The sequence below is a fragment of the Hyperolius riggenbachi genome, chromosome 5 (assembly GCF_040937935.1).
Source record: "Hyperolius riggenbachi isolate aHypRig1 chromosome 5, aHypRig1.pri, whole genome shotgun sequence".
Classification (NCBI taxonomy): domain Eukaryota; kingdom Metazoa; phylum Chordata; class Amphibia; order Anura; family Hyperoliidae; genus Hyperolius; species Hyperolius riggenbachi.
In genome coordinates this window covers 301,032,937-301,105,025 of record NC_090650.1, presented here as the reverse complement: position 1 = coordinate 301,105,025, position 72,089 = coordinate 301,032,937, and the positions used below count along the sequence as shown (strand labels likewise).

The 72,089-nt window shown below is 44.7% G+C and overlaps 1 long non-coding RNA gene across 1 annotated transcript; it reads right to left on the bottom strand.

Annotated features, from left to right (window-relative positions):
* Positions 1–26,638: 26,638 nt before the first annotated feature.
* Positions 26,639–55,519, bottom strand: LOC137517689 (uncharacterized). Its single transcript, XR_011020624.1, has 3 exons — positions 55,444–55,519; positions 26,955–26,982; positions 26,639–26,709 (listed from the first exon to the last, which is right to left on the bottom strand). It is a non-coding gene; the product is annotated as an uncharacterized lncRNA (long non-coding RNA).
* Positions 55,520–72,089: the final 16,570 nt, after the last annotated feature.

Sequence of the window (72,089 nt, the reverse complement as noted above, 5' to 3'; positions counted from 1 at the left end):
CCATGGGCCGGGCAGCCAACCTCTCCCTCCCTTCCTCTATCCGGGCCGCCCTCTATGCTCCCCCCTCCGACTGCAGAGTTAGCGCAGGGAAGCGCTGTAAATAGTCAGAACTCACCTCCCTGGTTCCAATTGCTGCCGGCCTCCGTCGGTCTCCTCCTCTGCATAGATGCTATTACACATGCTGCTTCCTGCTAAACAGGAAGCAACATGTGTATTAGCGTCTATGCAAGAGGAGGAGGAGACCGGTGGTGAGTGACCGGCGACTGGAACCAGGGAGGTGAGTTCTGACTATTTACATTGCCTCCCTGTGCTAACTCTGCAGTTGGAGGAGGGAGCACGGAGGGCGGCCCGGATAGAGGAAGGGAGGGAGAGGTTGGGGCTGCCCTCACCGCGGCTGCCTCCCCCCTTCATTGCAGCGCACCCCCTCCCTCAGCGCTCAGGGCTGCCAGGGTCACCCCACCTGGTGCAGGATGCACTCCCTGCCCCCCCCTCACGACGCTTGTGCCTGACATTTCTTTGGGTGTTCTAGTTGCCATCTGCATCAAAACAACATATGAAAGTATAAATGACATCTGACCAAAATGTTCATTGTGTGTGTGTGCTAAAACATTAGGTGATTAGGATCTTTGGTGACAGAGAAAGATGTGCATACTTGTATGTTTTGGGTAAGTAGTTATTTAGTACGCAGATGTTTTGTAAGTATGGGAAATATAAAAAGTTTTGATTTAGAGGTGAATTTTATTTACACATTATACCTCCCAACATGTTATTAATAAGAACCCCAATAATTATATTTGTTACAACACTGCCAACCATGATGAGTTCAAGTTTATATTCTTGTTCTATTGTACCATCGGATGTTGCAAGCTTGCCCTTTGCCAGTGTTGAAATGCTTGTTACCTTTTTATGTTCTTAAACATTAATAAAAATCTATTGATTGAAAAAAAAAAAAAAAAAAAAAAAAAAAAAAAAGAACCCCAATAAGATTGGAAAAATGAAAATTCTCATAAATGCTGTTTCTTTACCATTTCTAGTACTCTGCAGATTCTGTAGTTCAATTTATTGGTTTTTAAGGGTTTCGTTATTGAAAAAATAGATTCTTCTGCTTACGTATATATAAGTAAATAAGGGGTAAATTGAGAATTTGAATTGCTCTCCAACTCCTGTAATTTACACCAATGAAAGTCAATTGCAGAATAAATTTCTATTAGAAAGTTTTGCTTGTAAAACAATTTTAGAAAGTATAGTTTGTAAATGGTGTCATATTAGTTAATCAAGAAAAGGGGACACATTTTAAATGTACCACTGCTTAAGTGACAAGATTTCATTTTTAAGCATGGGTTTCTCATCCTTCTAAATGACTTTTTAGTTGGCCTGTAAATCTTACATATTGTCCTTTTCCCTGAAGAGGAAAAACGTACATACTTTTGGCTCCGTCATTAAATTTTACAGCTCAGTGATAATAAAATACCCAAAAAGCTATTTCATAACCTTTTAGCAAGATGAATAGATGGATTCAGAATAGGAAAATGTATTTGGTCATGGAACCTCTCTAACATATGTCCTCACGTAATTGGTGACAGATCTATTAGCTGGAATGTGAAATGTACGAAATTGGCTTTCATACAGTTATTCCTATTAAAGTTTATTTTCTTTAAAAAAAAATGGAGGACAAACAGAGGATAAACTTCGTGCATTGGTATTTGTAAATATGGGCAAAACAGATGGCGGTATAAAGTGCAAGAACTCAGGAGATATAAATAAACTGGCAAGAAATGTGCAGGAAGAGCATAATGTAATACAATATTTCCATGAATCTGTTCTTTAGGTTGAAGTATATCTACTAGTAGAGCACTAGTTCCATGTTACTGCTAGACTACTTGCAATCATGTGTTTTCATAATCTGCACTATTAATGTTTTTATTTTTGCTAATTATCTTTCAGTTGAAGACTTAAGTTTTCATTTCCATCTGTGTCACAGTTATATATGAACCTGAATGTTTTATTGTATTTTGTTCAGCAAATGCAGCCATATTTTATACACCCTGCTTAATGAAATAAAAGAGCTCTATCACTAGACAGTTTTGCTAATTTTATGTAAATGTTTTCAGCCCAGAATTGATCCAGTCAGAGTCAGCAGCTACTGCATTTGATTGGTCAAATTCCAAGCTGTATACATTTGTATAAAATTGACATCATCTTGAGGTAATGGTCTCATTTACTTTCAGTATCTATATATCTATCTATCAATCTATCTGCCTATTGATCTGTCTATCTGTCATCTAAATGCAAAGGGGCTCAACAATTGTACAGTATATACACGGTTGTTATTTCTTCTACATAGTCAAAAAACCCAAATTACATTATGACAGCAATAAGTAGTATAATGTTTCCGCTAGAGTTGTCAGTAGTCAAGCTAATTGAATCTCAAAAATCTCAAAAGACAGCGGATCGTACATCAAGAAAATGATCCCAAACACAAGTCATTTTATCAAACAATGTTTAAAGAAGAACAAAGTCAATTTTCTGCTATGAAAAAGTCAAAGTTTTGATTTTAAAGGCAACTGAGCACCTGGAAGTGAAACATATAAAAGGAACCTCCGCATGAGGGAGGTTCATAATCGAACAGGCATTTGATGGGGATAGTTGTTATTAATTACCTATGGGGGGCTTCTTCTCTGGCTCCCCAGTCCATATGGGATTTTCCCTAGGAGAGACTGCAGCTGCTGCATTTTGAAGCACCCACATCTGTGACCACTGCATGAATGCTGGGAGATGCAGATCCTAGATGTGAGCACATCTCTGTACTCACCTCCATGGACTGCATCTTCTGACATGTGAACCCAGTCAGTCTTAGCCAAATATATCAATCCACAGCACACAGCAGACAGTGATACTCAGATAGCCCCAAACACGAATTTGAGTAAATCAGCCACCACAGAATCGAAATCTGGATACGCCGTGATCGGGATCCGGATCTGAATGGAAGCTCCAAATTCAAAATTGCATGGTGTAACGATTGGTGTCAGCAAGAAACAGATTTCTGATTATGTGGTGATCTGCAGTATCACCAATAATGCAAGTATAGTAAACAGACAAGTGTGATAGCTTAAATGCACAGTGGTGTTTTGGTGCAACAGTAAGTACTGACAGATTTGGCAATACCTCACCAGAGGAGCTGGTGGGCATTGTCAGTACAGCGAACACTTCACCAGTGTCGAGGGCTCACTGGTGAGTAGAGTGGTCAGACTAATCGTGTTGGCAACAGACAGGCAGATACAGAACAGAATCAGAAGTCAGAGAAGAAACGGTAAACAGGCAGAGTCGGCAGAAAGATCAGATGGGCTAAGGTACAGAAACACTGAGCAGAAGAATAGTCAAAAGGATCCTAGAGTCATACACAGATAATCAAACAATCTACAATGAATTATAATTATAGCTATCAAAGGGTCTGAGCGCTAACACGTAGTATTCGCAACAGCAGACAAGGAGCAACTGACAGCCAGCTCCTTATATGCTGAGAGTCACTCAGCCGAGCCACCCAGAAGCCCAGCAAATCAGTAGGCCCCCTGAGGTCAGCTGATTGGAGAGTCAGCTGACCTTCCTTCGCAAGAGATAAAGGTCCTGCCACCGCGCGTGCGCGCGCGCAGCCCTGTGTCTATGCGCGGCTGAAGGACCTTGTGACTGAGCGGCGGGGAATGCTGCCGGCTGAGATGCAGAAGTGGCAGACACGCCGCTCTCCGCTGCGGCGGTATCCCCTCCACCTGTTACAGTACCCCCCCTTGAGGCGTGGACTCCGGACACGTTCCACACGGTTTTTCAGGATGCTGCTCATGGAATTTCTGTCACAGTTCCTCAGCATGCATACGATGACCCGGTACCCAAGACCTCTCCTCAGGCCCATACCCCTTCCAAAGAACGAGGTACTGCACAGAATTGCGCACCCAACAAGAATCCAAAATCTGTTCAATCTCATACTCTGGTTCTCCATCAATCACCACGGGGGGGGGGGGGGGGGGGGGGAGGAATACACATGCACAGCCGGCTTCAACAAAGAGATATGGAAAGACTTAACACCTCTCATACTGGACTGGACAACGGTTATGGGCCTATGAACCTGGGGCCCAGTTTAGCCGAGGCCTGTCTCAAGGCAAGATGACGGGTGGACACCCACACTAAATCCCCAAGTGCAAACTCCCATTCCACAGAACACTTTCTATCAGCTTGTCTTTTCTGGCTCTGGAAAGCTTTCCCTAAGTTTCTCCTGACCAAAATCCAAATCTCCTTGAGATACCTCTGCCATTCTTCCAGAGCAGGGAACGGGGAAGACACCACTGGTAACGGGGAGAACCTGGGGGACCTCCCAGACACCACTTGGAAAGGAGAATAGCCAGAAGAGAAGTTTTTTCCCATTATTAAGCGCAAATTCAACGAAAGGAAGGAATTTAACCCATTCCAATTGGGTATCAGCCACTTAGCATCAGAGGAACTGCTCCAAAGACTGATTAACCCTCTCCGTTTGCCCATTTGTCTGTGGGTGGTAGCCTGACGAGAAGGACAAATTCATACCCAAGTAATGACAGAAGGCCCGCCAGAATCTGGACACGAACTGGACTCCCCTATCTGACACCACAAACTCCGGAATCCCATATAACCGGAAAATGTGTTGAATGAAGAGATCTGCCAGTTCTTGAGCAGAGGGGAGTCCGTCCAGTGGAATAAAATGGGCCATTTTACTGAATCTGTCGACTACCACCCAAATGACGGTTTTGCCATCAGACCTGGGAAGCTCACCCACAAAATCCATGGATATGTGGTTCCAAGGTTCCTCAGGCAATGACTGGAGTGTACCAGCAGGGGCCTGTTGGGAAGGCTTACTTCTGGCACAGACTGAACAATCCCTCACAAATTCTTTACAGTCAGTGGCCAGAGATGGCCACCAAACACATCTGGAGAGTATATCCTGGGTTCTTACAACCCCAGGATGACCTGCGTTTTTATGAGCACGAAACAGTTGTAAAATCTGCAAACGGAGGTGTAAAGGTACAAACAGAACCCCAGCAGGTTTCCCCTCAGGGACATCTTGTTGGTAGGGCCCTAATGTGAGAGACCAATTTTCCCATGTTTTAGTTGCTGCTAAAACAATTTTCCCCGGCAGGATGTTTTTAGGGGTTGAAGGCTGTAGAGTCTCAGGATCAAAACATCTGGACAGGGCACCAGCTTTAATGTTATTGTTTCCAGGTTTATAGGTAATTAGAAATCTAAATCTTGAAAAAAATAAAGACCAACGAGCCTGTCGGGGACTGAGTCTCTTGGCCCCCTCAATGTACTCTAAATTCTTGTGGTCTGTATAGACTGTGATCACATGTTCTGCTCCCTCAAGCCAATGTTGCCATTCCTCGAACACAAGTTTAATGGCCAACAGTTCTCGGTTTCCAATGTCGTAATTTCTCTCAGCGGGAGAGAACTTACTCGAGAAGAAGGCACAGGGATGTAATCTGCCTTGGAAATCAGAATGCTGAGACAGCACAGCCCCGACCCCAATCTCAGATGCATCCACCTCCACAATAAATGGGCAGGTGACATCCACGTGTCATAAAATAGGGGCGGAGCAAAACAAAGTCTTTCATGATGAGAAAGCAGTATGTGCTTCCTCTGACCAATTGTAAGTGTCTGCCCCTTTTTTTTGTGAGATCGGTGAGGGGTGACACTACAGAAGAAAAACCATTAATAAATTTCCTGTAGTAATTAGTGAAACCCAGGAATCTCTGGAGTGCCTTCAGAACCGAAGGCTGAGGCTAGTGATGGGCGAACACCTGGATGTTCGGGTTCGGGAAAGTTCGCCGAACATGGCCGAGATGTTCGGCATGTTCGGGCCGAACCCCGAACTTTCCGAACATCCAGCTTTTGGGGGCCATATGGGGTCGCAGGCATAAGGGGGGAGCATGCCCCGATCACGGGGGGGGGGGGGGTCGGAAATTCCCCCCACCCCCTCCGCTAGCGCTCCCCCCTCTGCCCGCTTCCCCATTCAAAAGTTTAAGCAAAGTACCTGTAGTGGATGGCCTGGCAGTGGGCGGCACTGTGGAGTGAGGAGGAGGAGTCCGGAGAGTGACGAGTTGAGGGAGGCCGGGCAGCGGGCGGTTCAGCGGAAGTACCCTTGTGGTACTTCCACCCTTTCTCTGACCTCACGCCCGCTGCCGGCCTCCCTCAACTCGTCACTCTCCGGACTCCTCCTCCTCACTCCACAGTGCCGCCCACTGCCAGGCCATCCACTACAGGTACTTTGCTTAAACTTTTGAATGGGGAAGCGGGCAGAGGGGGGAGCGCTAGCGGAGGGGGTGGGGGGAATTTCCGACCCCCCCCCGCGATCGGGGCATGCTCCCCCCTTATGCCTGCGACCCCATAGGGGGGCAGTATTCGGCCGAACAGGGCCCTGTTCGGCGGCCATTAGAAGTTCGGGGCGAACCCGAACTTAAAAGGCCGAACACCATCAGGTGTTCGGCCGAACGCGAACATCACCCGAACAGGGTGATGTTCTGCAGAACCCGAACAGTGGCGAACACTGTTCGCCCAACACTAGCTGAGGCCACTTCAGAACAGCCGACACTTTCTGGGGGTCCATGGAGAGGCCAGAAGAGGAAATAATGTACCCCAGGAAAGGTACTTCAGATACCTCAAAAAGTCACTTTTCAATTTTCGCATATAAGCAGTTCTGTCGAAGTTTCTCCAATACAAACTTCACATGCTTCTATGCTCTGACACATTCCGGGAAAAAAATCAATATATCATCCAAGTAGACTAGGACAAAACGTCCCAGGACCTCTCTGAACACTTCATTAACAAATTCCTGAAAGACAGCGGGCACGTTACACAGCCCGAAGGGCATGACCAGGTATTCGTAGTGCCCGTCGTGCGTGTTAAACGCACTTTTCCATTCATCCCCTTCTCTTATGCGTACCAGGTTGTTCGCCCCCCTCAGGTCCAATTTAGAGAAGATACAAGCATCAGTGATTTGAGAAAACAGATCATCAATTAAAGGTAAAGAATAGCGATTCTTAATAGTAGTTTTATTAAGTTCCCTGTAATCGATACATGGACGGAGCCCGCCATCCTTCTTTTGTACAAAAAAGAACCCTGCTCCGGCCGGAGACTTGGAAGGACGGATAAACCCCTTAGCTAGGTTCTCTTTAATGTACTCCTGCATGGCTAACTTCTCAGGACCTGAGAGGTTATAGAGATGACCTCTAGGGGTCATAGTTCCTGGTCTCAGCTCAATCGGACAGTCATAACTTCTGTGAGGTGGAAGTTTTTCTGCCAACTTGGTGCAGAATACATCAGAAAATTCTGCATATTGCGGAGGCAGACCCTCAATCTGAACCTTGGTGGCACATATGGCAACCTTCTCCAAACAATGATGATAACAGAAAGGAGACCAGCTTAACAACTGGCTGGAACTCCAATCTATCTGAGGGGAATGTTGTTGGAGCCATGGCATGCCAAGGATTACAGTAGAGGTGGCCATTTTTAACACAAAGAACTGTAACTTTCCCCTACCTGACACAATAAGACCGGAGTCTGAGAAAGAGGCTGTTTGCCCTGTAGTGGAGAATCGTCCACTGCAGTGACAAAAATGTGTCTGTTTAAAGAGACAAGGGGAATCCCCAATTTCATAACAAAATCAAATTAGCTGCAGAGCCCGAGTCTATAAATGCCTGGGTAGATACCACTTGATCTTCCCAGGTAATAGAACAGGGAAGTAGTAAACGTTTATCTGGTAGAGGTAAAACTGGCTCGCCTAGGGTAGTACCTCTAGCTACACCTAGGTGGCAGAGTTTTCCGACTTCCATGGGCAATTCTGCACAATGTGACCTTTTTCAGCACAGTATAGACAAAGTCCCTCTGTCCGTCTCCGATTCTTCTCTACCTCTGACAATTTGGAATGTCCAATCTGCATCGGCTCATCCGGAGGAGGGGGAGGAGAAAAGATGGGAACCGTCCTTACTTTACCACGGGTTTGTTTTTGATAACGTATACGGCGATCAATCTTAACTGCTAGTGAGATTGCCTCGTCAACCGTCTTAGGTTCTGGATGACTGAGCATAACACCCGAAACAGGGTCAGACAAACCGGTCAAAAAGCAATCTAAAAGTGCAAACTGCCCCCAACTAGCCGACACTGCCCACTTTCTAAATTCCGCAGCATAGGTCTCTACGGAATTGTGTCCCTGCCTAAGGGTCTTAAGCTTCCTCTCAGCAGTGACTGCGATATCTGGATCATCGTAGATTATGGCCATGGCCTTAAAGAATTATTGTACTGATGTTAAAGCCTCGTGAACACTGGGAAGATTGTAAGCCCATGTTTGAGAGTCCCCTGATAATAACGTTTTAATAAAAGTTACTCTTTGGCTCTCAGAACCTGACGAAATCAGTCTCAGTTAAAAATAAGAGAGGCAGCGATTCCAAAAATTCTAAAAATCAGACTTATGCTCTGAGAATCTTGCCGGCATGGGTATTCTAGGATTTACAACTTGAGGGGACTGCACTGGTGCACCCGCAGTCTGGAGGGTCCGAACAACCTCAGAGAGCTGGTTAATCTGTTGGTTATTGACCGTTTCGGTTAAATTATTCACCGCTGTGGTCAAGGCCTTAACCTGGTTACACAGTGCGTCCATAGACATTGTGGTTTGCTGTTTTGTAACAATTGGTGTCAGCAAGAAACAGATTTCTGGTTATGTGGTGATCTGCAGTATCACCAATAATACAGATGCTATACCTGATTATATACGGGTCTAAAGAATCACCAATAATGCAAGTATAGTAAACAGACAAGTGTGATAGCTTAAGTGCACAGTGGTGTTTTGGTGCAACAGTAAGTACTGACAGATTTGGCAATACCTCACCAGAGGAGCTGGTGGGCACTGTCAGTACAGCGAAACACCTCACCCGTGACGAGGGCTCACTGGTGAGTAGATTGGCCAGACTAATCGAGTTGGCAACAGACAGGCAGATACAGTACAGAATCAGAAGGCAGAGAGGAAACGGTAAACAGGCAGAGTCGGCAGCAAGATCAGATGGGCTAAGGTACAGAATCACTGAGCAGAAGAATAGTAAAAAGGAGCCTAGAGTCATACACAGATAATCAAACAATCTACAATGAATTATAATTATAGCTATCAAAGGGTCTGAGCGCTAACATGTAGTATTCGTAACAGCAGACAAGGAACAACTGACAGCCAGCTCCTTATATGCTGAGAGTCACTCAGCCGAGCCGCCCAGAAGCCCAGCAAATCAGAAGGCCTCCTGAGGTCAGCTGACTGGAGAGTCAGCTGATCTTTCTTCGCAAGAGATAAAGGTCCTGCTGCCGCGCGCGCGCAGCCCTGTGTCTAAGCGTGGCTGAAGGACCTTGTGACTGAGCGGCGGGAAACGCCGCCGGCTGAGATGTGGAAGCATCGGACACGCCGCTCTCTGCTGCGGCGGTATCCCCGCCGCCTGTTACACATGGTTTATAAAGGTGAGAAGTGGCTACAACTTAAATAAAATATTTTTTTCAAAAAGACCTTATAGTTTTTGAGAAAATCGATAGCGGTTAATAACAAAGCCGCCTTATATAATATAAACAGGATATGTTAAGTAGAACAGTGGGAACAATTTTCTCAAAAAAGGATAAGGTCTTTTAAAAAAAAAATCCCATTGTTTCCACTGTTCTACTTGACATATCCTGCAAATGTGGTGTTGTTTATATCGTGGGGGCTTTGCTATTAACCGCTAAAGTGGGCGGGGTTTCAGGTTATAATCACAGCCGTGATCACGTTTAAATCTGTGATCAAGAGCCGGATTTGGACCATGATCAAGAATGCATTCAGAACTGAATCCGTGATCGAGAGCGAGCAACAAACATGACCGCATCGTATCAAAGCAAAGTGGTATAACAGACTGTATTCAATCAGCACAGTGCACTGAATATGAGTATTGTATGGGGAAAAAAAAGTTTATAATCCCCTTGTGATTTTTCTAGGTTCCTCTGATCAAGAAAAGACCAGTGAATAATTGTAATGGTAGGTTTATTATAGCTGTGAGAGACAAAATACCAACAAAAGAACCCTCAAAAACCTAGGGCCTCAAAGTGAGAGCTTGATTTACATTGTAATAATGAGTGAAATAAGTTTAAACATATATGCAAACTAACACACCAACCAGACAATAATATTATATTAATGGGATTAAAAAAAAACAGGATTACTGGTTATATATTCATTAAAACCAGTTATTATACATACAACCCCTGATTTATCAACATCTGTGTGTGATAATGTGCCTACAATTTGATATTGTTTAGCTTAATATTTTTCTTAGATATTTTTCCTTCAAATGACTATTCATTTTAATAAAAACAGTAAATGTATAGTTATGTCAATAAACAAAAAAAATAACATAATATTTTATAGTATATGATCAAACATTGGATTCATATTAAATCTCTGTTTATGTTTGGTTCAATGTAGATGGTGCAGTATACTACCAGCAGTTGGGGACCTGATGGCTGCAGGTTAGATTAAGGAAGTGGGGCCTTCATCCAACTTGCAGCCACCAGGTCCCCAACTGCTGGTTAGGCATCATCGGAACCAACAAGTTCCGTTCCGCCGGAATTCACGGATTCCGTCAATGATAAATTCCGCCGGATTTAATGAAGTTCCGCGGATTTTTTTTAAAAAATCTCTCTCTCTCTCTCTCTCTCTCTCTCTCATGTACCATAGCATGTACCATTATGATCAATTCAATAGAAAAAGTAGCATGATTAAGGATTTGTACTTTTTTAAAAGCCAGCTTACATACCTTAGCCAGGATTTAAACCCAGGTCTCAGTGTGTAGTGGGTATCTGTCTTACCCCCTAGACCACCAACCACACTACATGCTAAAGTTGGCCTAGCATGTACCATTATGGAGGAGGAGGAGGAGAGAGAGAGAGAGAGAGATTTTTTGTGTGTTATCCAGGAAAATTCCATTTGAGAGGTTTTACAATTCCGTTCCAACTACCGGAATCGGAATTGATCTAATTCCGGCCGGAATCACGGAATTAACAATTATGCGGAATTTACCGAGCATCCCTACTGCTGGTACATACTGCTGTGAACACAGGGGCGCTTTTAGGCATAGGCAGTACAGGCCATTGCCTAGAGCGCCATTGGTCCTGGGGGTGCCATGTTGCTGGATTAAGCCCCACCCCTAAATGAAGCCCCGCCCCGTGGGTGTTCTATTACTTGCTTCTGCTGCATCTGCTTAGTGTAAGCTGCAGGCAGTTGCCATTGTGTCCCTCTGTGCCTTGTGCATCCTTTTTTCCCCTTTGTGCCTCCTTCTGTCTCCTTGTGCCACGTCTGACCCCCTGTTTGTCCTTCTGTCTCCCTTTATGCCTCCTTCTGTCTCCCTTTGTGCCTCCTGTCTCCATGTGCCTCCTTCAGTCCTCCTGTGCCACCTCTACCTCCTTCTGTCCTCTTTTGTGCCTCCTTCTCTCCCCCTCTGCCTCCATATGTCCCCTTGTGCTCTTCTTTGTCCCCTTGTGCTACCTCTGCCCCCCTGTTCCTCCTTCAGTCCCACTCTGCTGCCGTATGTCTCCCTTTGTGCCTCATTCTGTCCCAATGTGCCACCTCTGTCCCCTGCACCTTCCTCTGTCCCCCGGTGCCTCCTGTGCCCTTTTGTGCCTTCTTCTGTCTCCCTGTGGCTCTGCCTGTCCCCCTCTGCCTCCTTCTGTCTCCCTGTGCCACCTTACATCCCTCTCTGCCGTCTTCTGTCCCTCTTTTGTGCCACCGGCTGTCCCCCTTTGTGCATCCTTCTGTTACCCTTTTAGCCTCCTACTGTCTCCCAGTGCCCCCTTCTGTCCCCCTTTGTACTTTTTTCTGCCCCCCATTATGCCTCTTTCTGCCCTGTGTGCCTCCTTCAGTCCTCCTGTGCCTCCTTTTGTCCCCCTTTGTGCCTCAATCTGTCCCCCAATGTACCTCCTTCTGCCCAACTTTGTTCCTCCTTCTGTCCCCCTGTGGCTCCTTCTGTCCTCTTTGTGCCTCTTTCTGGCCCTCATGCCTTCTTCTGTCCCCCTATACCTCCCGTTGCCCCTCTGTATACCTCCTTCTGTCCTCCTTTGTGTCTCATTCTGTCCCCCATTGTGCCTCCTTTTGTCCCCATTGTGCCTCCTTCTGCTCCCCTGTGTGCCTTCCTAAATCCCCCTGTGTGCCTCCTTCTGTCCCCCTGTGCCTCCCTATGTCCCCCTGTGTGCCTTCTTCAGTCCCCGTGCCTCCATCTGTCCCCCTTTGTGCCTCATGAAAGTGGAGCCCTGCATATGTGTCTTTTCTGGTGAAACGCTGCCGCAATACGTGTAATTTCTGGTGAAACTATGCCGCATTATGATTATTTTCTGGTGAAAATCTCCCGCTTCATGATTATTTTCTAGTGAAACGCTGCCACATTACGATTATTTTCTGGTGAAACACTCTAGCGTTACGATTATTTTCTGGTGAAACACTGCCGCATTACAATTATTTTTTGGGTGAAATGCTGCCACATTACAATTATTTTCATGGGGGGGGCGGGGGGCGCCACAGGTTTTCTTCCCTGGAGTGACAAAATGGCTAGAGGCACCCCTGTGTGAACAGTGCTAACACAAAGCATATTCCCCATCAGTTCTCCCAGTCCACCGGTTTCAAACCAAACATTCACATAGGACCCCATTGACGGCAGGCGAACTTTTAAAATTTTCAGGGCATATTTGCAGGCACAATTTCCTTTTAAAAATGCCCAAATTGCCTAAAACATGGACAGTGGCATGGTGGAGGAAGATCAATGGCAAAATTCAATGGCAAAACATGTATTTTTTGCAGTGGCTTTTTAAAGGTTTAAAAGCAAAAAATTCCTTCTTGCGCAGTTGTGAGCCTTATACTGCATTACAAACTCAACAGTGATGTGAAATGCTTTGTGTGACAATGGCCTCAATTCACTAAGATCATGCTGGAGATAATAAGGCAAGAGAAAACTTGCCACCGCACAGTTAGAGAGTTATCTTATCTCTTCATTCCTTAAGTTGCCTCCTCTGTAGTTAAGTTACCTCCTCTGTAGTTATTTTCACATGCAGTTATTAACAGCCTGTCTTTAACTTTAGAATTCTGCAGTTATTTTAGGGATTGAAGAGTTAACTTAAGGTTTGCATGAGGTAAACTTTAGGTTTGCCTGGGGTAAAATGTTTCCTGAATACTACATGCCTCATCGTCCAAGGTGATAACTCTAGAAATGTTATTAACCACTCCCGCTCCCGGCCGCGGATTCGGTAGTCCAGGAATCAGTGAATCGGGCTATAGGTGCCCGATCACTGATTCCTCTCCCCCGCAGAAAAAGCGACAGCTTCTCTCGGAAGCTTCGTTTTTTCTAATTCCCATGTCCCTCTAAGCGTACATTGTACGCTTAGAGTGACGCAATGTAAACAAACTCAATTTTCTAATTCCCATGTCCCTCTAAGCGTACATTGTACGCTTAGAGTGACGCAATGTAAACAAGCTCAAGATTGCCATCTTGTGGCCAAAAAGTAAAACTACATCTAAAAGTAAAAAAAAATTAACACACACATATATTTCCCTAAATCAAACCCTATTTACATCCCACCCTCCCAAACATGCCCACATAAAATGTTTGATAAAAAAAAAAACATTACAATAAAAAAAATAAAACACATAAATATTTACCTAAGGGTCTAAACTTTTTAAATATCTATGTAAAGATGAAATATTTCTATTACTTTTTTTTATAAGCTTGTAAATAGTAAAGGATGCAAAACGGAAAAAATGCACCTTTATTTCCAAATAAAATATTGTCGCCATACATTGTGATAGGGACATAATTTAAATGGTGAAATACCCGAGACAAATGGGCAAATACAATACGTGGGTTTTAATTATGGAGGCATGTATTATTTTAAAACTATAATGGCCGAAAACTGAGAAGTAATGAATTTTTTCCATTTTTTTCTTATTCTTCCTGTTAAAATGCATTTACCATAAAGTGGCTCTTAGCAAAATGTACCCCCTAAAGAAAGCCTAATTGGTGGCGGAAAAAACAAGATATAGATCAGTTTATTGTGATAAGTAGTGATAAAGTTATAGGCTAATGAATGGGAGGTGAACATTGCTCGGATGCATAAAGTGAAACCGACTGAGAGCTTATGTGGTTAAAGACAGGAGATAAGCTTAGTGAATTGAGTTCATTGTCTGGTAAGGAGACACAATACTTTTAATGTACAGCGCGGTCACAAAATATGCTGTTTGCACAGTGTGCGGCTGGGTCTAACACTGTACTACAAAGACAGTGATGTTATATAAATGCTTTTTCTGATCAGGTGTCAGTACATTTTTAAAGTACAGTGTGGTCACTTACAGTGTGGCTGCCCTGTTCCACCTGACTTAAGGGTGAAGGGCAAAAAAAAATAACTCTGTTAAAGTATAGGGCAAACACCTTAGGGAGGTTAGAAACTTAGGAAATAAAAAGTGCAGATTAGGTTATCTATTAATTCTACATATCTGTTCTAAATGATGGCAAAAGAGAAGTAAAAAACATTTGTGTCTTACCTTGTTATTATTATTTAGTATTTATATAGCGCCGACATATTATGCAGCGCTGTACAGTATGTATATATATATATATATATATATATATATATATATATATCTTGTCACTAACTGTCCCTCAAAGTAGCTCACAATCTAATCCCTACCATTGCCATATGTCTATATTATGTAGTGTAAGTACTGTAGTCTAGGGCCAATTTTAGGGGGAGCCAATTAACTTATCTGTATGTTTTTGGAATGTGGGAGGAAACCAGAGTGCCCGGAGGAAACCCATGCAGACACGGAGAGAACATACAAACTCTTTGCAGATAGTGCCCTGGCTGGGATTCGAACCAGGCACCCAGCGCTGCAAGGCGAGAGAGCTAACCACTACGCCACCGTGCTGCCCCGTGCTTGTTGGTGTTATTTTATGTGTAATTTATGGAAAATAAAAACTGAAAAAACTGAATTGAAAAAAAGTGTAGGGCAAACGTAAAACCTTTTGCATACAGTTCGTGTTGAAATGCAAACGGTGAGCAATCGGTGTTCGCCGCAAACATGTTCATACATTACTAATCTTCAACTGCTGCCTGCTTAAGTGTCCTTCACCATCTGATGGGTTCTTCTGCTGCCATCCTCATCCACACAATGCTTGCCAATGAAGAGTAGGAACCAGAGCTAGGCTGGTATCCACTGCAGCAGTGAAACAGTGGCACTAACAATATCCAAGGTCCTGGCAATAGCAATGTGAGAGTAAAATCCTCTTAGAGTGTAATCAAATAAACCGTGTTTACCCGCTCCATCAGGGAAAAATGGGGGACTTGATTTATAATTGAATTGGTTTACATTTGACTGTATACTGAATCATTATTAATATCTGCAAATCTTCTGGCTGTTCCATGGTTTTCAAATTCAGACTCAAGTTTAATTTAGTTGTCCTGTAAGTCAACCAGTAACTCTGGGAATTGTCACCCTAAAGCTGTAGACAGCAGATGTATGGTGTTGCTTATCAGTTCATCAATTTTGATGCTTCACAGGAAAAGTAGAATTAAAATAAAAGTAAAATTCTCACCTGTCACCATTCCAAATCACTCTTTTATTGAAAACATAAAATCCCAGTGTGAGAAGAAGCAGTAGATGTGCTGCCCTGTATAATTTACAGCTGCTCATGTGACACAGTTCAGTTGTACCACATTGCATTGATATTACTCATAATGCTATAATGAAAGGGAAAATAAACAGTTTCTCAACAGACACTGAAAACAGTGGCCAACAGATAATGAAAATTGTTACATGTGAAGGATCATAACATAATCAGCATTTTATAACAGCATATTGAAATGTATAATTTATGTACTGTAACTAGAAGAAAATTATACCAATACTGAAAAGAGAACTATAACATTAATTGTATCACTATTGCAGACTGGAAGCTTGCTGACGAGTGTTGATGACATTTATTTAGCTCTGCATGCTGTCATTTTGGAATTTTGTCCATGTTAGCTTGAAGTCATAGAAGAAGGAGAGCTCTTAGAGATTGCGCTATACTTTTGCACTTTGTCATTAAAATGCTATATATATATATATATATATATATATATATATATATATATATATATATATATATATATATATATATATACACTGTAATTGTATTTATTTCTTGCTGATCGGGTAAAGAAGACCCACATTCAGCTTCTATTTATTTATACCCCAAACTATAAATACATAAATACCTTGGTTGGATGCACATGAAGCCATCAGCCACATAACTAGATCAAATGCCAGCATAGGAACATGGTGGTGAAATTATACATATATATCACTCTAAACATAAAGAATCTCAAATAACATAAAATACATGAGGGCTGATTAAAACGTAATGATGGTGAATTTTTTATTTAAAATTGGACACCTTCACAGGTTTGGAATTCTGAGCTTTTCTGAAGTACCGTATATACTCGGCTACAAGTCGAGAAATTTAGGACTGACTCACAATTTAAAAGTGGGGGGGTCGACTTATAGTCGCGTCAGCCCTAAATTTCCAAACTTGTAGCCGAGGTCGGGGTGCCCCTTTCTCCTCACTACTCTACACTGCACTGCCCCTCTCTAGCTCTCCCTCCTTCCTGCCTCCTCCTAATCATAATTGTGGCCAGTTTTCCCTATAAACTCCCCCTCCCCTTCCAGCCACTATGGTGCCTGCCGTTCTCTCTCCCCGGGTGGCCCCTCTCTCCCCCGTGTTCAGTAAATGAATGCAGTGTAGAAAGCTGACATACGTTACCTAATCCACCGCTGCGCGCTGTGTCCTTTGATCTCCTCTTCGCTCATGCCGGCGAGCATACTATAGCGTCTCTCCTGCTTCAGTACCATGTGACTCCCGATGTCACATGGTACTGGAAGCAGGAGAGACGCTATAATATGCTCGCCGGCATGAGCGAAGAGGAGATCAAAGGACACAGCGCGCAGCGGTGGATTAGGTAACGTATGTCAGCTTTCTACACTGCATTCATTCACTGAACACAAGGGAGAGGGGCCACCCGGGGAGAGAGAACCGCAGGCACTATAGCGTCTGGAAGGGGAGGGGGAGTTTATAGGGAAAACTGGCCACAATTATAATTAGGAGGAGGCGGGAGGGAGAGCTAGAGAGGGGCATTCACTAAACACGGGGGAGAGAGGGGCCACCCGGGGAGAGAGAGAATGGCAGGCACAATAGCGGCTGGAGGGGAGTTTATAGGGAAAACTGGCCATAGTACTCAGGATATCCGCTCTGCATACAGAATGCAGAACAAAATGAGTTGAACAGTGAAAAGCTGAAGCAGCACCTGGGGACCAGGAGGAGTTAATGGCTGCAGAGTTTTATGCACTACAACCATTAACTTCTCCTGTTCCCCAAGTGCAGGCATTACTTCTGGACCCCAAGTGCAGAGCCAGTAACCCCTCCTAGTCCCCACCTGCAGCCATCAACTTTCCTAGGTCGACTTATACTTGAGACTTTGAGAAATACCAGCTTTTGGGGATCAAATTTGGGGGTCGACTTATACACGGGGTCGACTTGTATCCGAGTATATACGGTAGCGTCTATCATACTGAATATATGTTTGTTCAGTGTCTCAAAATTATAAAAAGGCAAGTAGCAGGCCTTTTTTTTTTAACATCACTCTTAGTGTTGCAGCCCTGTTTTTCACTTCAATTTTTTTTAACACGTGTATTTCATGTTATGAATTTAAAAAGAATAACAATCAGTATAATGTTCATATATCATAGAGATAACTCAAGGATGAACGCAAGCGGTCTAGATTAGAACAATGTGTATGCAAAATAAAAGTATGACAATATGATCAATAAGAAGTACATACCAATCAAAAGTTGTGTCAGATAGCCTCCAGGCTATACATTGTCAAGCTAACAAAATATATATAATAATAAAAATTGCAAATAAACAAAAAGGAAAAAAAAGAACATAGAAAGAAAAAGTGAAAAGGAATCCCATCACAAAAATAGAACAACTATAACCCATGGAGCTTATGTTATTATAACTCATGTTAAACACTGCAAAAACTATTATTATTACAGTTGTACAGGTAGGTTTGTACCAGCATGTTGGAAATTACATTATATGATATGGATTATTTATCAATTATTTATTATAATTTTTTATCTATTTATTATTATTTTTGTATTTATATATTCATTCATACAACATGTATTTATATGTGTTATACTAAGGAGTCCTCCGTACTGTTGTAGGCACTGTTATTGGCCTGAGGAAGTGAGCTCAGACCCGCGAAACGCGTTGCCTGTGCTTAATAAAAATCTTTTGTAGTTTACAAAGATTTCGGCATTGAGGTAAGACACCTTGTTATCCTTTACATTTTAAACAGTTTTTAGATGCTTTTATACAACCAGGGTGCCTCTTTTCCCTCCTAATGTGCATAGTATACCCCCGTACATAACCTGTCCGAGGGGTGGTGACAGAACTCCCGTGGTTGCCGCCATGGTGGACATCTGTCTCCTTTTTTCCAAGAGAGCGACCACATCTGGCCACATCCGAGTGGAGTCGGGTTCATAATCTCCACCTGCTTTCTGTGGTTGGTTGCTCCTTGCAACCCTCCTTTGTGAGTAGCATTCTTTTCCTTATTATTATCCACATCCTTCTTTGACATACTGCACTACTGGGCTCCCATCTTTTTGTCTCCTGTGCTTTTCTTTATAGGGTGCTGTGACACCCCTACCCCATTCCTAAGGTATTCAGGAAGCTTCATACCAGGATTTATTAAATTGTAGAATCTGAGACTGTTAAAGGAGGCACTTGCCATTGAGCTTACCAAACTTGTTAGGACAACCCCAATGAACATACACCAGTTTAACTAAGGATAACATTGAATTTACAAGTCTAGTCCATTGATTGATAGTAGGCAGAGAGAGGGTGAGAGCCATTGCAGGGCTATAGATTTACATGCCAGAAACAGGGATTCTCTCAAAAAAGTACAACAAAAGTGTGCTTTCCTAAAACAGAAAGAATTTGCGATAATTCAGGTTGGAGTGAGCTCAAGATGTCTCCCAGGCACCACTGCTGAATATATGCAAATTAACCATTGTACCCTTAGAAGCTAAACACACCTCCAGAACCGCTGGAATGCAATGATGTGTCAGCTTGTTAATATGTACAGAGCCATAATAATCCAACATGCATACAGACTGTTTCGGATTGTTTGATCCTCATCAGTGCATGGCATGGATTAATTTGGCTCTATGGAGTAGGGCTTGTAAATTCGAGAGGCACAGACTAACCAGCAAGCTCATGGTGACCCAGAACTCATTGGAGTGTGTAAGGGACTACAATGGTCCTAAAAGCCCCCTAAGGGGGCTCTCAAAAAAGTATGGACATGTCCAAACAAGGTGCCAAAAATCCGCCTCTAGATGCAAGCACTTAGGGCACCCAGAGCCATCAGTACATTTGCTTTTAACCATACACTTAGCTGGTAATTTACTTTAATATTTAGGGAGAACTTCTATCCACATTGTTGTTTTTTGTCAAAGTTGGGAGTTCACAGAAATCAAATGGAGAATGTCCTAGTTCAGTCCCATTGATTTGAGTTAGTGCTGCCGCCTGCCAATGAAATAGAAGCAGCTTGCACCCAAGCATTGTCTACCTTAAGCCATTCTTCCTTTGACCTAAGGCCAAGTTGCACTCCTTACTAAATAACTTAAAAACATACTTCCTCTAAATAGGAATATTGTATACTAACCCTCCTCTCCTCTCTCAACCCCCCCTCCCTATTCTTTTAGATTGTAATCTTGCAAGGGCAGGGCTCTTTCACCCTTTTGTGTCCTGGAATTTGATAAAAATGTTATCTATCATAGTACTTTGTCACTGTAATTACAAATTCTGTATTTTGTACCAGTTCTCTGTATTTGTATATCAGTGTATATAATTGTTTGTATTATTATGTACCCCATGTTTGTTTCTTATTGTATACAGCGCCATAGAATATGTTGGTTCTTTATAACATAATAATAATAATAATAATAATAATAATAATAATAATAATACTAATTCACTGGTGTGTTGCAGACCACTGAAGAATGCAGCAGTACAATTGAAGGTTCATAATGTTATAGTTTCAGCAAGCACCCATTTTTAGGCATATGCTTCTGAACGATCCACCTGGAGGATTGTTCACAAACGGCCTTATCAGTCCGCCGACAGACTGTACACACGCTGTACTGTCTGCTGAAAATCCGCCCAGCGGGAGGTGCCGACGGACCCGTCGTTGGCTTCAGTCAGACGTGTGTACGAGCCTTAAGTAAATTGGGAAGTCTAGTTAAATGGCCAAAGTAACTAGTCAATTTGAAAACTGTTCTGTGCAAAAATAAAATAAAATAAATAAATAAAATCCTAAAATAAATCTCAAGGCAGCTGCTTTCTTCTTTCCTTAGACAGAAAACTAAGCATACATTTTTTTCCAACAGCACCACTGTGTTACTGTGTATGATATATGTGCCAGCAATGACCACAGCCATTAATGCATCTCATTACCAAATATTGATACCAAACATAGATATGCCTATACTACATAATAATTAACTCTGTATCACACCACAAAAAGAACCTTTAACCACTTAAGGACTGTAAGTTTACATCCCCTAGTGACCAGGCTATTTTTTACACATTAGGCCACTGCAGTTTTAAGGGCTTGCTGCAGGGCCGTACAACTCAGCACACAAGTGATTCCCCCCCTTTTCTACCCACCAACAGAGCCTTCAGTTGGTGGGGTCTGATCCCTGCCAGATACAAAGTGCTTGTTTAGCAACACTGATTGCACTTACATACATAAGACAGTAAATACAATTTAAACACATTAAAACTATTTTTATTTAGTAAAACTTTACAATTTAATCTACACCCTAAAAAGTAACCTCCAGATGCCACACAGTGGCGTAGCTAAGGAGCTGTGGGCCCCGATGCAAGTTTTACAATGGGGCCCCCAAGCACTCTATACATAACAATTAATACAGCGCACCAAAACCTGCCAATGGCAACTACGGTGTCAGAGATGCAAGAAGGGGATGGGGAACAGTTTGTTAATGATTACCACTGTTCAAAGTATCTATAGAGGTGATTATTATGAGCACAGGACCAATAGAGAGCTAATACTATAGTTGAGGGAGGGCCCCTCTGGCCCAAGGGCCACGATGCGGTTGCTACCTCTGCACCCCCTATTGCTAAAATGTCAGTTTAAAAATCTATTTTAGTTGAATTTTCACATAAATCCCTAACATGATTTGACCTATGCCACTATGCCAAAACTTTAAAAAGGAGGGTTGGAATTATACTTAACAAAAAGAGCTAAAATTAATGTTGTAAAAAAAAAATTATTTTTGTTCTTTTTTAATATTAACAATGTGCTTACATACACTATTTTTTTGTTTAACATCCATATCGATATATTCCAACACACAAGGGCAGGATAGCACATGACTGAAAATTGAGGATTCATATGAAAGATACTGTTTGATCTTATATTCATGTCCTGTATTTTTAGAGACCACTTTTTACCATTTTCTTTGATTAGTACAACATAGTTTACATGCATAACAACTCCCACACATAAAAAATGACTTTGTGGTAGTATTTTTAAGATTAAGCTTATCCTTGTTACAAAACTATTTTGAAAGTGTCCTTTTATCAAAATACCTGTCTATTTTGAAGAATTACTTGAGACCCCAGCTTCTGAATCCTTCCAAAATAGAATAGATTTTTTTTTTAAATAAAAATCTTCTTCTCTGAAGGACATATTGGGAACAGTGTATAACCACTAATAGCGAGCTTGTAAATTGAAACCACTGACATATAGGCATGGCCAGACACCACAATTACTCGTTCACAAATTTCTGTGAAGGCCTGCAAACTTCTGAAACTATCAGGGCCTCTCTGCACTGAGAATTTCTTTAAAAAGGTGCACAAGGTGTACCAAACCCAGACAGTGGCATGGCAGAAGTGGATCAAGGGAAAAATAGTCCACAAGAAAATACATATTTTATGCAGAGGCTTTTTTTCCAAGCGTAAATGCAAAAAAAAAAAAAGAAAAAATATCACACATAGTTTCTAGTTACCTAAAATTTCAACATTTCAAATACTTCAACTGAATGTGCCAGATTGCCAAAAACTTCACTCTACAGCCACACCATCCTTCCTGCCTGAGGGAAAAGAACACCAGTCCTCAGAGGGGCCTGAAATATGTGTTATTCTAAGTGTATGGATTATATTATTAAAAATATGTCATCAAAATTTACATATCAAATATGTCATGTCAACTGGTGTACAACATTGTAATTGCATCCACTGCATGAGAGGCCTGAAAAATATCTGGTGCAAGAAACTCTAATCTAGATTCACACCGTCCTTCCTGCCCGACGAAAAATCATACCAGTACCCAGGGAGGCCTGAAATATGTGTGGTATTACACATTTATCTATGGCATTTAACATTTAACATTTTATGTGATCAAAATGTTTATACTCTAATAACACATTAGTTGCAGGCACTGAAGCATAAGCCTGGGGAAGGGAGCGAGTGGTAAGCATTGTTAGTTGCCTCCACTGTAGGAGAGGCCTGAAATAGCCTGCATTCTATTAACAAATTATTAAGTTTTTATGAAGTTATTTTTACAATGTCAATTGTTGATGTTATTTGTAGCAGGCACTGTAGCATAGGCCTGGAGAAGGTGACCGGCAGCAGAGTGACCATTGTTAGTTGCTTCCACTGTAGGAGAGACCTGAAATATCCAGCATTCTGTTACCAAATTATTGCATTTTTATAAAGCTATTTTTACAATGTCAATGTTTAATGTGATTTGCAGCAGGCACTGTAGCATAGGCCTGAAAAAGGCAGCAGGCAGCAGAGTAAACATTGTTAGATGCCTCCACTGTAGGAGAGGCCTGATATATCCAGCAGCTTTCTATTACCAAATTATACATTTTTCTGACGCCATTTTTAGAAAGTCTAGTTTTGCTGTTATTTGCAGCAGGCACTATAGAATGGGCTAGGAGAAAGAGGCATATCACCGATAACACAGTAAAGTCAGTCACATGAGTGGTGCTGTGACACAGTGTGGAGGTAACACAGCATGCAGCATGTGTCACAAATTTCAGACAATAAATAACTTTTGCACAGTGACGGTGGCCTATAAAGGACTACACTGTATATGGGATTGTTGTCTTGCTACAACACACCACGGAAAAATAACAAATAATAAGTACAGCAGGGTCAATTTCACTGTCAGTCCTCAAAAGAACATTTTTGGTCAGGAAGAGGGCTATTGGGGGGTTCCTAGCTGGTGAACTGCAAGTAGCAAGGCACCAAGGAAGTAGCTACACAGAACAATATCAAACAAACAGCCTATCTCTCACTGTCCCTCTATTTGCAGCAGAAGCTCCCCCCCCCCCCCTGCACTGAATAATGCAGAATTAAAATGGCCACCGGGATAATGCCTTTTATTCGAGGGGGGGGGGGGGGGCAGGGGGGGGGATCATGTCTGATTGGCCATCCTGTCCCAAATGACCTCAGTAGTGCATGTTCGCCGGGAACCGTTCACTGGACAACATGTTCTGGCATCCCTACTGGTGTACTGTATAGCACACGTAAAGCTTTAAAGGGAATCTGAGGTGAGAGTGATACAGAGGCTGCCATATTTGTTTCCTTTTAAACAATATAGATTGCCTGGCTTTCCAGCTGATCATCTGCTTCTAATACTTTTAGCCATTGACCCTGAACAAGCATGCAGATCAGGAGCTCTGACTCAAGTCTGATTGGATTAGCTGCATGCTTATTTCAAGATTGTGTGACTCAGCCATTACTGATACCAGAGGATCAACAGGACTGCCAGGCAACTGGTATTGTTTAAAAGGAAATAAATATGGAAGCCTCTTTATAACTCTTATCTTAGGTTCACTTTAAACATAGAGAGCTATGGAATCTAAATTGCATAATTATTTTTTAGGATTCAATAAAAAATTTAAAAAAATCCAACAAAAATCCAGTTTATATTCATGGAATACAATTTTAAATAATACCTGACCCAAGGCGAAGCTTACCCAAGGCAAGCACACAGGTATATGCATGCTGGACATGTTCACACCTAAGGGAGGGAGACACCAAGAGCCCAGTATAGTGTAGTATGTACTGGAGTGGAAAAGTGGTTGTAAGATTATACTCACAAGTCTGGGTTACCGTCCAGGTAACCATTATGTAGGCAGGTGGGGAGAATTAGACCTGTCCCCACTCAGGATTAAGAAGTCGCTCTCTGTAGTTTAGAAGAAAAAAGGGGCCAAATCCCCTCAACCAGGGGTGGACTTGAAATGTAAACATTGTTACAGAGGTGCCAGTAGTGTAAAATAATGAAGATAAAAGGTTTAAAACGAGAGAGGCTAGTGGTGGACTTACCTCCCTGATGTAGACACAAGATAATGTTGATTTTTCAACAAAAATCATTTATTCACATACTTCTAAAATTTGCAACGCGTTTCGTGGGCATATCACTCTTCATCAGGCTATGAATAGAAGTACAACAACTTGTGCAGTGGGTTTGCAAGCTAAACGCCTCTGTGTCACAGAGTGTGCCCTAGCGGCTGCAGCTTAAGTGGTTTGAGTCCGCTAGGAGAAAAGTGTGAAATAAATGTTTTGTGTTTTGTCTAAATTAATTGTTTTTGTGTTTCCAAGTGACAGTCCAATCCTGCATAGAATTTTATGCACAGACATGTCCTGTTCTTCTTTCTACAGTGTAATGGATTGCGGAGATGCCGCCGCGCGGTCTGGCAGCGGGGCGGCTGTCTCCGCGTTCAGACCAGCGGTTTCCACACAGCAGCATGCGTCTGGTTTGCCTGGGCCTTCTAGTGCACACAGATGGAGAGCTACGTGCGTGCGCGTGCTGGGAGGCAGGACCTTTATGCCAGTAGGAGAGGGATCAGCTGATCAGGTCGGTCAGCTGATCCCAGCGCAGTTATTGATTGGCTGAGTGGTGCTGGGCGGCGCTGAGGAGCGCTGCAGTATATATAGAACTTGCTGGTCAGTTTCAGGTTGTCTGCCATTGCGAATACTTACGTGTGAGCATTCAGACCTCAGTCAGATCCCACAGTGTGTTAGAACCAGGTGGACCTGGGAATTCACACTTAGCCAGATTACGCTTGTGTTATACTTTAGACCAGTTCCGGGGTGTTGAGACCAAGAACCTCACACCCAAGTTTAGGATTACTGTGTCATTGCTGTGTTATACTTTAGACCGGTTCCGGGGTGTTGAGACCAAGGACCTCACACCCAAGCTTAGGATTACTGTGTCATTGCTGTGTTATACTTTAGACCAGTTCCGGGGTGTTGAGACCAAGGACCTCACACCCAAGCTTAGGATTACTGTGTCATTACTGTGTTATACTTTAGACCAGTTCCGGGGTGTCGAGACCAAGGACCTCACACCCAAGTTTAGGATTACTGTGTCATTGCTGAGTTATTCTCTAGACTAGTTCCTGGGTGTCGATACCAAGGACCTCACACCTCAGACTAGGACTCTGCTTTATTTCTGTTATGACTATTTGCTCTGTCGACCTCTCTATTGCTTCCTGATTCGGTACCTCTGCATATCTGCCTACCTGTTGCCAAACCCTGCCTGTACCCGGTTACCGAATCAGCCTTCTGTCTCTGTACCTTATCTGCTCGTGTGTTGCCGACCTGGCCTGCCCGACCTTCCAGGCTGTCACTCACCCCTTGAGTGCTCAGTCTATCTGTACTAGCTGTGACACAATTCCACCAAGTGTCAGTTGCAACTAGGACTCCCACTCCTCAGAGAGTCTGGCCTGTTAGCAGCCAGTGGCCTCTTCCCCTGGAGTCCCCTGGCTGCAGTACAGTCTATTATCTGATCTCCAAGTATCACTGGTTGCCAGGTTCCCACTGTTCCCTCTCTCAGGGAGATAGTCCCTGCACACCCCAGGGCCACCTGCCCCTCAGGTGGTTCTTGGCCGAGCTGCCTGTATCTCCCACCTCACGGAAGATAGCCTACAGTTACACCAAACACTTACACTTCATTAGGTGTCCAGAGGTTAGTCATACTTGTATTATTGGTGATTCTGCAGATCATCCATAATCAAGTATACATCTGTATTGTTGTTGATTCTGCAGATCATCAATAATCAGATTCTCTCTGTGTGCTGACACCGATCGTTACATACAGTAAATGCTGTAAAGTGTTTTTAGTTCCCTGATTTGTATTGGAGATCTATACACATTGAAGACCAACTTTAGTTTCAGTATTCATGAAAAAAGTTTCTTATTCTAAATAACTGCTATGAAAAATGGTCAAAACACATTTGATGCAGAATTTTAAAAAAAGACATAACACATTTCTGACTCCCAGGTACATTTTTCTATTTACTCACAAAATATTGTGCTCTGCACTTTAGCCAATTTAGTTTACAGCCCTTACAGGCACAAAGCAAGTAAAGGGAAATATTCCCACACAGGTGTGCACATTAACAGTAAACATATAAACAAACAAAACAAAAAAATAAAATAAAAATGTAGTAAGGCTGAGGCACTATAGGAAATGAACGAAAGATGTTCTCAGTCATCATTAGGTTTCCTACAGGAAAAATTAAATCGAACAATTACAAAACCTAAAATAACAATTGAAGGGTGACTAAACCTTTGTTAAAGAATAATATCTCATAAATCATTAGCACACAGTCATTTTGTAAAATATCCTATCACTATTGTTTTTCTATTTCAATGTGTTAGAAGCTTTGTTTTCTAGACAGACTAGGTGTTTCAAAATATGATCCTAAGAGCCTTAGTTAGCATGTTTACCTATATGTTCACTTAGATTACCTGTCTCCTACTGTAGTCTGGCCTGTTTCTAGGATAAAAAGAAGAGACAAATGGTATTAATACAGGTTCTGCTCAAATCCTTGCAATCACTTCAGTTTCTCTAAAAGGAATTGTGTTTGCCCCCCATGTAGTATACCTTTGTAAGGATATGTTCTCTTTACGTGAACCTAACAGGGTTCATCTCTACCTCTGGTGCTAAAAACAGATAGTGTAATAAGGGTAACTGAAGGTGGAATTGGAAGATATCATTAATATAGGCACTCCCTGATATCTATAAGTGTTCAGGGGTATTGGTAATAGTAACCCATACCGAGAGAAGGGTTAAGTCTAAACAGGGCCAAAGGCAACATAGTAGATCTGGCTTCCCATGATAGTTTGTAATCATTTGTACTTGCAGATTATTGCGGTGATGCAAAGGGAACAGAATATTGCTTAATAGGACATACTAAGGTCCACACAATGGATTGTAAAATTAATAATAGTGTTTATTTACAGTACAAGTGTGTAATATATACAGGACATATGGTGCACCACAGATCCCAGAATAACAATCCTAACTAACTAAAGCAAATATATGCAACATCAAATGTACAAGCACAGATGCACACAATGTATGTACATTTACATAATCACACAAACAGCAGGCAAGAATGGTCAGACAAGCAGAGGCTTAAAACCAGGAAGTTGAAATAATACAAACAGTAGAATGGATCATAGTCAGAACAAGCGGAGGGTCAAGGGAATCAGATAACAATGAACAGCATTCAGCAATGGATGACCAGACACACAGAGGTTTTGAGGAAAAAGAATCTGGCAGTTAACTGTTGGCAGAGACAGGCCTTAACCACTTGAGGACCTAGGGCTTTCTACCCCTTAAGGACCGGCCACTTTTTTTCCATTCAGACCACTGCAGCTTTCACGGTTTATTGCTCGCTCATACAACCTACCACCTAAATGAATTTTGGCTCCTTTTCTTGTCACTAATAAAGCTTTCTTTTAGTGCTATTTGATTGCTCCTGCGATTTTTACTTTTTATTATATTCAGCAAAAAAGACATGAATTTTGGCAAAAAAATGATTTTTTTAACTTTCTGTGCTGACAGTTTTCAAATAAAGTAAAATTTCTGTATACATGCAGCGCGAAAAATGTGGACAAACATGTTTTTGATTAAAAAAAACCCATTCAGTGTATATTTATTGGTTTGGGTAAAAGTTATAGCGTTTACAAACTATGTTGCAAAAAGTGAATTTTCCCATTTTCAAGCATCTCGAACTTTTCTGACCCTCTGTCATGTTTCATGAGGGGTTAGAATTCCAGGATAGTATAAATACCCCCCAAATGACCCCATTTTGGAAAGAAGACATCCCAAAGTATTCACTGAGAGGCATAGTGAGTTCATAGAAGATATTATTTTTTGTCACAAGTAAGCGGAAAATGACACTTTGTGAAAAAAAAAAAAAAAAAAAAAAGTTTCCATTTCTTCTAACTTGCGACAAAAAAAAATGAAATCTGCCACGGACTCACCATGCCCCTCTCTGAATACCTTGAAGTGTCTACTTTCCAAAATGGGGTCATTTGTGGGGTGTGTTTACTGTCCTGACATTTTGGGGGGTGCTAAATTGTAAGCACCCCTGTAAAGCCTAAAGGTGCTCATTGGACTTTGGACCCCTTAGCGCAGTTAGGCTGCAAAAAAGTGCCACACATGTGGTATTGCCGTACTCAGGAGAAGTAGTATAATGTGTTTTGGGGTGTATTTTTACACATACCCATGCTGGGTGGGAGAAATATCTCTGTAAATGACAATTTGTTAATTTTTTTTACACACAATTGTCCATTTACAGAGATCTTTCTCCCACTCAGCATGGGTATGTGTAAAAATACACCACAAAACACATTATACTACTTCTCCTGAGTACGGCGATACCACATGTGTGGCACTTTTTTGCACCCTAACTGCACTAAGGGGCCCAAAGTCCAATGAGTACCTTTAGAATTTCACAGGTCATTTTTGTTTCAAGACTACTCCTCACGGTTTAGGGCCCCTAAAATGCCAGGGCAGTATAGGAACCCCACTAATGACCCCATTTTAGAAAGAAGACACCCCAAGGTATTCCGTTAGGAGTATGGTGAGTTCATAGAAGTTTTTATTTTTTTGTCACAAGTTAGCCGAAATTGATTTTAATAGTTTTTTTTCACAAAGTGTCATTTTCCGCTAATTTGTGACAAAAAATAAAATCTTCTATGAACTCACCATACTCCGTACGGAATACCTTTGGGTGTCTTCTTTCTAGAATGGGGTCATTTGTGGGGTTCCTATACTGCCCTGGCATTTTAGGGGCCCTAAATCGTGAGGAGTAGTCTTGAAACCAAATGTCGCAAAATGACCTGTGAAATCCTAAAGGTACTCATTGGACTTTGGGCCCCTTAGCGTACTTAGGGTGTAAAAAAGTGTCACACATGTGGTACCGCCGTACTCAGGAAAAGTAGTATAATGCGTTTTGGGGTGTATTTTTACACATACCCATGCTAAGTGGGAGAAATATCTCTGTAAATGACAATTGTTTGATTTTTTTACACACAATTGTCCATTTACATAGAAATTTCTCCCATCCAGCATGGGTATGTGTAAAAATACACCCCAAAACACATTATACTACTTTTCCTGAGTACAGCGGTACCACATGTGTGACAATTTTTTGCAGCCTAGGTGCGCTAAGGGGCCCAACGTCCTATTCACAGGTCATTTTGAAGCATTTGTTTTCTAGACTACTCCTCGCGGTTTAGGGCCCCTAAAATGCCAGGGCAGTATAGGAACCCCACAAGTGACCCCATTTTAGAAAGAAGACACCCCAAGGTATTCCGTTAGGTGTATGGCGAGTTCATAGAAGATTTTATTTTTTGTCACAAGTTAGTGAAAAATGACACTTTGTGAAAAAAAACCAATAAAAATAAATTTCCGCTAACTTTTGACAATAAAATAAAATCTTCTATGAACTCGTCATACACCTAACAGAATACCTTGGGGTGTCCTTTTTTCTAAAATGGGGTCACTTGTGGGGTTCCTATACCGCCCTGGCATTTTACAGGCCCAAAACCGTGAGTAGTCTGGAAACCAAATGTCTCAAAATGACTGTTCAGGGGTATAAGCATCTGCAAATTTTGATGACAGGTGGTCTATGAGGGGGCGAATTTTGTGGAACCGGTCATAAGCAGGGTGGCCTTTTAGATGACAGGTTGTATTGGGCCTGATCTGATGGATAGGAGTGCTAGGGGGGTGACAGGAGGTGATTGATGGGTGTCTCAGGGGGTGGTTAGAGGGGAAAATAGATGCAATCAATGCACTGGGGAGGTGATCGGAAGGGGGTCTGAGGGGGATCTGAGGGATTGGCCGAGTGATCAGGAGCCCACACGGGGCAAATTGGGGCCTGATCTGATGGGTAGGTGTGCTAGGGGGTGACAGGAGGTGATTGATGGGTGTCTCAAGGTGTGATTAGAGGGGGGAATAGATGCAAGCAATGCACTGGCGAGGTGATCAGGGCTGGGGTCTGAGGGCATTCTGAGGGTGTGGGCGGGTGATTGAGTGCCCTAGGGGCAGATAGGGGTCTAATCTGATAGGTAGCAGTGACAGTGGGTGATTGATGGGTAATTAGTGGGTGTTTAGGGTAGAGAATAGATGGAAACACTGCGCTTGGGTGGTGATCTGATGTCGGATCTGCGGGCGATCTATTGGTGTGGGTGGGTGATCAGTTTGCCCGCAAGGGGCAGGTTAGGGGCTGATTGATGGGTGGCAGTGACAGCGGGTGATTGATGGGTGGCAGTGACAGGGGGTGATTGATGGGTGGCAGTGACAGGGGGTGATTGATGGGTGATTGATAGGTGATTGACAGGTAATCAGTGGGTTATTACAGGGGAGAACAGATGTAAATATTGCACTGGCGAATTGATAAGGGGGGGTCTGAGGGCAATCTGAGCGTGTAGGCGGGCGATTGGGTGCCCGCAAGGGGCAGATTAGGGTCTGATCTGATGGTTAACAGTGACAGGTGGTGATAGGTGGTGATAGGGGGTGATTGATGGGTAATTAGTGGGTGTTTAGAGGAGAGAATAGATGTAAACGCTGCGCTTGGGTGGTGATCTGATGTCGGATCTGCGGGCGATCTATTGGTGTGGGTGGGTGATCAGATTGCCCGCAAGGGGCAGGTTAGGGGCTGATTGTTGGGTGGCAGTGACAGGGGGTGATTGATGGGTGATAGGTGATTGGCAGGTGATTGACAGGTGATCAGTGGGTTATTACAGGGAAGGACAGATGTAATTAATGCACTGGTGAATTGATAAGGGGGGGGGGGTCTGAGGGCAATCTGAGCATGTGGGCGGGTGATTGGGTGCCCGCAAGGGGCAGATTAGGGTCTGATCTGATAGGTAACAGTGACAGGTGGTGATAGGGGGTGATTGATGGGTGATTGATGGGTAATTACTGGGTGTTTAGAGAAGATAACAGATGTAAACAATACATTTGGGAGGTAATCTGACGGCGGGTTTGCGGGCAATCTAATGGTGTGGGTGGGTGATCAGATTGCCCGCAAGAGGCAGGTTAGGGGCTGATTGATGGGTGGCAGTGACAGGGGGTGACAGGGGGTGATTGATGGGTGATAGGTGATTGGCAGGTGATTGACAGGTGATCAGTGGGTTATTACAGGGAAGAACAGATGTAATTAATGCACTGGTGAATTGATAAGGGGGGGTCAGAGGGCAATCTGAGCGTGTGGGCGGGTGATTGGGTGCCCGCAAGGGGCAGATTAGGGTCTGATCTGATAGGTAAAAGTGACAGGTGGTGATAGGGGGTGATTGATGGGTGATTGATGGGTAATTAGTGGGTGTTTAGAGGAGAGAATAGATGTAAACAATGGATTTGGGAGGTGATCTGATGTCGGATCTGCGGGCGATCTATTGGTGTGGGGGGTGATCAGATTGCCCGCAAGGGGCAGGTTAGGGGCTGGCTGATGGGTGGCAGTGACAGGGGGTGATTGACGGGTGATTGATGGGTGATTGACAGGTGATTGACAGGTGATTGACAGGTGATTGACAGGTGATCAGGGGGATAGATGCATACAGTAAACAGGGGGGGTGGTCTGGGGGGGGGGGGTCTGGGGAGAATCTGAGGGGTGGGGGGTGATCAGGAGGGGGCAGGGAGCAGGGTGGGGGATAAAAAAATAAAATAGCGTTGACAGATAGTGACAGGGAGTGATTGATGGGTGATTAGGGGGGTGATTGGGTGCAAACAGGGGTCTGGGGGGTGGGCAGGGGGGGGTCTGATGGGTGCTGTGGGCGATCTGGGGCAGGGGGGGGGGGGGAAATCAGTGTGCTTGGTACAGAGTAGGGTGGCTGCAGCCTGCCCTGGTGGTCCCTCGGACACTGGGACCACCAGGGCAGGAGACAGCCTGTATAATACACTTTGTAAACATTACAAAGTGTATTATACACTTTGTATGCGGCGATCGCGGGGTTAACATCCCGCCGGCGCTTCCGTATAGCCGGCGGGATGTTGCGGCGGGTGAGCGGCGCCAGGCGGAGGCGGAGGATCGCGTCACTGATGACACGATCGCTCCGCCCATGCCCCTACAAGGACCGCCGCCAATTGTCAATACGGCGGTCCTTGCGGGGTGCACTTCCCGGCCGCCAATTGTACATACGGCGGTCGGGAAGTGGTTAAAGGATACCACAACCGAACGGTTGTGGTAAAATTGACTGCAGCACTGTGTAGGGTATAAGGAGTACATACCTTCCGTGCCTCCAGCCCCCCTCCATCTGCCACTGTTCTTAGTTTATAAATGCTGGTGTCCGGCGACTTTCCTGACCCTTACCCCGGACATACTGCGCCCTGTGTGCGCAGTATGTCCTTCCCCCTTGCTTCTGGCCGGCGCATAGTGCGAGGCTCAGAAGCACGCTGTCCCCTTTCTGCTGCGTGTGCGCTCCATTACACCGAGCGTCACATGATTAGCAAGGGTCAGGAAAGTCGCCGGACACCAGCATTTACAAACTAAGAACAGCGGCAGATGGAGGGGGGCTGGAGGCACGGAAGGTATGTACTCCTTATACCCTACACAGTGCTGCAGTCAATTTTACCACAACCGTTCGGTTGTGGTATCCTTTAAAGCGGTATAAAACCCTGACATAATATTCAATAAAAACATGTTTTCCTACTTTTTATATGCCATATGGCTATTAGATTTGCTTTTGCACATAAGTATTATTATTCATTTAGAAATTACAAGTATCCAAGTACACTTTTTTGCTTTCAGAGCTGACTTTGCCTTTTATTCATAACTGTTCTTTTTCATTTTGAAATATAAGCAGAAATACTTTCTGTCTGTCTTTGTTCAGGAGAGTCTGCAATGTCAGAGAAGTGTTTGTTTACATTTCTCACTTTATTCAATTAAACACAAGATAACATTATCTCTAGTTCGGATGCATCCAGCTCTCCCAATATGGAGCTTTTCTGACCTGTGTTTAACCCTTTGAATGCTGTTCTAGTAAAGAAAAAAGTGCTTAATTTTTACAATAATTATGTATAAATGATTTAGTCAGTGTTTGCTTGTTTTAAAATCTTTACTCTCCCTGATTTACATTCTGACTTTTATCACATGGTGACATTTTTACTGCTGGCAGGTGATGTCACTGGAAGGAGATGCTGCTTGCTTTTTTTTTGCAGTTGGAAACAGCTGTTATTTCCCGCAATGCAACAAGGCTCCCACAGTGTGATGTCAGGACCTTAGAGCTGTGAGGCAATTACATCACACTGTGGGAGGGGTTTCACCACAAAATCAGCCATACAGAGCCCCCTGATGATCCGCTTGAGAAAAGGAATGGATTTTTCATGGGAAAGGGGGTATCAGCTACTGATTGGGATGAAGTTCAATTCTTGGTTACGGTTTCTCTTTAAATAAGTTGACTGATAGTCATGTGACCATTCACAATGTTCAGAGAGTTCCACCTGCAGGTGGGCCAAAGAACTGCATAAATCACAACTTGAAGAGGGACATCTGCTGGTAGTCAGTGGAAATCTATTAAAAAGTCCGCCAGTCACCAGCAGGAGACTTGAAGGTACAGTGCATGATATAGGCTTTCTGATATGCAAGGTTGCTGGTGGGGTCAAAGAATGTGGCAGTTGGGCCCGTTGACACCCACTAGACCCCAGGCATCTGCCTAGGATGCCTTGTGAATGACCCTGCTCTGCCCATTCCAGTCAAAAAAAATATTTAAGAGTTTTCCCCCACCCCAAACTAATATTTCTTGCTCCTTCATCTAAGTCTAAGGTGCTGTCTCAGTCAAATATTCTGGGGTATTCTGTTAATTTGAAGACCAATCAAACACCCATTTGCACTGCTGTATTTGTGCACAGTGCATCACTTCTCCCCATGCAAATCCCTTCACTGGCTTCCAATCCGCCTCTGAATCAGCTTTAAGATCCTATGTTTGGCCTACAAATCTATACACAAGTCCTACCCGATCTACATCTCTCACCTGGTCAGCAGATACACACCTGGCCTCCCACTTCGCTCCTCTAACAACCTCCTCTTAACCAACCCACGCATCTCACACTCACACGCATTACTACAGGACTTCACTAGAGCTGCCCCATCCTGTGGAACTCTCTCTCACTGCCCATCAGGCTTGCCCTCCTTCAACACCTTCAAACAAGCCCTCAAAACTCACCTCTTCAAGTAGGTCTACCCGACCTCAACACTGCCCTATCTCTCTCTGCTGAGAACCTCTTGATGCAGCCCCCTCAGTTTGTGCCCCTACCCCCTTCCTCTTGATTGTAAGCCTTTGGCAGGGCCCTCTCCTTGTGTATCATACTTCAACTCCAGTGCATGATCTGGCATTGTATTACTACCTGTATGTTGTTGTTGTATCTTACGGCTTATTGCCTGTATTGTGTTGTTGGTCACCCCTGATATCATTGTCTGTAATCGTATACAGTGTTGATCGGATACCTCATTATCCTATTCGAGTTTGGTCGAATTCGGATAGTAAACTATCTAAATTCATCTCGAAGTTCGATATTCGAGTTAATCGAATATCCGATTCGACCTCGGATATCCGACGTCACTATCAGAGTCTGTATTCAAGTAAAATATTCGAGCTGGCCTTAAATAGCTTTTAAAACTTGTATTGGAGGTCAATGATGCATGAAACCACCTTTTTTATGAAGAAAAACATCTAGTGATTATGTGGTGATGTAGTAGTTATAAAAAAGGTATCAAAAATAGTAAATTAAGTTCATGAAAAGTGTTTGCATGAGAAGGTGTGTCCAAAATGGTTGTAAGTTTGAAGTCTTCATTTACGTCGTCTTCATCTTCTTCATCTATATCTTCTTCTTCTTCTATATCTTCTTCTTTTTCTTCTTGTTCTATATCTTCTTCTACTCGAATCTTCTTCATCTTCTACTTCTTGTATCTTCTTCAATTATCTTCTTCATCTTCTACTTCTTGTATCTTCTTCAATTATCTTTTTCTTCTTCTATATCTTCTTCTTCCTCTTCTTCTTCTTCTATATCTTCTTCTTCTTCCTCTTCTTCTTCTTCTATATCTTCTTCTTCTTCCTCTTCTTCTTCTTCTATATCTTCTTATATCTTCTTCTTCTTCTTCTTCCTCTTCTTCTTCTATATCTTCTTCTTCCTCTTCTTCTTCTTCTTCTTATATCTTCTTCTTCTTCTTCTTCTTCTATATCTTCTTCTTCTATATCTTCTTCTTCTATATCTTCTTCTTCTTCTTTTTATATCTTCTTCATCTTCGTCTTCTATATCTTCTTCATCTTCTTCTTCTATATCTTCTTCTTCTATATCCTCTTCTTCTTCTTCCTCTTCTTCTCTATCATTATATTATGTGTCTTGGTTTTCGTTTCTTTTGTAATATTTTTTTTTTACTTCATTTGTGGAAATATTTTATTTTAATAACACCATAGTTATATTTGTGTTGATGGCATAATAGGTAGGTAGTGGCACATTGCAAGCCACAGCGCCTTTTTCTGTGTACCCTAGCGGTGGTAAAACACAGACATCAGCAGGAGGAGGAAGTAGTTGCAAGTTGTAGTGTGGTAATGGCTGCCGGTAGGAGAGTGGGTGGGCAGGTGGCAGCAGAAAATAGTTCTTCTTCTGTTCTCCCTGGCAGTGGTAGCAGCACACAGACAGCAGAAGCTCAATGCAGCTACAGGAGGAGGAGTAGTGTGTGTCAGGCAGTGTGATTTGACTGACATAATAGGCCCTGGTTCCTAGCGGTGGTACCAGGGCCGTAAATAAACAGCATGAGGTTCCAGACAGCGGTCGTGAAGCCCACATTGTGTCCAATACACAATTGGGACAGCACAGTTTTCAACCCAGACACCTCTAAATTAATTACAATTTTTTTTTCAAAATAATGCAGGCAGAGAGGCAGCTATTTTTGAGCGTAATAGCTGTTGGTGCATGGGCAGCAGCACCTTGTAATGTGTTCCCTGGCAGTGGAAACACAGACAGCAGGAGGAAATGCAGTAGCAGGCAACGTGAGGAGGATGAGTGTGTGTGGCAGACTGGCATTTTGCAGCAGGCAGGCGGGCAGGCAGCGAGACATAATAGGCCCAGGTTCCTAGCGGTGGTTCCAGGGCCGTAAATACACAGCATGAGGTTCCAGACAGCGGTCGTGAAGCCCACATTGTGTCCAATACACAATTGGAACAGCACAGTTTTCAACCCGGACACCTCTAAAATAATTACAATTTTTTTTAATGTGTTCCCTGGCAGTGGAGACACAAACAGCAGAAAGAAATACAGCAGCAGCAGCAGCAGCAGCAGGTGTAATGCGTGTGTGCGCCACTTCATGTCCCCCTCTGGCCGACAACAGGGGCCAGGAATTCACCTTCCACCCAAGCCTGGTTCATTTTGAGAAACGTCAGTCTGTCCACAGACTTGTGAGACAGATGAGATTGCTTCTCAGTGACGACTCCACCAGCTGCACTGAAGCAACGCTCTGACAGTACGCTGGAAGGGGGGCAGGAGAGCACTTCCAGGGCGTACTGCGCAAGCTCGCTCCAGATCGGCAGGTGCTTGACCCAATACTCCATGGGATCAACAGGGGCAACGCTGTCAAGCCCGCTGAAGGACACCATGTAGTCAGCCACCATGCGGGTCAAGCGCTGTCTGTGACCGGAGAAGGATGCTGCTGCAGGCACCTCCTCTCTAGTCCTTGGCAGCTCTACACTCATGTAGAGCTCGTTGGTCAGAGACAGCAGGTCTGTGGTGCGCGTGCGCTTGCTGCTGGTGGATGCAGGCACCTGCTGCTGCCTCTGTGCTGGCTGGACAGTGGGGGTAGATAGCTGAGGGAAGGCTTCCTCCAAGCGCTCACCAAGGGACAGCTGCAAATCCCTCATTTGTTGCGCACGGTCTCCTCCTGTAGGCAGGAACTGGTTGAGCTTCCCCTTCAGACGTGGGTCCAGCATCATGCAGATCCAGATGTCCTCCCTCTTCTTCATCTGGATGACCCTTGGGTCTGTGTGCAGACACCTCAGCATGTGCGCTGCCATTGGGAAGAGTCTGGCCACGTCTGCTGGCACATCATCGGCAGCCCCAGAGCTGACAGTGCTGTCTTCCTCTTCCTCTGCCTCCTGCACCTCATCCTCTCTCCACCCCCGCACCAGTCCAGCTACGCTCTGCTGCTCCCCCTCATCAGCAGCAAGGTCAGGGACCTCCACCAACTGCAAGCCCTCCTCCTCAGAGGTGGCCTGTGAAGCTGCCTGCAGCTCCTGCTGGTCCATGGCTGCTGCTCCCTCTTCCAGCAGTGCATACAGGGCCCTGTCTAGCACACACACCAAGGGGACCCACTCGCACACCATTGCATGGTCCCTGCTTACCATTTTGGTGGCCTGCATGAAGGGTGCCAGCACCGGCGTACCTACCGGGGATGCGACCCCCTCAGCCGCAGGGGGGCCCGGGGCTGCTCTGGGGCCCGTTCACTGTGCGTGGGGGGAGAGCTGCTCTGGACCCCAAGGTGCTCAACTTCATGCCCCGCTCCAGCAGCCTGCATAGTCTCCGGCAGGCAGAGCAGGGCTACGGCAAGATGGCCGCCGAAGAAGCCCTGCACTGGAGACTATTTGTGTCTCCAGTACAGGGCTTCGGCAGCCATCTTGCTGTAGCCCTGCACTCTGCCTGTCAGCGCGGGAGATGTGCTGCAGGAGGACTCGGGGAGCTGCGAGCCAGATGCCGGGAGAGGAGGAGACTTCTGTCAGGTAAGTGAATTGTTTTTTTTTCACAGGTGCATTTTTTTTTCTAGTGTCTGCTGCCTACATTGTGATTTTCAGGTGTCTGCTGCACACATTATGATTTTCAGGTGTCTGCTGCCCACATTACGATTTTCTGGTCACTGCTGCCCACATTGCGATTTTCTGGTGTCTGCTGCCCACATTAAGATTTTCAGGTGTCTCCTGCCCATATTATGATTTTCTGGTGTCTGCTGCCCACATTACGATTTTCAGGTGCCTGCTGCCCACATTACGATTTTCAGGTGTCTGCTGCCCACATTATGATTTTCTGGTGTCTGCTGCCCACATTGCGATTTTCTGGTGTCTGCTGCCCACATTACGATTTTCTGGTGTCTGCTGCCCACATTGCGATTCTCAGGTGTCTGCTGCCCACATTACGATTTTCTGGTCACTGCTGCCCACATTGCGATTTTCTGGTCACTGCTGCCCACATTGCGATTTTCAGGTGTCTGCTGCTCACATTACGATTTTCAGGTGTCTGCTGCCCACATTACGATTTTCTGGTGTCTGCTGCCCACATTACGATTTTCAGGTGTCTGCTGCCCACATTGCGATTTTCTGGTGACTGCTGCCCACATTGCGATTTTCTGGTGTATGCTGCCCACATTAGGATTTTCTGGTGACTGCTGCCCACATTGCGATTTTCTGGTGACTGCTGCCCACATAAGGATTTTCTGGTGACTGCTGCCCACTTTAGGATTTTCTGGTGTGTGCTGCCCACATTATGATATTCTGGTGACTGACTGCTGCCCACATTAGGATTTTCTGGTGACTGCTGCCCACATTACGATATTCTGGTGACTGCTGCCCACATTAGGATTTTCTGGTGACTGATGCCCACATTGCGATTTTCTGGTGACTGCTGCCCATATGGCGATTTTCTGGTGACTGCTGCCCACATTGCGATTTTCTGGTGAACTCTGCCCACATTACGATTTTCTGACCCACATTACGATTTTTTGGTGAACACTGCCCACGTTACGATTGTCTGGTGAATGCTGTCCACGTTACGATTTTCTGGTGAACGCTGCCCACATTACGATTTTCTGGCCCACATTACGATTTTCTGGTGAACACTGCCCACGTTACGATTGTCTGGTGAATGCTGTCCACGTTACAATCCTCTGGTGACTGCTGCTCACGTTACGATTTTCTGGTGACTGGTGCCCACATTACGATTTTCTGGTGAACTCTGCCCACATTATGATTTTCTAAAGGCTCACATTACGATTTTCTGGTGAACTCTGCCCACATTACGATTTTCTGGCCCATATTACGATTGTCTGGTAAAATGCTGCCCACTTTACAATTAATTTACAGTGAAACGCTGCCCCATTACGATTATTTGGCACCTATGGGGGGGGCCCCATCCAAATATTCGCAGGGGGGCCCATTGATTTCTAGTTACGCCCCTGGGTGCCAGGACTGAGCACACCTGCTGCATGTGCCCCCAGTCCTCGGTGGAGATGATGGACGGGAGGTTGGTGGCGGCACGCCCAGTTGCAGTGATGCAGCCTGCCTCTGTTCAACCAGACGCTCCAACATCGCCAGCCCAGGGTGGAGTTCCAGCGAGTTGGAACGTCGATCATGAGCTGGTGCTGTGGCAGGTGCAGCTCCTTCTGCAACTCTTCCAGGCTCGCTACGGCTGCGGGCGAGTGCCGGAAATGACGCACAACCTTCCTTGCCGCCTCAAGGAGTCAATCCATCCCCTGGTAGGTCCGCAGGAACTTTTAGACTACCAGGTTTAGGACGTGCACCAGGCAGGGGATGTGGGTCAGGTCTCCCTTGTTGATGGCAGCAACAAGGTTTGCCCCATTGTCGGACACCACCTCTCCGACTCTGAGGCCTCTGTGGGTCAGCCAATTCCTCTCCTGCTCTCGGAGTTTGGCCAGGACATGGTTCGCCGTCAGTTTGGTCTTCCCCAGGCTGACCAATTCCAGCAGCGCTTGGCAGTGGTGGGGCTTCACGCTGCTGCTGAGGGGGGGTTGGGCTGGTGTGTGGGAGGATGGAAGCGGATCAGAGGAACCTGCTGCAATTCCGCTGACCCTGCATGGTGGCACCACCCACTGCGTTGTTGCTGCTGCTGCTGCTCTGACAGTGCCTGATGCTGCTCCCCCCTCCTCACCCCCTTCCACCAAGCTGACCCAATGCGCAGTGAAGGACAGATAGCGGCCTGTCCCCAACCGGCTGCTCCACGAGTCCATGGTGACGTGGACCCGTTGACCCACCATGTGATCCAGCCCTCTCCCGACATTGGCCATCACAGAGCAGTGAAGTGCAGGGATGGTCGTGCGTGCAAAATAATGTCGGCTGGGGATTGGCCAATTGGGGGCTGCACACATCAGGAGCGCATGCATGTCGCTCCCCTCCTGCACAAGGGAATAAGGCAGGAGTTGGGAGCACATGGCCCATGCCAGCAAGCCGTTCAGCTGACGCACACGACGGCTGCTGGGAGGCAGAACCCTGACCACCCCCTGGAAGGTGTCGCTGAGCAGGGTCTGGCGACGCCTTTTGCTGACACGGGAATCAGTGGAGGGAGCAGAGGAGGCCACTGAGGACTGGCTGCCAGAACAGGCCTCAGTGTCGGCGGCAGGAGTTGCAGAGGGAAGAGGAGCAGTGCGTTTCTGACGCACTCCTGCTGGTGCTGCTGGAGGAGGTGGAGGAGGGCGGGTGGCTGCTGCCAACGGCTTCGCAGTGGTGGCGGGTCTGCCACTGCCACTGCCAGCTTCCTTCAACTTCATGAACTGCTCATGCTCATGAAAGTGTTTCCCTGTCAGATGGTTCACCAGAGAGGTGGTGCCAAACGCAGAGGGCTCCTTCCCTCTGCTGAGCTGCTGGCGGCACTGGTTGCAGGTGGCATACTTGCACTCCACATATGGCAGGGTGAAAAAATTCCAAATTGGGGAGGTGAAGTTGCCCCTTCGGCTGGAAGGTGCTGCTGCCGCTGGTCTCCCTGTGGTGGTTGGGGGGGGGGGGGGGTTTGGTGCGGCTGGTGGTGGCACTGGCAGAACTCGTCTCCGGATCAGCACGCTGTGTGGCCTGCATACCACGCCCACTTGTGATCCTGCCCATGCCTGTGATGCTGATCCTTCTAGCAAGGCCCACAGATGCATCCTCCTCCTCCGAGCTGATGACATCCCCACTCCCAGGACCTGGCACCCAGCCAGTCTCTCTCCTTCACCCTGTCATCATCATCCTCCCCCTCCACAAACATGTCCTGCTGGGATCCCACAAACTCCCCTTCTGCATGCATTGGCGGATGGACAGTCACCACTGTCTGACTGTCCAAAGCAACAACCCCCAAAGTGCCCATGAGCATTCCTTCCTCCTCCAATTCTGCCGCAACAGCACTCTATAACCACGCTGTGCTTGGGGATAAGAAGGTGCTTAGTGACATGGTGCTGGTGTCGCCCGCTGGGACTGGAGAACTGCACTCCTCCTCCTCCTCCCCAGGCAGTGCTGGTCGGCTGCTGCTGCTCTTGCGAACAGGAGTGGTGGCGGGGGTGGAGGACTCGGTTCCAGAGCTAATGGTGGCCTGCTCATTCACCATCAGTTCCACCACAGAGTCTGCGTCCTTCTCCTCAATAGGACGGCTACGACCTGGTGGTGGGAGGAACATCTGCGCCACAGGCTGCTGCTGCTGTGTCTCTGCAGCGTGACTCCCAGCTGTTGGGCGGCCAAGGTGTCCACGGCCAGTGGCTAATGGCAGAATAGCCACTGGTGCAGACGCAGAACTGCGCATGGTGGTGGTGGCGCAGCTGCCACACCCACGACCTCCTCTCTTGGCGATGCCCTTGCTGCCCCTGCCCAAACCGCGGCTGCCAGTGCCAGACATCGTATATTTTTAATATTATACACATGAAAAAAAAAAACGTATGTATGTAAAGGCGGGTGGGACAAGTGGGGTACTTTAATGGGGTTGGACTGGTGGTGGTGGGTGGGTGAGGTGACGGACAGGTGTACTCTACAGCAGAGATTGGTGTAGCGCTAACGAGAGAGTGCGCAGTGCGCCCACAAAGACCCTAGCTGACGCTGACTGATGGTGTCCCTATACACAGACTACAGTACAATTCAGCGAATACACAATACAAGTAATATAAACAATAGGACGGGTGTAGCACTAATGAGAGGGTGTGGACAGCGCAGACGTGCACTGCGCACACAAAGACCCTAGCTGACGCTGACTGACGGTATCCCTATACACAGACTACAGTACAGTACAAGTCAGCAAATACACAATAGAAGTAATAGAAAAAAATAGGACGGGTGTAGCACTAACAAGAGGGTGCGGACAGCGCAGGCATGCACTGCGCACACAAAGACCCTAGCTGACGCTGACTGACGTTGTCCCTGTACACAGACTACAGTACAGTATAGTCAGCGAATACACAATAGAAGTAATATAAACAATAGGACGGGTGTAGCACTAACGAGAGGGTGCGGACAGCGCAGACGTGCACTGTGCACACAAAGACCCTAGGTAACGCGGTGACGGACGGTCCCTATACACAGACTAGAGTACACTACAGTACTACTAACTAAACAATAGAAGAATCTAGCTAAATAATAGAACAGGTGTGACTAGATTACAGAGAGCAGATACAGGACAGGTATAACAGTAAAGCTGGGCCTTGCTAACTACAAAATAGTACAAATCTATCTAACACAGAAGTAGTAATACAGTAGAGTAGGACAGGTGAGAACACAGGTAACTAGAGACTAGAGCACAGAGCAGGGAAGGCTGCCTTGCCTAGGCACAGGGCCTAGCTGCTGGCTGCAGCTGCAGCAGCACCGGTGACAGTCTCCCTCCCTAGTCCCTAATCACACAAACTAAACTGCCTAAAATACAATCTATCTACAATACAAAGCAATACAGTTGAATATCAAGTGTTGGAGTGTAAAAACGCTTGGTTTAGAACAATATAAATGCACTTGCACACAGACAAAAAGCACTGGAGCAATCTCTCAGTACAATCAGTCAGTAAGTCGCAAGCAGGACGAGTGAGGCAAGATGGCGTCCGCTATTTATAGAGGGGGACTTGGCCAGGCTCCGCCTCTGTGATTGGCTGGGAGCCCTCTGATTCACTTGTTAGGACTCGAGGTGACGTCAGACGTGACGCTATCCGAGCTGGTGACACTATCCGAGCTCAGATAGCTAGGATATCTCCGGATAGCTGCTTGCTATCCGAGTGCGTTCGGATAGCACAGCCCGGATAGCTAATACTATTCAAGCTCGGTATTCAAGCTCGAATAGTGAAAAAAGAGCGAGGATATCCGAGTATCTCGGATATCCTAGCTCTGATGAGCACCACTGATCGTATATATTGTACAGCGCTGCATATTATGTTGGCGCTTTGTAAATACAATAAATAATAATAATGATGGGAGCCCCAGCAAAAGAGTCTCCCACTGGTGCCCCCTGCTGGTCCATTAATCTGAATCTATGAGAAGCCAGAACAGGAATCCCTGTGCATAAAACAAAACAAGAAAATGCACACCAAAATGTATAGCAGTGCTCATACTAAATATCAGAATGCAATGAAACACACAAGTTTACAATAATAAACCAGACAGGCGTAATTGTGGCAAGTAACCCATTTCAAGAGATTATCACACTAAGAAAACACAATTTTAATATGAAAAATGTGCTATTTGCCAAACAATAAAGCTTAACGGATTACCTGATAGACTCGAGAGAAAATAGACCTCTGCTGTTACCCTAATAATGATCATTTAGTTTTCTTGTCACTTTTTACATGAACAAATAAATAAAAAGTCAGCTATCAACATCAGTGCTTGATACATCAGGTCTTGTGTGTTACGGCAAGATCAAGCTCTTTTCAAATGATTGCATCGGAAATGATCATTTTCAGTCTCAACAGAAAAACAGTGTCCTGGCAGAGAATAAGCTTATTAACCTTTCTGGCAATCTTTCCGAGGATTAAAATAGGAAGTAGAATGAGAAAATGTATTAGAGTAGCTGTACTCTTCCCTGAACTAAGGTAATAATGCTGTAACAACTGTATCCAGCTGTCAGCATGTGCATAGTCAAGTGGGGGGATAGAGAGTTATGTACACTGTATCTGAGAATGATTACATTTGTTTCCAATCTGATCATGAAGTGCTTGTTGTTCATATAAATTGCAATACAGTCTGTCTGAAAGCAACTGCTGAGAAAATGTAAACTGCTGAGAAGAAAGACAGTTTTACCACCATTTACCTAGTGTGGTACATTTTTTTTTCTAATATGAGTTGAGGTAATACTTCATAGAAAGTTATTGTTTCACTTCAGTCTCCTTTCAGTCAAAGGAAATTGTTAAAGGGGGGTTCTGAAATTCCTTCAGCAATGAATAAGGCCTCCACACCTAGTTGAATTAAGGGTATCAATTTATTTTATTTTTTAACAATAGACCCTGCAAGGCATGCAGCCGAAGGGGGGGCCCAGAAGCCACAGGGGGCCCCATGGGGGGAGATGGTTTTTTTCCATCCTGAGAGACTGAAGAACTAAGGGCACAGAGAGAAAAAAAAACTTTCTGCGCTCTGCACAATTGTTCCTATGACTGCATCTGCTCAGCCACTGAAAAGGAACCATACAAATATTTGCAGACAGTCCATAGTCATTGTGCAACAGGCTCTTCTGCACAACACCCCACCCACTGCCTCTGCACCCCCTCCCCAAGTGCTGTGTACTGTAGTGATGCTGGAGGAGTCTGCAGAGCTAGCTCAGCTTCATCAGAGGAGGACAGAGTGAGTGTAAGAAGCTGAGGCTGGGAGCACACTCATCTGTCGGTTTTCTGTATGCGTTTTCTGCACACTATGTGTGTCTGTATGTGTTTATCACAGAAGCTAATGTAATTTATAGAGAAAATGTGTGCAGTGCTGATTTTTATCTGCAGGGGGAAAACACATTAAAGTGTGTACTAGCAACTGAATAACATTGGTTCTCAGTTTACCTGTGCAGAAAGCAGGGGGGGTTGGGGGGCCCCATCCAAAGTTTCGCAGGAGGTGCCAGTGATTTCTAGTTACACCCTGAATAAACCTCTTATGGATTGTTTTATTGTGTCCAAAATGAGGCAGATGGAACAATGAAGGTTCTTTTCCACTAGCAATCGCAATCACAAATCACAAACGCCAGCAAGGTTGCTCGTCGGATTCCGCAGAATGGAGATTTCCGCGATTCCGGGCAGAAATAGGCAATTCCGTTCGAACAGAAAAGCTATAGCGTTAATTGGAAATAGCAGAATTTCTATGCGGAATTCTGTTGGAATTTAATCAGAAGCGTGTAAAAGCTGCATTAGCCAATCAGAAGGATCGGAAGGGATAGACCCATCACAGAAGCTTAATTCTGCTGATTTCTGCATTAAAAACTGAATTTCTGCACCAATTAGAGTCTTAACAAAAAACAACCAATCCTACGTTAGCAACCAGCTCCTAGCTACCTATCATCAGCTATCTCACCCATTTTGTACATAAGAGCGGTGTGACAGTCACAAAAGCTTGTGGGTTTCAGTCTGGTGTTGGAGAGAGGAGAGACAGACCCATATTAGTTGTTTCAACATAAAACAATTGTCTTTTTAAAGACTGTATATAAAACAAAAGTCTTTTTAAAGACTGTGAAGCAGTAAAGTGTTGTACCGTGTTAGCCATGAGTAAAAGAAAGAAGTTTTGAATCAGGATGATACCATTTATTGGCTAATTTAGAGATGGATAAACAGTGAGCTTTCGACTTATAAAAAGCCTTCGTCGGACTGGTTCCTGACCAAAACTGAAAAACACAGCTTATATACACTGACATACAGAGGAGAAACATTCTTTAGCAAACATAAATGTAATTAGATGCCTTAACTGTTACTGAGGAGGCTTTCCCAGGCATCCTATCTAAACTGATAAGATCAGTAGAATCCTCAACATGACATAAAGCAGACTCTGGTGATGGGGAGACATCGTAAATTCCGAATTCAAATGGTGACTGGCCTGGTTACATGCACCATTAATTCTAAGCTTAAGAGAATTGTGGCATTTAAAGCCAGCACCTGAAAGCACATAAAATGAATAGTGACAGTGAATTCCATCTTACACAGCATATGACACAAAAATGAATGAAAAGATAGAAAAATTTAAATTAAAAGAATTGTGGCATTTAAAACCCATCGTACCAGCACAAAAAGTTAGAGTCCTTGTTTAAACCATCTTCTACAGTTTTGAACCAATGTATAAACTTAGTTTCTTGTGTTAGTCTCATGTTTCCCGATTTGAAGCCACCCATTAATACAGTGACACAAAAATCGCTTAAACTGTGTCCAGGTAAACAAAAGTGTGTTGGTATTGGGAGATCAGTATATTTTGTAATATCCTTTTTCCTGCTGTTAATAGTGGATCTGTGGTGTGTCATGCGATCACGCAGTGGTTGACTTGTTTCTCCCACATAAATTCCTTTGGGGCATTTTGCACACATGATCACGTATACCACATTAGATGAGTCGCAGGAAAAGGTGCCTTGTACTTTGTATTCCTGTTGTGTACCTGGTATTAGTATCCTGTCAGTGGAATGGATGTGTTTACAGGTCCCACACGTTTTGCCTCGGCAGGGGAATGTTCCCTGCCGAGACTGTGAGAGAGAATTAGATTGAGTGTGAGCTATTAGTAGTAGTAGTAGCTAGGTGTATTTGTCAAAGAGTGACAGTAGATAGTTTTTGGCCCCAAAACAATTGAGCGAGAGCAGCAGCAATTTCCTACCACGCCTAAAAAAAAAATGGAGTGATGGTGGTGTTTGTGAATCACGTCAAATACGTAATCAGGTTGAGGGCGGCAGCAGCAGTAGGAAGCGCTCCGCCCTGATCAGAGATATCTTTCCTGTGTTCGCACGCAGGAAAATTTTGACAGAGCAGCAGACGAACAGAGTAATATTCATACACGGCCAATAGTGTCAGGAATCGATGGTCCATTAGAGAGACTGGGAAAATTTCTCGATGGGAAATTAAAGCCTCTGGTTGAGGCATTGCCCTCATTTGTTAGGGATACTGGTGATGTGTTGGCCGTCCTGGAGGGGGTTCCTGTGAGTGGGGAGGATTTGATTGTTAGTGTGGATGTCGAGGGCCTATATACCTCTATTCCCCATGAAGTGGGGGTGGCGGCTACGGCCTTCTTCCTACGTGAGCATTTCCCAGACTCTGGACTCCACCATGAGTTCATGGTGGAGGCCTTACAATTAATTTTGGAGTATAACTGTTTCTGCTTTGATGGCTGTTTCTACCGCCAGATCAGGGGCACATCGATGGGGGCATCCTATGCCCCAGCCTACGCTTGTCTCCATCTCGGGCTGTGGGAACGACAGGATGTTTACCCCATGGACCACTTCCAGAGACATGTGCGCCTCTGGCTGAGGTTTATTGACGATGTGCTCCTGGTCTGGCGAGGCACTAGGGACCAGCTGAACTGCTTTATTGAAAGCTTGAAGGATAACGAGAGAAATCTCAAATTTACTTATGAGTGGAGTGAAAAAGAATTGTCTTTCTTGGATTTGAAAATTCTAAAGGAGGGGGAAAGATTGATAACCTCCACCTATAGGAAACCCACTGCTGGGAACACACTTTTGCATTATTCCAGTCATCATTTAGAATCACAAAAAAGAGCTGTCCCAAGGGGACAGTTCTATAGACATAAAAGAAATTGCACTGAGGATTTTGTAAGGGAAGGTCGGGAATTGAGCCAGAGGTTGGTGGAGAGAGGATACCCTGAAGAATTGGTTGAACAGGAATTCCAGAAAATGATTGAGATAAAAAGGGAGGAGCTCAGAAGAGGCCGATCGCCACGTAAAAAAAGTGGGATCAGGCCTGATAAGAAGGATCCCATTAGATTTATTACAGCCTATGGGACCCACTGGTATTCACTACAGAGAGTGTTGCAAAAACACTGGGGTATCCTATTACTAGATAGAAGGATAAGAAATCTGGTAGGTGAAAGACCATATATGACGACTAGAAAAGCCCCGAATCTAAAGAACAAATTAGTGAGATCTGAATTTGTGAGTAAAAAGAAAGAAACATGGTTAAATAAATTCCCTCAAAAATTTGGAATGTTTAGCTGTGGAGATTTTAATGTGTGTGGCCTTGTGGAGAGAACAAAAGAGTTCTCCAATCCAAAGGGTACTAGGTCCTTTGAGATTAGGGACAACATAAATTGTAATTCAGAAAGAGTGGTATACTGCATTAAATGCCCGTGCAATCTATTGTACATTGGGAAAACGAAACGACGTCTGGGCACCCGTATTGGGGAGCATGTGAAAAACATTGAAAAAGCAGAAAAGGACAGTCTGCTGGGGACACATTTTGCCCGTTTCTATAATAGAGATCCCACAGCGCTAAGATTTAAAGGTATTATAAAACAAAAATTTCCCATAGAGGAGGTGATATTGAAAACGATTTATACAAAATTGAAGCAACCTGGATCTACCGTCTGGGGACAAGAATACCAGACGGTTTGAACTCAGACTTAAATATGGTGTATTTCTTGAAGTAAGGATGGGGATATAGTGAAGAACAAACAGGATTGGTTTAATATGTTCCGCTGAGAAAAAGAACTTGATATTTGAGGGAAAAGATAATAGCTCCTTATGCCCTTAGTTCGACTGAAATAAAGATGGTGGATTGTGAAACAGGGAGGAGCCAGGAAGCCGAGAATGATGGCCTCTATAAGGAGGCACTGCTGCTGATAGAGCCAAACCCCACACACTTTGAGAAAGCCCCGTGGGCGGGGCGAAACGCGTCAGTGGGCGGGGCTAGGCAGACGCATGTGAGCGCTCACTACCCGGGACGCCGGGCTGCACCATCTACCTCTGCTGGGAGATGATATGAGATCGGAGCAGGAAGCGTGGGAGGTGATGCAACATAAGCATCGGGCGGCTGCTGACTAGGAAAAGCCCTGAGCGTAGCTCCCTCTGAAGCCCGCTGAATCTGCAGGAAGGTCGTGAGTAACATGTCAGCAATGACAATCATCACACATGGAAGTAAACCGTGCATTAGTGAATGTGGTTGATACCACTGAGCTGTCTGAGAAGCAGTGGACTGCGATCCTTTGCTGGCCAGCACATGTCAATTGTATTGAGGAGATCTGACCTGTGGAAATATGGAGATGAGAAAGGAAAATGATTGATGTTACTATAGTGGCTATATCCCCATCGCTATGCAGGCTTGATAGGTCATTTAAATCAGAGGAAAGCCAAGGACTGGCTGGTTGCAGCAGAAGAAGAAACAAGTTTTCATCTTACAGCAACAGTGCACTGTTGCTGGAGTGTGAATGAGGAGGCCTCGTGGTGTGCGCCTGGTGGAGGGCCCACAATTGTCCAGACATGATTGGATATACCGGTTGATTTGCATAGGCTTTATGCTGGGTGATCAATACGGTGTTATACCATGATGGGGACAGTGGGAAATTAGAAGAGCTCACATGTTTCAGCTTTGGTTTTAGAATTTTAAATGTAGTGTGAACCATGTTTTGTATAAAGTTTTGCAGGCTGTAAATTAAAATTATTGAAGCACATGAAGACACTTTGGTTTGGAGTTTGTGTATGAATATTGTTCAGGGTACCTGAGTGTCTCCCCATAAGGGTGGTGCATAATTTAACATGAGGCCGCCAAAATCGTTTGGTAATTGATAGACGAACAGAGTAGTTGATTATTTTGATTAGGAACCCTCTACCCAGTCTGAGGAACTTGAAGCTAGTGGCAGCAGCACCAGTAGTGGCCAGGTTCCTCATGACCAGAACCCGACCGCAGCTGCTTCTCTTGAGGAGGTTTCTTCCTCCCAGTACTAGTCTCCTCCAGAATTAAACCACACCTATGTCGAAGGATTAAGATGAGGCATTGGAGGAGACCATGGGACCAAGGTCCCAAGAAGTTGTGGGTTCTGTGGTGACAGAAATGGCCCCTGTGTTTTATTCATCCAGTAATCCATCACAACTGGGAGCTTGTGTCCCCACCAATCAACATCACCAGTCAACTACAGAGGTGTTTCGTGGCCAGGTGGAGGGTCCAGAAAAGTCACTTATGGGTTCCAGTGCTTTGTTTGAACTGGATGATGTTTTGGATGATGAGGTGGCTGATCCAACGTGGTTGCCATCTGGTGGGTTAGGCACTAGCAGGCATGAGCAGCATGGAGAAACAGAGCAAACGGTTGGCCAGCAGCCTGCAAGTGCTTTCCCATCTGTCAGTACCCACCAGTCCAATGCTGAACATTGACATGCTAGAACAGGTTGCACCACTGCTCCACGTGCACGCACTTCCCCTGCATGGAATTATTTTACTGTTCTGGAAGAGGATGAATCCAGGGCAGTCTGTTCTGTGTGACGTAAATCGGTGAGCAGAGGCAAATCGGGCAGCGGGTTCGGCACTTCAGGGTTGATAAGCCATGTGCACAACCACCACAGATGGGAGTTTGAATATGTAAAGAATTACAATAAGATGGGTGGAGGAAAAGAAGCAACAACAGGCCCCTTCTCTTCTTTTTCTAGTCGTCCTGTCCCTATCCAATCTGCGTTCCATTCTACTTCAAATCCCTCTGCATGCCAGGCTGGAAGAGGACTCCAGACCTCGGCAAGCACCTCATCATCACCCTTGTTGGTTTCCTCTGAGTCACCAGTGTTCCAGCGTCAGGCCTCTGTGCCAGAAATGTTGCAGAGGAAGCGGATGCTCCCTGCAACTGTTTCGTTTGTTGTCAAAAATAATACGCTTTTGGCAAGGCTGTTGGGCCAACCGCTGCTGCCCTACCAGTTTGTGGACTGTGCCCCCTTCCGCAGACTGATGAACAGTGTTGCTCCACAATGGCGGATCCCCAGCCGCCATTATTTTGCCAGGAATGCTATCCCTGTCCTTCACCAGCACATTGTGGAGTGTGTCGGCCGGTCTATGGATCATGCTGTCGGTGGCAAGATGCACTTCACTATGGAAGGCTGGAGCAGCAGGCATGGGCAGGGAAAGTATCTAACTTTTACCGCCCATTGGGTCACCCTCCATGGTGCTGCTGAGGAGGGTGCAAGATCTGGGGCATCTAAGCTGGTGGTGCCGCCACATGGGTTGAAGGGAAGGCCAGTTCTACTTCCCTCTGCTACCTGTTCTGTCCAAGGCCAGTCTGCCGTTGCTGAGCCTCCCAGCAAGTGGTTCCGCTCCTACACTGGTCTGCAGCACCATCAATGCCAAGCAGTGCTGAAACTCTAATCCATGGCAAAGAACAGGCAAACCGGATCTGTAATCCTTGCAGCCTTAAAGGATCAGATTCGACAGCGGCTTTTCCCGTGAAAACTGGAGAAAGGTGTAGTGGTGTCTGATAATGGAGCCAACATACTGGCCGCCATTTCTGGCTACACTCACTTACCTTGCTTGGCCCACGTCTTCATCCTTGTAGTCCAGAAAGTTTTACGAACTTTTGATGGGTTGAAGGACACTGTGGCCTCAGCACGAAAAGTGTCAGCCCACATCTGTCGCTCCACAACCACCACCGCGGCCTTGAAACTGCTGCAGCGCCGCCATAACCTGCTGCAGCACAGGCTTATTTCTGATTGTCTGACGCGGTGCAACTCCACCCTCCACATGCTGGAGAGGTTGTGGGAGCAGCGAATGGCGGTCAGGCTATACCTGTCTCAGACATCTTCCGCCAGAACAAGGCCACTGGACTACATTACTGGGGACCAGTGGCAGCTGACTGGACAGGTGTGTAAAGTGTTGGAGTTGTTTGAGCAGGCAACAAAATTGGTCAGTGAGGAGGAGCACTGCAGCATATCAAAAGTGCTCCCTATTGTCTTCATGCTGGACAAGGCTCCTGACAAAGTGCTCGGGCAAGGAGAGGAAGCCCTACTGAACAGTGGTCAGTCAAGTGGGGGAGTGAAGGAGCATGCTCAAGTCCTGGATGAGGAGGCAGAGCTTGTGGAAGTGGAAGAGCCCATTGTCCGGGGGTGGGAAGAAGATTCTGATGTGGAGCTGGAGCATGACAAAAAATTAAAAGACTGCTGTGAAACCACCTCTAGGTCCTATGATGGCCTACGACAACTCCTGTTGCTACAAAAAAAAAATTATAATGACTGCCGTGAAACGGCATTGCTGCTCCAAACAATAATTGTAACGACTGCCGTGGAACCACCTCTAGGACCCATGGCCTACGACAACTCCTGCTGCTCCAAACAAAAATTGTAATGACTGCCGTGGAACCACCTCTGGGTCCCATGGCCTACGACAACTCCTACTACTCCCGATTCAGCCACCACTAAAACCAAAGTTATCAACAGGACTGCCAGGGAAGTGGTTTTGTTTAAAAGGAAGCATCCATTAGGTTCCTTTTAACATTGTGGAAATGGTTCCGCCAGAATGCGGAATTCCGCGGGGATCCACCGGAATGTAGCGGTGACGGAATTTCGTTACAGCGGAATGCAGAATTACTGCGATATTGGAAATCGCCTGTTTCGATCATCCCTAACGCCAGCAATTGCGATTTTTTATGCAAATGCAATTTTTCATTTACATTGCATTATCACTCTTACAATTGCTCCAGAAAGCGATTGGGATTTGCAAATCGAATCACTATAGTGGAAAAAAAATTATGAATTGATTTCTATGATAAAGTGGCAAGACTAGCAATTTAAAAATCACTCCTTAGAAAGACCCTTTTTTGAGTGATCTGATTCCTCATTTATGTGCTATCTATTAGGGCCCATTTCAACTAGGGCCGAATACGGAGTGAATTGGCAGTGTTTCCTCAAATACAAGAGGGGCAGGGAAATGCTGTCTATACCTACAATGGGTTGCCCATCTGAATTGCACTGAGGTGTGATTCTGGACGGCAAGCTGGCGACTCCTGTATGGCACAGCTCAGCGATTTGGGCTGTGGCTCCTAGTGGAAACCAGCCCTAAGTGTTGATAGGGGAAGCATTACAGGCCACTAGGTGGCCAATAAAGGTTGCCTATAGCTAAATTATCTTTGTTTGGCCAGTCTTCTATGATTAGCAATGCATTTTGTATCTTTTCTTGGGACGGGGCCTATGTGTTTTACAGCAATAAGTAAAACACCTTATATGGTGCTTTCGTTACATTTCAGCAGAGCTAATAGTGATTTGTGCAATTACATTGTATTTTTGCTTATCTGCTGCCTTTTATTATTATTATATATTATTATTTTATTTTTTTGTAGCAGCCTTAGGCACAATCTAATCTGGACAATTGCAGGAAGTAATCTAGTCTAGTTTTGCAGGAAACTGATGTAGGCCCTGCCTAGTCCTGTCTGTCAACATTTTGCTTTGGGGTCACATTATTTCAAGTTATGCTATTTCCTTTGCCCTTTTCAGTTCCCCTTATTCTATGTATTTAAAAAAAACAGTTTTCATAGGATCTGGACGTAAAAGAAACCCTTTGTCACATACTGTGTTTAGCTGTATACTGTATATTCATTTAGCAATCAGTATAACACTTTCTAGCAACCAAATTTGCCCACTGTACTGAAGTAATTATATATTCCCTCTTCAGCAGCAAAACTTAAAATCTTCTTCACGTTATAAATTAATGTGCAACACTTTGCGTAACATAATAACTTAGATTCTCTTATGTGGGGGAGATGTAGTTAGAAGGAACATTGAGCTTCAGTTATCGCTTCTGATGCTGATTTTAGCACTTGCAATATATGGACCCGTGTCATGGTCGTCTGACATTTCATACATTTTCACTGCTGAAGTGCATTTTACTGATAGCAAGCCACCTTTCTGGCATACTTTATATGCATTAGTATGGTATAGATGGTATAGGAATACTCCAATGATTGCCTCACTGGACTTGAGCATATAGTTTGGTACAAAGAAAAGACAAGTGCATGCAAGAGTTAAATCAGCCAGCTGGTGTCAGTGGTAGAGTTAGACAAAGGAAGGCATTGTGCCAAAAGTAATCGTGAATTGCTACAGAAGCAAACTTAAAACATATAGTACAGAGACAATGTAAAGAGTCAAGGCAAGGTAAAGGCAGGCAGAGTCCAGTGTTCTGTCAAAACTTGCTTTGTCAACAAATCAGTGAAAAAGTGATTAAGAAGAAAAATGTTGCAGTCTGCGGAGCATATCTATATAACCAGTATTGGGAGTAATGCCCAGAAAGAGACAATTAGGATCACGACCAAATGCATACCAAGGAGATCTCTGGGTCACTACCAGCAAAGCTGTAAATGTACCTCTTTAATTACAATTAAAAGTACAAATATGAGTTTCACATTTTTTTTAGAACTATAAGTCAGAGGGGTGACATCAATCTTACTGTAGCCCATGGCGGCAACACTAGCATCCATTAGGACATGCACTGCAATATCTGGTGGCTTCTATTTAGTCACACTAGTGCAGGGAACAGATTAGGGATGATTGGAAAGTGCAATTTTCGTTCCACCGGAATCACGGAATTACGCCAGCACAAAATTCCGTAACTGCTACACACCTTCGGAATTTTTCCAAATTCCACGGAATTCCATACCGGCGGAAAAAATCTCTCTCTGTCTCTTCTTCCTCCTCCTCCTCCTCCTCCACACAGTGAATGCTTCCTTGTAGGAAAGATTAGAGCAGGCGGAATGGGAATGGAGAATACCGTCTGTTTAGATAACGCGATAAACATGCAGATGACAGCCAAGCTAATGGAGACAGACCTCCCAGACAGCAGCAGTAAGAGCAGAGCAAACAAGGCATCCAGGAATACCAATTTTTTAACCCCTTAGGTACCTGTTTTCAGATACATTTCACATCAGAAAGTCTGCATGTGTAACATTTCTAGAAGTTCTTCTAAGCTGCGGCAATTAAATAGATTGTTAAGAAAGACTTCAGGGCAAGATTCAGGGCAAGGAGAGGTAATTAAAAAAAATGCACATCTAATGCTGGGATGCTGGGGCTGCCTCCTTTATAGTAACTCTGTCTTTGCACAGAGAAAATGCATCCACTCAGCCAGCACCGCTAGTTTAGTGCGGGAATTCCCCGACCTTTCATCGCAAGTGTAAACTTTTTTATGAATTAGCACACAAAAGTCTAAAATACAAATGCAGTGTTTTCCCTCCAAGATTTTTTTTTCCGCAAATGTTTTATGAATAGAGACCAAAGTGTGACTGTGGTCAGTGTAGGAAGCACATTCCAAAATCTCGGCTATTTAACCATAATCATTTTTCTTCTATACTTATCACATTATGCTACAACACTGACCTGGAGCCCAAAATGGTGGCTCATTTGGATTTCCCACAATTTATTGGTTCCTCCAAATAGAATAACAGGAATTGGGAGGAAAAGTTAAATATGTCCCTGCTGGTAATTCCATTGCCTGCAGTAAATGAAAAAAAGGAATTTCTCAACTGAGCTTCCTTTAGAAGTTTTCCTTGTAGTTATATTTACAAACACTCAAATAAATGGGGCACAATTCATGCTATGCAGTTGAGGCTGGATGTTCAAGCAGGCAGTGCTATGTTGCTAACTGGCAACTGGCAGCCATTTGTACAAGTAGATATAAAAAAACACCCTATACTTTCTTATATGATAAACTTAAACTTGTGTGAGGTGTGCAAGCAGTATTAGGTGTGTGTTGGCCTGCTGTTCCCTGAAAGGGAAAATAAAAAAAAATTGGGAATTTTGCAGTGGACCAATAACCCTAGGAGAGATTTTTCTTTTTCCAACAACAAATAGCAAAAACTCAGGGGAGAAGCATAAGGCTCTTGAAAGTGTATTTTGAAATTAGTAATTTTGTGTAGTGTAATTTAAAATTTTTATATATATATATATATATATATATATATATATATATATATATATATATATATATATATATATACAGTGGGTTGCAAAAGTATTCAGCCACATGAAAGACCAATACAAAGTGGGGGAACACATGAGAAGTGGAACGAAACTCATACATGATTCCAAACATTTTTTTACAAATAAATAACTGCAAAGTGGTGTGTGCATAATTATTTGGCCCCTTTTGATCTGAGTGCAGTCAGTTGCCTATAGACATTGCCTGATGAGTGCTAATGACTATATAGAGTGCACCTGTGTGTAATCTAATGTCAGTACAAATACAGCTGCTCTGTGAGGGCCTTAGAGGTTCTCTAAGAGAATATTGGGAGCAACAACACCGTGAAGTCCAAAGAACACACAAGACAGGTCAGGGAGCAAGTTATTGGGAAATTTAAAGCAGGCTTAGGCTACAAAAAGATTTCCAAAGCCTTGAACATCCCACAGAGCACTGTTCAAGCGATCATTTAGAAATGGAAGGAGTATGGCACAACTGTAAACCTACCAAGACAAGGCCATCCACCTAAACTCACAGGCCGAACAAGGAGAGCGTTGATCAGAAATGCAGTCAAGAGGCCCATGGTGACTCTGGACGAGCTTCAGAGATCTACAGCTCAGGTGGGAGACTCTGTCCATAGGACAACTATTAGTCATGCACTGTACAAAGTTGGCCTTCATGAAAGAGTGGCAAGAAGAAAAGCATTGTTAACAGAAAGCATAAGAAGTCCCGTTTGCAGTTTGCCACAAGCCATGTGGGGGACACAGTAAACGTGTGGAAGAAAGTACTCTGGTCAGATGAGACCAAAATTTAACTTTTTGGCCAAAATGCAAAACGCTATGTGTGGCGGAAAACTAACACTGCACATCACTGTGAACACACCATCCCCACTGTCAAATATGGTGGTGGCAGCATCATGCTTGGGGGGTGCAGTCCAGATCTAAATCCAATCGAGAATCTGTGGCAAGATCTGAAAACTGCTGTTCACAAATGCAGTCCATCTAATCTGACTGAGCTGGAGCTGTTTTGCAAAGAAGAATGGGCAAGGATTTCAGTCTCTAGATGTGCAAAGCTGGTAGAGACATACCCTAAAAGACTGGCAGCTGTAATTGCAGCAAAAGGTGGTTCTACAAAATATTGACTCAGGGGGCCGAATAATTATGCACACCCCACTTTGCAGTTATGTATTTGTAAAAAATGTTTGGAATGATGTATGATTTTTGATCCACTTCTCACATGTAAACCACTTTGTTTTGGTCTTTCATGTGGAATTCCAATAAAATTGAAGCATGTTTGTGGCAGTAATGTGACAAAATGTGGAAAACTTCAAGGGGGCCGAATACTTTTGCAAACTACTGTATATATACATACGTATATATATATATATATATATATATATATATATATATATATATATATATATATATATATATACACATATATATATATATATATATATATACATACACATCTTGAACTTATGTTTAATAAAAATTATGTAGGCCATACAGCAGAAACAGGGGGTTATTCAATTGATGTTTGATAACGTTTAGGCAGGCCAGAAACTGAAGACATGAGGTGTAAGGCTTGACAGGTTATGTCCACAATCAGTTCCTATGCCACAATCTAGTGCCGTAGCTCTGAGCCTGACCTATGGTCTTCACATATAGACAAGCCCCCATGTGAACAGAACACTGAATATGTCTCCTGACTACGGTTACCCCCAGGTCTTAATGTGCAAGGTATACATACTGAAGTAGAGTGGAAAATAACCTCTCAGAACCCCAGTGAAGCAAGTTCATTAAAGTTCAGAGACACACAAGTATCAAATTGTAGTAATATCTTAGTGATGTGAATGAGGCCCACACTGGCCACAATCAGGAGTCTAATTACAGGCAAGTCGGAGTATCCAGGTAACAAGCAAGGGTTAGTCCAGGAAGCAGAGTGGACAAGAACAAGCCAAGGGGACAATATCCAGAGAACAGTAATAATAATCAGTACGAGTGCACAACCACCAACTAACCACAGCTATGCTATCACGGGCAATAACTGGGAGCACTCACTAAGTTTAAATACTTCATTCAACCAATCATGGCCGGCCTCACTCCGCACATCCAATCAAACATCAGCTCCATCCTACCCAAGTGTCAGCTATAGGAAATCAGCTGACACTGTGCTGATAGCTGATTGAGATGTCAGTCATTTGCTGTTTACCTTTGCGGAGAGAGCATACTGTGAACGTGATCTCTGCCTATCAGGGTGTGTTCTGCGTCTCAGCCTGCGCGTCATTGGCGGGGAACAAGCACCGAGACCCAGAAGTGAAGGCCGTAGCCCAATTCTCGGCGAGAACGACAGCAGGATTAGATAAGTTCCTCACATGAAGTTCTTGCATATTTTGTTTTTAATATAGATAAGTCACATTGCAGGAGCATAAGGCTCTTGACCCGGTATTTTATAAAATTAGGTTTACCACTAACCCCAGTTGGGAGGCTTTTTACCTAAATTTTTACATTTAAGCAACATATAGCAGCAAATCAGTGGAATCTCCAAGAGGAGTTGTGGACACTTTAGAGATCCATGCCTGATTAATTTTCATTAAGAGTAGGGACACAATAGACAGAATCGCATATACATTTTCCATAGCACATAGTGGAAAACGCATATGTGATTCTGCCTAATGTGTTCCTACCCTAAAGTCCCTATACGCCCCTCAGCTTCACTGAATAATCTGGAGCATGATCAGAACGCTCCACCCACTGGAAAATCTTGGACACTCAGTTAATCTCAGACTATATGCGCTGCGCAGCAGTGTGATGCAGTATTGCACTGCTGAATGCATTTTCGGCACAGCACTGTAATCAATGGAATCAGCAGTGCAACGGCATGTGATCGCGTGCACTTGCGTTCTGAACACAGGCCATCTGCATTGCCTAATGTGAATGAGGCCTTACACTGAGAAGGCAAATCCAGAAGTCAGAGTTCTAATGCCCATCAGAAATTTAAAAAGTTAATTATAAAACCTACATACTAAAATAAATGAAAACACTGATGCCAGAACAAACATTTTTCACTCTTCAAGTGTCTATATTGAGCACATTTTGCTTTAAGCTCAGAGACACAGAATAGATTAAACAAATTCTACAATTATATATTAAAACAAGTGTGTGCAGATTGCTGGAACACACATTAATAACATGATGCTTACTATTAAGTATACATATTTATTATTGCATGACTGGGAATTGCTAATTCATCATTACAACAGACTGATAATGTATTGTTTAAATATTGCCAGCCACAACATAGTTCACAAACAAGTTATACATGATAAAACGGTAATAAATAACATAATTGTGCATTCTTAATTCAAACAAAACATTAATTGCAACACAATTTACTCTAATTACTACAATGAATAAACAGCATCATCTGTTTTGGGTTATTTATTCTGTTTTCCTATAAATTAGTGACCTTTTATAATATACTGAGAGCAGCTATATCATTATCCTCAAATAAGATATATCTTTACCACATAAGACATTAATTGCACTTGTTTATATTTTTACAATTTAAAGGGACAGTTTTCCCACCTTCCATTCTTTATAGTTTTTTTTATGTCTTTCAAGTATATCAGGTGTGAGTACGTTAGCAGCATCTGTAATGTGAAAATAATACTGGCATTTATTATATGAACTATTGCTTTAGGGTTATCTATGTATTTTTCAGTATGAATGTTAATTAAAGTCTATGATCAAATAGTCTGTTGTATTTGTCAACTTTGTGATATTTCTCATAATTGGGATGAAATACAGGTCCTGAAGCTAGACACCTCAGCTGGAGTAGAAATGGAAATTACATGCATAAAATGTCTTTTATTTCCAGTTAATGAACTAGAACATTTAAGTAAGTGCTTGTGGTTTTGATTACCTATGAAATATATCAAATCAGAGCAACTTCACTAGATAGCCATCATGGATGAGTAGAACAGTTCTATAAATATATAAATCTATAAAACACTAATCCACATTTAATTGCTATGGTAATGGGATTAATTTGATGGATCTGTTTTTGTATACTTTTTATTCCTACCTAAAGTACAGATATTTTTAATGAGCATCTGTTATCATGTGATTTATAATCTTAGTCCCCAAAACAGAGAAAATAATACATGATAAAAACCAGGAAGTTAAAAAAAAAAGGATTTATTGGAATATAACAAATACATTTTTTAGAATTAGTGTATTTTCAGAATACCAGACACACTTTTTCTTCCCCAAAACTGGGAGGGGGGAGTGGATGCTCCTTATATTCCAAATATAAGGTAAAAGAAGTGCAGAGTGCACAGAAAAAGCTTTCATCCTGCTGCCGCCCTCCTCTCCTTCTCGCTCTGGTTCTGTGGATCCCGACGCACTCTTCTTCCTTTCCTCTCATACTGGAGGTGGTTATATATGGGGACACGGCAGCCACCTGCCACTATATGCTCCTATCAGCATCTGTGTGGTGCTGGGCTTACAGCGACACAAGGAAGAAGGATGGAGCGTATAGCGGCAGGTGGTCACAATGTTCCCATGTATTGCTTGCTCCAGGATGAGAAGAACAGAAGAGGAGCATGTTGGCATCCACAGGACTGGAGCGAGGGGGGAGAGGAGCGTGGTGGCAGGATCAGGTGTAGTATGGAAATGTTAGTTTAGTGTTAGTTAAGTGTAGTAGTAGTAGTACAGGTTGAAAAAAGAACCCTCAATTGGTAAGTATATTCTTATTTCTTGTAATACTACATATCTTTTCACCAGAGAAACACAAATAACCTATTTCAGTTCTTTTACAGCTCCGATAGATTAGAAGCAAAAAGATAGGAGGCTATTCTGACAGGGAACAGTTTAATAATCGCTATATAGACAAACTACAGTTGATCAGATGCTCTGAGGTTATGTTTTATCAATAAGTAGCAGGGATATTTCACAAAACAGTTTTCCGTTCACCACAGTTCTATAAGCCCAAGAAATATTCCACACATAGTTCACTTCTTATCAATCTGTGTTTCTCTGTCTGTGAATAATCAACAGCAGTCAATCAGGCCTATATCACATTTTACACATAGTTCAATTCTAGCTGATCTGTGTTATTCTGTCTGTAGATATTAAAGCTGTGGCCATATACTCTTATGCTGTAATTTGTACTGTTGTCCTTGCTTTCTCTCTCTTTCTACTAGAACTTTGACACCCCTCTGTGAACATACTGGTTTATGCTGACTGATTCTGCTCTGTCTCTGCAGTGATGCTAACTTTCTCCTTTCAGGATAACCACATCATCTTCCTCTTTACTGGGTCCTGTCTGACACCTTCTTTTCTAATTTGTGCCTCCAGACCTCCAATTGGCTGCTGCTTTTCCCTCCTGGCTTCATCTCCTGTCCCTGCGCACTGTGTTGCACTGTGCTTCCTCCTCTCTCTTCTCCTCACCTCAGGCAACTGCGCAATCACCACACAAAGAACCAGTTAAAACCGGTCCTTTCAACAGCTCCTCCGCGTGCTCTCTACCTTCCCTCCTGCATGCGCGCTATGTTTGCCATCTACGCCCTCCTCGAGCTTCCCCTGCATTGCCGCTGCCTAGCAACCAAAAAGGGGCGTGTGCGTGTCATTAGACAACACACACACACACACTGCCCTGCTTCTTATGCTGCGGTGGCCATTTTAACTGTGGGCCACAAACCCCTCCCTTGTAAGCATGTGTCAGCAGCATTTCAATCTCGCAGCTGCTGACCAGGCAACAATTATAATTAAAAAAACAAACACATTTCCTGGTCTCCCTCTACCTGGCTACACCTGCTCTCGACCCTAGGATACCAGAAGGATCCTCAGCCTATGGGGAAGAATTACAGCAACTTGTGTTCCACTGGAGCCAATTACCTTGTAAGCGGGACCATGGCTCTGTTACTGGGCTGATCACTGCGCTAGCTGAGAAGTAGCAAGTGCACCAATTGGCCAAATGATGGCGCCTTGGTCATGTCAGTGGGACCATCAGCTCCAGTAGAAACACAAATTGCCATACTTTTTTCCCTTTCTGCCACTAGGGCCTACTTTCAGGGTAGGGATTATGTTTTAAGCATGCTCGAAATTCCTGCTGGGGCTTACATTCATGGGATGTCTTAATTTCAGGGAAAGAATATATACACTATATATAAGTGTGTGTGTGTGTGTGTGTGTGTGTGTGTGTGTGTGTGTGTGTGCGTGCGTGCGTGCGTGCGTGCGTGCGTGCGTGCGTGCGTGTGTGTGTGTGTGTGTGTGTGTGTGTGTGTGTGCGTGCAGATATTCATATTAATTTCAGCGGTATGAATACTTGTGTAAGCTCCATGTGTACATGTGTAAAAATATATTTGGACGGTGGAGTGATCACAGATTGACACTGAACACTGGCTAAAATTCATGGCAGTGTTTTTGCTTAAATCGTATAAATCCCTGCACCTGATTAATTTTTTTTTTTTTATAATTTTTAAAACGGATCTTCATTATGTGACATTTTTATTTCACTTCCTGCAACCTGGAATCATTTGTATGAACGGAGCTCCCAGGTCAGTGGAGAGAAAGAAAATAAGCTGTTCCAGCACAGCAGGGTCTAGAGAGTGGAGCCTATGATATTAGCCAGCAGCTTGATCAAGGAGGATGAACTAGTGTTTTTGTGACGCCTGATCTTATGTGTACTGTGGGCTGTTGTTCATTGCCTAACATCTGGTGAGTGCATTTGAAATAGTTTTGAGGTGGGGTGCAGCAGATTTGTGCAATACTACTGAAACTTGTAGCATATTTACTGTAGTCTGTGGGTGCTGAAGTGCTTGTATTGTGGAGAGAATTTTTGTGGTTATTTCCTCAGAAGCAGAGGATTATATCAAGCAGCTTGGACTTCCCATTTGCTTTTATTGCAGCACAGTTTTTTTATGAACTTTCTTTTATATATTGTACTTTGATATGCTTGACATGGGGGTTAGAGATGGCTCAAACTTCAGATTTTGGGTTTGTGAACTGCGAACGCGAACTTCTGCAAAAGTTTGAGTTCGCGCAAGCCAGGCGAATGGGAAGGTGAATTTTAAATGGGAAGGCAAATTTTAAAAACATACTGGGACTATTTCTGGCCACTAAAGTGAAGGAAAAGATGTTTAAAGGGGTCTAACACCTGGAGTGGGGCATGGCGGAGTGGGATACTTGCCCAAAAAAAATTACGTATTTGAGGCAGAGTAGGGTTACAATTCCTAAAGGGCAGAAATCCCATTGCATTGCTAAACTGGAGGCATAAAGTGCTTTAAAACATCTTGTGTGTATATGCATCGACAAGGTAGTGTAAGTAGTGTACTGCTTCACACTGACAGATCAAACTCACTGTGTAACACACCACAAACAGCTGTTTGTGTAGGGATGGCCATGCTGGAGCACACGTTGGCGAGAGTGCAGGCAATGGCAGTTTTCCAGGCAATATGGTCGGGCTGAGGTAGCTCAATGACAGAACAACAGTGACTGTCTAGCTGATCGAACTTGGTCTGTCTACAATGAAGCAACAACCTGTATGCAGTGTGTAACCCACACAGATATCAATAACAGATACAGTTGGAAGCTAAGCACAGCTTATGATAGACAGTGTGCTGCCTTGCTTGCAATAATTAGAAGAGTATAGTAGAACTACAAGGCCCAGCAACTGACTGTGGCCTGTATGCAGTGTGTAACTCACACAGACAGATATCAATAACAGATACAGTAGCAAGCTAAGCACAGCTTATGATAGAAAGTGTGCTGGCTTGCTACCAATATAGATAGGAGCGTATAGTATAACTACACAGCCCAGCAATGACTGTGGCCGGCCTGTATGCAGTGTGACCAGCAGTGGTGCTCAGCAGAGCTCGAATATTCGAGTAGCTCGAATATTCAAGCTCTTTTCCAGCTATTCGAGCTCGGTATTCGAGCTCCGAATAGCTGTAGCTATTCGAATGGGCTATTCGCGTACACTCGAATAGCCCATTCACTTTTCGAGCTATTCGAGCAAACGGCGCTATTCGAGCTCGGTACCGAGCTCGAATAGCGTCATAGCCCAGATTGATGTCCTTAGAGCCAATCAGAGGGCTCCCAGGCCCTCTGACGGCAGCCAATCACAGAGGGGGACCCTGGCCAGCCCCTACCCTATAAATAGCGGCTGCCATGTTAAGTTTCTCCGTCCTTGCCTGAGACTTGCATAGAGAGAGAGTTGCTCCTTTGTGCTTTGGCTTAGCAAGAGCTTTATTGTGGTCATTTACCTAGCGTTTTTGCTCACATACACCTCCTATACACACCTATATTGTTGTTAGTTAGTTAGACATTGTATTTTAGTTAGTAGCTTTTGTGTTACATAGAGACAGGCCAGCTGCTGCAGGCTTACAGCTTTAGGCCTCAGGGCCTGCCTGTGTGGGCAGCTGTCCTCCTGTCCTCTGTTTATTTCTCTCTATTCTATACCAGTATTTCTGCTGTCCTTTACTACTGATTGTATTAGTATTGTAGTTATATACTGTAACTGTACTAGGACACTCACTGTCACTGTTCATAGGCTACTAGCTGCTCCTGCGTGTGTGCACTCACTGTCTGTGTACACACTACACACACTCTATTTCCAAGTTCTGATAACTGATTGATTATTGTAATTGAATATTGTAATTAGTTAGTTGTACTCACTGTTACTACTTACTGTACTAGGAGTCTAGGACACTCAGTCACTGTTCATAGGCTACTAGCTCCTGCGTGTGTGCACTCACTGTCTGTGTACACACTACACACACTCTATTTCCTTCTGATAACTGATTGATTATTGTAATTAGTTAGTTGTACTTACTGTTACTACTTACTGTACTAGGAGTCTAGGACACTCAGTCACTGTTCATAGGCTACTAGCTCCTGCGTGTGTGCACTCACTGTCTGTGTACACACTACACACACTCTATTTCCTTCTGATAACTGATTGATTATTGTAATTAGTTAGTTGTACTTACTGTTACTACTTACTGTACTAGGAGTCTAGGACACTCAGTCACTGTTCATAGGCTACTAGCTCCTGCGTGTGTGCACTCACTGTCTGTGTACACACTACACACACTCTATTTCCTTCTGATAACTGATTGATTATTGTAATTAGTTAGTTGTACTTACTGTTACTACTTACTGTACTAGGAGTCTAGGACACTCAGTCACTGTTCATAGGCTACTAGCTCCTGCGTGTGTGCACTCACTGTCTGTGTACACACACTACACACACTATTTCCTTCTGATAACTGATTGATTATTGTAATTAGTTAGTTGTACTTACTGTTACTACTTACTCTTACTGTACTAGGAGTCTAGGACACTCAGTCACTGTTCATAGGCTACTAGCTCCTGCGTGTGTGCACTCACTGTCTGTGTACACACTACACACACTCTATTTCCTTCTGATAACTGATTGATTATTGTAATTAGTTAGTTGTACTTACTGACTGTTACTACTTACTTACTTACTGTACTAGGGACACTCACTCAGTCACTGTTCATAGGCTAGCTCCTGCGCGTGTTTGCGCGTGCGTGCACTCACTGTCTGTAGTGTACACACACTAAATTTACTTGTGATTACTACTGATTATTGTAACTGCTAGTTGTACTTCCTGACTGTTACTACTTACTTACTGTACTAGGGACACTCACTCAGTCACCTCACCCACCAACCCACTCCATTAAAGTACCCCACTTTTCACCCGCCCTTTTAAAAAACTTTTGTCTATACGCCCAAAACATCGAAGATGTCTGGAAGTGGCAGCCAGCGCGGTTTGGGCAAGGGGAAGGGCAGCAAGGGAATCAGGAGGAGAGGGAGCAGCATTGTGGCAAGCCGCGGGCGCGGGCGCGCCACCATGCACAGTTCTGCAGCAGCAGCAGCAGCGTCAGTGGCTAACATTCCTCCCATAGCCACTGGCCGTGGACGCCTTGGGCGCCGCCCAGCAGGAGCATCTGCAACTCACGCTGCAGAGACACAGCAGCAGCAGCGTGTAGCACCTGCTCCGATTTTCCTCCAGCCGGGTCGGAAACGTCCCATTGAGGAAAAGCATGCAGACACTGTGGTGCAACTCATGACGGAGGATGAGCAGCCCGCCATCAGCTCTGCATCTGAGGCCTCCACCCTCACCACCACCACCACCACCCCTGTTCGCAGCAGCCGCCCAGCAGGGTCTGGGGAGGAGGCCAGTTCACCGTCACTCGCCGACCTGTCATTCAGCAGTCTTTTGACCCCAGGCATCATGAGTAAATTGTCTGCTGTTGTTGGCGATCTTGAAGAGGAGATGCTGATGGGCACTTTGGGGGATGAGGGATTGGACAGCAAGACTGTGGCGACAGTCAAGCAGCCCATCCATGCATCAGGAGAGGAGTTTGGGGGGTCCTCATCCCAGCAGGACATGTTTCAGGAGGGGGAGGATGTTGATGACCCGGTGACAGACAGAGACTGGGTGCCACCACCTCCAGGGGATGTCGTCCTCAGCAGCTCTGAGGAGGAGGAGGAGGATGCTCTTGTGGGCCTTGCAAGGAGGCGCATCATTGCAAGCATTGGCAGCAGCAGTAGGCAGGTCCCACAGCCTGCTGGTGTTTTAGGCTCAGCAGCAGCAGCAGCAGCATCTGCCAGTACCACCACCAGCCGCACCCAAGCCCCCCAAGCCCCACCCCCAACCACCACAGGGAGACAGGCAGCAGCGCTTCCATGCCGTAGGGGGATGTTTCTGTCACCAATCTGGCGCTTTTTCACCATGCCCACAGTGTACAGCAAGTACGCCACTTGCAACCACTGTCAGCGGAAGTTGAGCAGAGGTGCAGACCCCTTAAAGTTCTGCACCAGCTCGCCTTTTGAGCGAGTCCTTCCAGGGGGTGGTTAGGGCTCTGCCTCCCAGCAGCCGTCGCGTGCGGCAGCTGAACGGCTTGCTGGCACGGGCCATGTGCTCCCAACTCCTGCCGTACACGCTCGTGCAGGAGGGGAGCGACATTCGTGCACTGCTTGCTTGCGCAGCCCCAGACTGGCAGCTCCCCAGCAGACACTTTTTCTCCCGCAAGGCCATTCCTGCACTGCACCGCTTTGTGATGGCCAATGTGGAGCGAGGGCTGGAGCACGCGGTTGGTGAAAGGGTCCACGTCACCATGGACTCCTGGAGCAGCTGCTTCGGGACAGGCCGCTACCTGTCCTTCACTGTCCACTGGGTCAGCTTGGTGGAAGGGGGTGAGGATGGGAGAGCAGCAGCGGGCACAGCAGCAGCAGCAACACAGTGGGTGGTGCCACCCCGCAGGGTCAGGGGAACTGCAGCAGGTTCCTCCGATCCTCTGCCATCCTCCGGCACACCTGGCCAAACCCCCCGCCTCAGCAGCAGCGTGAAGGCCCGCCACTGCCAAGCGCTGCTGCACTTGGTCAGCCTTGGGAAGACCAAGCTGACGGCAACCCATGTGTTGGCCAAACTCCAGGAGCAGGAGAGGATTTGGCTGACCCCCAGAGGCCTCAGAGTCGGAGAGGTGGTGGCCGACAATGGGGCCGATCTGGTTGCCGCAATAGACAGGGGAAACCTGACCCACATCCCCTGTCTTGCCCACGTGCTGAACCTGGTAGTGCAGAAGTTCTTGCGCACCTACCAGGGGATGGGCGAACTGCTGGAAACGGCAAGGAACGTTGTGCGTCACTTCCGGCGCTCGGCTGCAGCCTGTGCGAGCCTGGAAGACGTGCAAAAGGAGCTGGATCTGCCACGCCATCGGCTGATCCTTGACGTTCCGACTCGCTGGAACTCCACCCTGGCGATGTTGGAGCGTCTGGTTGAACAGAAGCACGCTGTCAACCAGTACCTTGCCCTGGCCACTGTTTCCGCCGCTCAGAGAAGGGACAAGACCAGCAACATCCCGTCCATCGTCCCCGATGATGACTGGAGGCACATGCAGCAGGTGTGCTTAGTGCTGGCTCCCTTTCTGCAGGCCACTAACATGGTGAGCAGGGACCATGCTATGGTCTGCGAGTGGGTGCCCCTGGTTTGTCTGCTGAACAGGGCCCTCGATGCTTTGCTGGAACAGGGAGCGGCAGCCTTGGACCAGCAGGAGCGGCAAGCAGCTGCACAGTCCACCTCTGAGGGGGAGGAGGAGGAGGACTTGGTGGAGGTCCCTGACCTTGCTGGTGATGAGGGGGAGCAGCACAGTGCAGCTGAGTTGGTGCGGGGGTGGAGAGAGGATGAGGCTGACGAGGCAGAGGAGGAGGATGAGGACAGCAGCACTGCCGTCGATGTGCCAGCAGACGTGGCCCGCCTCTTCCCAATGGCAGCGCACATGCTGACGTGCCTGCGCAGAGACCCCAGGGTGATCCAGATGAAGCAGAGGGAGGACATCTGGATCAGCATGATGTTGGACCCACGCCTCAAGGGGAAGTTGAGCCAGTTCCTGCCGCCTGCAGGAGGAGACCCAGCGCAACAAATAAGGAGCTTGCAGCAGGCCCTTGTTGAGCGCTTGGAGGAAGCCTTCCCCCAGCCTTCCACCCCCACTGTCCAGCAGCCAGCACAGAGGCAGCAGCAGGTGCCTGCATCCAGCAGCAAGCGCCCCACAGACCTGCTGTCTCTCAGGCACGAGCTCTACAGGACTGTAGAGGCTCCGGCAGCAGTGACTAGAGAGGAGGTGCATGCAGCAGCATCCTCCACCGGTCACAGCCAGCGCCTGACCCGCATGGTGGCTGACTACATGGGGTCCTACAGCGGGCTTGACAGCGATGCCCCTGTTGATCCCATGGAGTATTGGGTCAAGCGCCTGGAGATCTGGAGCGAGCTGGCGCAGTACGCCCTGGAAGTGCTGTCCTGCCCCCCTTCCAGCGTGCTGTCCGAGCGCTGCATCAGTGCAGCTGGTGGTGTGGTCACCGAGAAACGCTCACGTCTGTCTCACAAGTCTGTGGACAGACTGACGTTTCTCAAGATGAACCAGGCGTGGGTGGAAGGCGAGTTCCTGGCCCCTGTTGTCGGCGAGAGGGGGACATGAACTGGCTAAGAACCATCGTTAATGTGCCTTACCACCCTTTACCACCTCCTGGCTCCTGCTCACTAAGCCAGCCTGGTTCACTTTGACTATTACGTCGCCTGCAGCCACACATTTTACACCTACAGTGGGCTGCTGTGTACTGCCCTTCTGCTGTCTGTCTGTGTTTCCCACTGCCAGGGTACACAGATTTACCTTCTGCTGCCACTCTGCCACCAGCTATTACGTCAAACAATAGCTATATATCTGTGTAATTTGTTTTACAAACAAAACCAAAAAACCATAAAAAAAAAAAAAAAAAGGTTTAATTTTTCTGAGGTGCCCGGGTTGAAAACTGTGTTGTCCCAGTTGTGTATTGGACACGATGTGGGCTGCACGATCGCTGTCTGGGACCTCCTGTTGTGTTCATTTACGGCCTGGTATCACCGCTAGGTACCAGGGCTATTATGTCACGCTGCCTGCCTGCTGCCACACTCACACTACTCCTCCATTCCTCCTGCTGATGCTGCTGTCTGTCTGTGTTTCCCAACGCCAGGGTACACATATTTACCTTCTGCTGCCACTCTGCCACCAGCTATTACGTCAAAAAATAGCTATATCTGTGTAATTGGTTGTAAAACCAAAACTACAAAACCATAAAAAAAAAAAAAAGGTTTAATTTTTCTGAGGTGCCCGGGTTGAAAACTGTGTTGTCCCAGTTGTGTATTGGACACAATGTGGGCTACACGACCGCTGTCTGGGACCTCCTGCCTGCTGTGTTTATTTACAGCCCTGGTATCACCGCTAGGTACCAGGGCTATTATGTCACGCTGCCTGCCTGCTGCCACACTCACACTACTCCTCCATTCCTCCTGCTGATGCTGCTGTCTGTCTGTGTTTCCCAACGCCAGGGTACACAGATTTACCTTCTGCTGCCACTCTGCCACCAGCTATTACGTCAAACAATAGCTGCTCACATTACTCCTCCATTCCTCCTGCTGCTGCTGCTGCTGTCTGTCTGTCTGTGTTTCCCAACGCCAGGGTACACAGATTTACCTTCTGCTGCCACTCTGCCACCAGCTATTACGTCAAAAAATAGCTATATCTGTCTGTGTAATTTGTTGTAAAAACAAAACTACAAAACCATAAAAAAAAAAAAAGGTTTAATTTTTCTGAGGTGCCCGGGTTGAAAACTGTGTTGTCCCAGTTGTGTATTGGACACAATGTGGGCTACACGACCGCTGTCTGGGACCTCCTGCCTGCTGTGTTTATTTACAGCCCTGGTATCACCGCTAGGTACCAGGGCTATTATGTCACACTGCCTGCCTGCTGCCACACTCACACTACTCCTCCATTCCTCCTGCTGATGCTGCTGTCTGTCTGTGTTTCCCAACGCCAGGGTACACAGATTTACCTTCTGCTGCCACTCTGCCACCAGCTATTACGTCAAACAATAGCTGCTCACATTACTCCTCCATTCCTCCTGCTGCTGCTGCTGCTGTCTGTCTGTCTGTGTTTCCCAACGCCAGGGTACACAGATTTACCTTCTGCTGCCACTCTGCCACCAGCTATTACGTCAAAAAATAGCTATATCTGTCTGTGTAATTTGTTGTAAAAACAAAACTACAAAACCATAAAAAAAAAAAGGTTTAATTTTTCTGAGGTGCCCGGGTTGAAAACTGTGTTGTCCCAGTTGTGTATTGGACACAATGTGGGCTGCACGACCGCTGTCTGGGACCTCCTGCCTGCTGTGTTTATTTACAGCCCTGGTATCACCGCTAGGTACCAGGGCTATTATGTCACACTGCCTGCCTCATTGACTGCCTGCTGCCACACACTCATCCTCCTCCTCCTGCTGCTGAATTTACCTCCTGCTGTCTGTGTGTTTCCACTGCCAGGGAGCACATACAATGGCGCTTCCAACATGCGTGCGCCACCAGCTATTTGTTACGCTCAAAAATAGCTGCATTTCTTTAAAAAAAAAATTTGAAAAGAGAAATAAGTGAAGAAGAAGACGATATAGAAGAAGATGAAGAAGATGAAGAAGAAGAAGATGAAGAAGAAGAAGAAGAAGAAGAAGAAGAAGAAGAAGAAGAAGAAGGAGAAGAAGATGAAGATGAAGAAGAAGAAGATGAAGAAGAAGAAGATGAAGAAGATGAAGAAGATGAAGATGAAGATGAAGATGAAGAAGAAGAAGATGAAGAAGAAGAAGATGAAGAAGATGAAGAAGAAGAAGAAGAAGAAGAAGATGAAGATGAAGAAGAAGAAGAAGATGAAGAAGAAGATGAAGATGATGAAGAAGAAGAAGATGAAGAAGATGAAGAAGATGAAGATGAAGAAGATGAAGAAGATGAAGAAGAAGAAGATGATGAAGAAGAAGAAGAAGAAGAAGATGAAGAAGAAGAAGAAGATGAAGAAGAAGAAGAAGAAGATGAAGAAGATGAAGATGATGAAGAAGATGAAGAAGAAGAAGATGAAGATGATGAAGAAGAAGAAGATGAAGAAGAAGATGAAGATGATGAAGAAGAAGAAGATGAAGAAGATGAAGAAGATGAAGATGAAGAAGATGAAGAAGATGAAGAAGAAGAAGATGATGATGAAGAAGAAGAAGATGAAGAAGAAGATGAAGAAGATGAAGAAGAAGAAGAAGATGAAGAAGTTGAAGATGAAGAAGATGAAGAAGAAGAAGAAGAAGAAGAAGAAGAAGATGAAGAAGATGAAGAAGAAGAAGAAGATGAAGAAGTTGAAGATGAAGAAGATGAAGAAGAAGAAGAAGAAGAAGATGAAGAAGATGAAGAAGAAGAAGAAGAAGAAGATGAAGAAGATGAAGAAGATGAAGAAGAAGATGAAGAAGAAGATGAAGAAGAAGATGAAGAAGATGAAGAAAAAGAAGATGAAGAAGAAGAAGATGATGATGAAGAAGATGAAGAAGAAGAAGAAGAAGACAATATAAAAGAAGAAGAAGATATAGAAGAAGATATAGAAGAAGAAGATATAGAAGATAAAGAAGAAGAAGAAGAAGTATATACAGTACTGAACAAATTTCTGGACACAACTTCTCTTTTCAACTTTTTTTT